The sequence below is a fragment of the Epinephelus moara genome, chromosome 14 (genome assembly GCF_006386435.1).
Source record: "Epinephelus moara isolate mb chromosome 14, YSFRI_EMoa_1.0, whole genome shotgun sequence".
Lineage (NCBI taxonomy): Eukaryota > Metazoa > Chordata > Actinopteri > Perciformes > Serranidae > Epinephelus > Epinephelus moara.
This window is the reverse complement of record NC_065519.1, coordinates 33,399,008-33,471,096: the sequence shown is the minus strand read 5'-3', so window position 1 is coordinate 33,471,096 and position 72,089 is coordinate 33,399,008. Positions and strand designations below refer to the sequence as shown.

The 72,089-nt window shown below is 41.2% G+C and overlaps 2 protein-coding genes across 7 annotated transcripts in view; both read left to right on the top strand.

The window, feature by feature from the left end:
- maco1b (macoilin 1b) overlaps positions 1-12,768 on the top strand; it is a 13,159-nt gene extending 391 nt beyond the window's left edge. The window contains exons 1-11 of the mRNA XM_050062034.1: positions 1-30; positions 1,450-1,591; positions 3,122-3,248; positions 5,519-5,642; positions 6,509-6,687; positions 8,222-8,786; positions 10,525-10,683; positions 11,078-11,260; positions 11,383-11,503; positions 12,121-12,295; positions 12,424-12,768. The exon at positions 1-30 is cut by the window's left edge and continues 391 nt beyond it. Coding sequence (XP_049917991.1) covers positions 1-30; positions 1,450-1,591; positions 3,122-3,248; positions 5,519-5,642; positions 6,509-6,687; positions 8,222-8,786; positions 10,525-10,683; positions 11,078-11,260; positions 11,383-11,503; positions 12,121-12,295; positions 12,424-12,626 — 2,008 coding nt within the window. The 3' untranslated portion in view covers positions 12,627-12,768. The remainder of the gene's footprint in view (positions 31-1,449; positions 1,592-3,121; positions 3,249-5,518; positions 5,643-6,508; positions 6,688-8,221; positions 8,787-10,524; positions 10,684-11,077; positions 11,261-11,382; positions 11,504-12,120; positions 12,296-12,423) is intronic.
- A 6,360-nt stretch (positions 12,769-19,128) lies between these two features.
- Positions 19,129-69,990, top strand: ldlrap1b (low density lipoprotein receptor adaptor protein 1b). Of its 6 annotated transcripts, none has more exons than XM_050061468.1 (10): positions 30,050-30,428; positions 40,696-40,838; positions 43,053-43,165; positions 46,772-46,886; positions 52,350-52,422; positions 59,283-59,378; positions 62,905-62,999; positions 64,825-64,859; positions 66,833-66,864; positions 68,506-69,990. In XM_050061468.1, the coding sequence occupies exons 1-10, from the start codon at positions 30,344-30,346 to the stop codon at positions 68,550-68,552; spliced, it is 834 nt and encodes a 277-aa protein (XP_049917425.1). In that variant the 5' UTR covers positions 30,050-30,343; the 3' UTR covers positions 68,553-69,990. The 6 variants fall into 6 exon arrangements, with proteins under 6 accessions (XP_049917421.1, XP_049917425.1, XP_049917424.1 ...); XM_050061467.1 differs by having other exon boundaries at positions 62,905-63,038; XM_050061464.1 differs by lacking the exons at positions 30,050-30,428; positions 66,833-66,864 and adding an exon at positions 19,129-19,513 and having other exon boundaries at positions 62,905-63,038.
- Positions 69,991-72,089: the final 2,099 nt, after the last annotated feature.

Here is a 72,089-nt window from a genome sequence, read left to right as displayed (position 1 = left end):
GAACCGAATCACTGAGGGTATATACGGCAGGTAACTTATATGGAGCCTGACGAAGGGGTCTTCCTCACGACAATAATGGGGGGCACTCAGTGGGGATGCTGGCGGCTTGATAGCTGCAGAATGTGAAACTTCCTGACGCTACCATTGATGTCAATGAACTGCCACTGCTAGCTAGCTTATTAACCTAGCTAACTGCTAGTGATAGCGTAGTGTATGCTAGCGGTATGTTTTCGTTGTACATTAGCAGGTAACGTTAGCTGTTAAGCTAGCCATAGCGCTAGGCCCCAAAACAGCCTGTTTTGAACCTTGTCATAAGGTCTCTGTTACAACAACGCTACTGTTTGAAATACGTTGTAGTGGATTTTTGGGCACTAATTAAATAACCATGACTAGCTTCCTTTGCCCACTTTAGTTGTCATTTGCGGGCGACATCATATTTACTCGCTTCCCTGTTAACTAAGGTAACTTCTGTTAGCTAGCACAACAGCAGCTTTGCTGCTCGTTTCTAACTTCACCACATGCGCCTGCTTATCCAGTAATAGCGTAACACATGTTAACATTAACTGTAGACATGGGTTGATAAGACTGTAGTCTGTTTGTTTGACTTCTGAAGACCTTGTGTGGCATTACCCAGATAACTTATAGTTAATTAATTTTCCTTCAGTCACACCTGACAGGTTCCACTTCTATGTGATTTCCTTCATATCTGATAAACCAAACGTTAAAGGCCACTAGTTACACACGTGGCACCTAGACATAGAGATGTGGGGCAGTTCTTGAATTATTGAACAGCTTGCCCATCACAACACAACAGTCATGCTTTGAGATCAAAGAACACCCCTACTGTGTTACTTTCAGGTCTAAGTACTGTAAGACAAAAATGTCAGCTGCGATCATATACATCTATTTTATTAAACTGACATGAATTGTGGCTCCAGGAAAGAACCAGCAACGAATTCTGTGTTTATGTGTGATCTCCACAACCCTTGAGAAATTCACACGCTGTAGTTTGGCACCATCGCCATGTGCAAATGTTTAATGCAGCACCACATAAGAACATGTCAAAGTGCAGACATAGACGTCTCCAGAATGTTTTCACAAGTCTCATAAATTTTGGTGTACTTGTTCTGTTTGAGGAGTTGCATTTTACAACGTCAGCTGCTTAGAGTAAGTGCAGTGTGCACAGGCATTTCATCTGTCAAGCAGTAGCAATAGGCTCCAGACATGCATCTTACACTTGATTCACACACACCCACACATACACTTAGAATAAAGCTGAATCTCTTTTGAAGTATGATGATTTGCCATATATTGACTGTAAGGGGCAAATATAGGCACCGTTCTTAATAACACAAATCACAGTATTATTATTATAAAAAACACTGTGTAATGCTGTGTTTAATTTGTTTTCCAGAACATCTTTTGTAATCCAATGTTTCTCATTTTTAGTACCTTCCTGTACCTGAAGTTCCTGGTGGTGTGGGCGCTGGTGCTACTGGCAGACTTTGTTCTGGAGTTCAGATTTGAGTACCTCTGGCCATTCTGGCTCTTCATCCGGAGTGTGTACGACTCCTTTAGATACCAGGGGCTGGTGAGTGGCAATGTCTTTGTATTTATAATGATTTATAAGTGAATAAAGAATATAGCCCTTTTCAACCTTTTATTTGTCTCTGTTCACCACTCAACGTGCAGAGGTTGCACTAAATAAGCAATACAGACGCGCTTTAATTATGGACTTAATTTATCATCCTGTTAAGATTTTTTCAGTGAGATGTCTTCAGCACAGTAACGCTGCTGTGACACTTGCTGTATTGACATGTGAAATTAAGAAACCAGGTTATTGCTTCCTTTCTGTGGTAGCTTTATCTCTTAAATGTCATGTGAACAAGAAGTTAACAGTAGCTAGACCGCAGTGTGATGCAGTAAAATGAAAGATTTGTAAACGTGGTGCATCTTTGTATCCAAAGTCATTAAATCCAAAATTAGACTAAATTTGAAAAGTAAAAATTCTAAATATTGTTATTTATTTGCCTTAGACAAACTGTTCATGGTTATTTGTAAAATATGGACACATGCATACAGTAAGACAAAAGTGTTTCTCACACTAGAGCACCTGTATTATCACTGCATCGTCAGTCCACATGTTTTGACCTAAATGTAAACAGCTTAATGCAGTGGCATTATTTGTCAGTTATAAACTAGAGATATGTAAGCTTTGATTCAAAGATGTGATTTCTTGTCTCACCTGATTCCTCCTATTAATCAGATTTCTTGTATGCATGTTAATATAATCAGTTACGTAGTTAGCAAGATGAACAGTGATACCACAGAATAAAAGTCAGATGATATCCTTTCAGAATCATAGAATAACTGACAAGATAGTAACATTGATTCTGAGATAGCCAAACCCAAACAAAATGAGAAGAATCTTTTGAGGGACTTGGGAGGTGACCAGGGATGATAAACTGGAGAGAGCAGCTCTAAATATCAGAGAGTGCTGCTGCAGGTGTACAAAGGATAATGCATTTCAGATAAAACAAATCTGATCCTTCAGTCAGTTTGCTGTTAGTTCGGTTGAGTTCTACTACATTCTCAAAACTGACAAATTGTTTTTCATCGTTATCTTGTTTGCTGCCTCGTAGGATCACAACTCTAATCTGACATAGTATGCAAACTACAGATCTGATCAGGCTTGCGAGTCATTCATTTTGTTGTCGATCTAAATTTTGTATGCTTATCATAGTTTTATTTTGCTCTGGGTCCATTATTGAAGCCGTGCAGCTCGTTCTTGAAATGCATTGTGTAGGTGTGTGTTTGTTGGTATGTCTGTCTCTCACAAAGATGCAAAAAAAGGGAGAACCAAAAATGTAATATTTGCATAACCTTTCGTGATAGAATTCATCAGTGAAATATAAAGCAAAATCGCTCTCATTATAAGGAACTATATGGCAGCTAACCCTTCTGTGAACATCTTCAGGCTGGTTGTTAGCCTGTAAACATTTCCCTTTTGAGGGAATGCTTTAGGTTTGAGCATGAAATACTAATGTGTAAAAACAACCTACATCTTTTCTTGCTGCACATGATGCTGGTGTATCATAACCACCTCTCCTCTCCCCAACAGGCCTTTTCAGTATTCTTTGTGTGTGTGGCGTTTACCTCGGACATCATTTGCCTCCTCTTCATCCCAGTGCAATGGCTATTCTTCGCTGCCAGTACCTATGTGTGGGTGCAGTATGTTTGGCACACAGGTAAGGCCCCTCCAATTTATTATAGGTGTTTTGATATTTGTTAGTATAAATGCTGCATATGAGAAATTGGAAAAGGCCAGTGATGAACTTGGCTCCTGCTGTAACATTAGTCATATTTGTCTCTACATTAGTTCTGTTTAACAATGCAAACAAAAGAAGGAAGGAAGAGGTTTTCTGTGTATTCCCACGATACACAGATAAATAATTCTTATAAGTCGTAGGCCACACTGATTCTTAGAACTTGCACTATTTTATGTCGCTCATCTACTTAGTGCTTCAGGGAAAAGCAGGTGTGAAAAGCGTTGTGCAATACCCATGCGTATTGTGTTATCTTATTTACAAATAATTGGCTTGCTTCGTAGAATTTTGCATGCTGAGTGTAATTGAGCTGCACTCTGCGGATTAGTTGTCAGTCTGATTTAGCGGCATCCCCCTGCGTTGACCAAAGGCCAGGTGTCAGATGGAAATCCTAGTGCCAGCTGGGGGAGGGAGAAACACGGAGTGGTCCCCAGTTGCTTTTTGAGCCTTCCAACTTCACTCACCAGTGACATTCACTGTAAGAGTATTAATATCACTTACCACTCCACAACCTGCTAGTGACAGTGTCTTGCAGTTTATTGCAGCCAAGGAGACAATGGGTAGCGGCTCTATCCTGACCAACCCGTGTGTTTGGTGATAATGCTGTATCAATGAAGATTCATGTAGAGTGTAGAGAAGTTTAAGGTTTGTGTAGAATGATGGTCTACCTGTTGTAACTGTGTGTGAGAGGGAGGAGGACAGGTATGTATGCATCAAGTGCTCACTCTCATGGCAAAATTTTGGGCAGGTGCTGTTTCATCAGATGAAATTTGACATTCCCTGATGAATTTCAGTACAATGGAGAGAGTGGTATTTTGGAAGGCTGGACCAGTTACAATTAAGCTGCAGACAAAAATATAAATATAAAACATATTTGATAACAAGCAGGATGTGTGAGATAAGATCAGGAGCACAGTAGGGACTCTAACAGCAGGGGGAGGACGGAATCCTTAAAGACCCTGCCAATAGTTGTACTCTCAAAAGTTTGTTTGGGAAAGTCACATCGGTTGCTACACTGTTTAGTGGGCACCAGGGCCAAGTCAGCAATGCTTGGCATCCATTCCTCAAAATATTATTCTGTGGTAAAGATAAGCTTAGGCACATTGTTGTTACACAGACAGACAAGTAAGAACTTTCCCTGAACATAGCAAAAAATAAAAAGTAAGTAAAACATAAATATAACAAATGAATATATTTAGGCAGTACCGTGTGAAAGATTAAGTCAGATAGTTTATTGACCTTTCAGCATTATCACAGGTTCATTAAGACATTTAAAAACACTAAATTATTTTGCTGTTATAATATGACGTCAATGCTAAATAGACCATGAAATTTAAAATAGACTAAAAATTTACTGTTACTATAAATCATCAATACTAAGTACACTGCAACTTTACAAATAGACCCAAATTTAAAAATTGCTATTACCTAAGCTAAAAACTAATAACTGTCATCACAAATCTAAAATTTGCTGTCGTTTAGGAGTACGTATTGGGGATTGGTGATCTTCTATTTCTCTCAGTTTGATATCTTGGGATAGTCAGTTTGTTTGAGTTCCTTTTCTGATGACCTGTGAGCTCCCTGAGGGGAGGTAGCCAGTCACTGAAGTTGGACATAAGCAGTTTTCTGGTTAAGTCAAGACACAGTTGAGTGTGTCTCTCTGCTAAAGTACACAGTCTGAGAATGCAGAGAGCCCCCGAGGACCCCGAGTATCTCTGGCCAAGTCTGATTTTACAAGCACGTTTTTGTGTACTTTCCAGCTTTGTAGTCTGGTCTACAGTCAAAGAACTGTGCCAGAGAGTGACTGCATACTCAGGCATTGAACGCATGCAGTCTGTGTAGATGGAAACTAGCTCAGGGTTTTTAACAACGATTTTCTTCAGGCAACGCAGAGAAAAATGCTCGCTATTGGCTGAGGTCAGCATGGGATGCACCTGACTGTCCAATCACAAGTGAACCTGGATTGTTACCCCCAGGACTTTGATTTTGTGACAGACCTCCAGTATGTTCTGGTCAGTGGAGAGAATCGGCAAGGCTGGCGTGCATCTCATGCCGGTGACATGAGTGAACAATGACCAACCATCCTGTGCCAACTTTGACAGTTTTGGGTACTCGTTGCTATGGATACAGTTCAGGCAGTAGTGATGTTCAATTCCCTATCTATAACATATTTTTCCTCCCTTTTTTTTCAGAGAGAGGTGTCTGTCTGCCCACTGTGTCTCTGTGGATACTCTTTGTGTACATAGAGGCAGCCATCAGATTCAAAGACCTGAAGAACTTCCATGTGGACTTGTGTCGTCCTTTTGCTGCACACTGGTGAGCCACTGTTCTGTTTTTACCAGCTGGAAAGCTCCACTTGAGAGACCTGCTTTGACTGAGAGGCATGTCTAGGTTTGGTGCTGAATATATCAGCATGGCAGAGAGATACGATGAAGACAGCATTGTATTGACTAATCTAAATCTTTACACAGCTTAATTCATTACTGCACAACATCAGCAATGTCACATGATTAGTTATGTGGTGGGCCACATGCCTCTTTTTTTCTCATTTTCATGATAAATCAGTTTAAAGCTGGATTCCCTGAATGCTCTAAAGAATACATGCACTTAAATGTGCCTTACTGTACAAATGGGAACTGTATGAAGACCTTTTATATTTGCCCCCTGTATATTTGCACTCTTCCCACTTTTATTGCAACTGCTGCACAGCTCTTTCCCTCTGGATAAATAAAGCTTTATCGCTTATCTTTGAGGAAGTATAGAGATATTTACTGTGCCATGATCAAATGCACTGCGCCACAGAAGACTTTATGTTTGCATATTGGTTTCTGAGTTTATTTAAAAAAATTAAAAAAAACAGGTCTGAGGTTCCTGTTGGATTCTCCCCAGGACTCAATTTGCATTTTTATGAAAAGTCCTCAAAGTGGTTTAAAGTAGCACCTCAACAGTGTAGGGTCATAAATTGTGTAACACTAAGAGAGGTCTGCAATTTTAAATCTAAGAAGTTCCTTAGAGAAGGATTTGGATGTGATAACCTAAATTGTACTCAAATAAAGAATTCTAAATAATTGATAACCTAAGTGCATTTTTGTATCAGTGAATTTGATCGATCAGTTGTTTTGATTTTGATCTATGACCCAAGAGAAGACTTATGAGTGTGCTTCTTGTGTCTGTCTCTGTAGCATTGGCTACCCAGTGGTCACGCTGGGCTTTGGCTTCAAGAGTTATGTAAGCTATAAGATGCGCCTTCGGAAGCAGAAGGAGGTGCAGAAGGAGAACGAGTTTTACATGCAGCTCCTGCAGCAGGCTCTGCCTCCAGAGCAACAGATGCTTCAGAGGCAAGAGCGAGAAGCAGAAGAAGGTAAGATTCAAACACACACATACATACTGTATGCACATGTGAAGCACACGGTTCTGGAAAGTCGAGGCTCACGCACACTATCTACTAAGACTGAATAATAAAATCATATTATTTGATAAATTACACATGTAAGAATCATGAAATTAAACTTTGTTCAAATAGGTATCGTGTTATCTTGTCTAACTGTTTGATTAGCTAGCTCACTGCCTTGAGTCAGTAGGTGTTTTTGGACAGGAGAAACTTTTTCATAGTCCTAAGAACCCCTTGTCTTATTGTGTCTGCACCGCAAGAACTAGGAACAATTATAGTTCTTGGAATGGCATTTTCAGGGACTTTTTGTGGTTCCTGTTTCAGAGTAGGTACTCTACCAGCACAAGAGGAACCAAGGGTGTCGTGAGTGTATCAGATGTAAATGTACATTTTTGGGTGCACACAGCCAATGCAGCATCTGCAACCACCATTTTTAAAAAACCTATTTGCCATGTAAACAACACAAAACACAAACAACAGCTTGTAAAGAAAAAGAAATCATCAAAAGTAGAACAACAGTGAAGTGAATATATATACTCAGTGAAGTCCAGACCTCACTGAGTATATATGCGATGGTGGAAATACAATGTCATTTTGACACGTCAAAGCGAAAAGTAGTGTTGCCATACCAACTGCCTGCTGGCTTACAGAATGCCACTTCAGCGTTCCTATTGGTGGTGCAAATGCAAATAGAGAAAGTTGAAGTTATGTAGTTCTTGGGAGAGCTCTTGAGTGGGCAGTTCCTAACATGGAGTTCCCAAAACTGCTTGGTCCAAAAATGGCTAGTGATGATGCATTTCTGGATTTAGTAGTTGAATGATCTGCCAGTCATTTTGTGTCAGTCAGGACTGTTGACAAAGATGGCAGGTAGCCATCAGACAGTTCTAAGCAAAGGCATTAATGCCCATGGATATGGTTAGGCTTTGTGTTGGGCCCAGGAGAAACAGTTCCCAAAAAGGTAGACCCTGGAAACAGAACAATATTTGAAATCACGACCAGGCTTGGTCTGTCATGAATCTGTCCTGTCAAACAGCTCAACATTACTCTAATGCACATTTGCAGAATTTCCCTCCCTATCCAAAGTCTGTGGTTGCAGGTGTCCCTGCCTCACAGAGTAAGTAAACACACCATGCACATAATGATCATAAGAGGATCTGGTCATTGGGTGTGATTTTGAAAGGAGCTCACAGAGCAAAGAAGTTAGTGGAAAATTGCAACCAGCAAAGGAGTTTTCACCGGTCAAACAATAAGAAAAGGATGACTTGAAGTGCAACACAGCTGTGTGGTTTGTTGTGCAGTGTCAGGCAAAGACTGTCCATTTCACACAAGTAACACTTAAGGAACACGTGAATCCTCAGTCAGTGCTCACACTGATTACATAACATCATGTTTCAGATATTGAGAATTACACACTTGTCAAGAGAGGATAGAGAATGTCAGGAGTATCTTTAAGATGTAGTGTCATTCATATGTATTCCCTTCATTTCTCTCTTTATTAATACAGCGGCAGCAGCAGCTAAAGGAATATCAGAAGTGGACACACCTCCAGTATCACAGAATGGCGCCCCAGCCAATAAAAAGACATCGGCACCACTGCCGGAGTTAGAGTATAGAGAAAAAGGGAAAGAGGGAAGGGGTGGCGGGGAGGCTAAAAAGCAACACAACAGCAACAGCATCCTGCCATCATCAGTGGACTCTAAACTCCAAGAGATGGAGTATATGGAGAACCATATGAATAACAAGAGACTGACCACAGAGCTGGGCAGCACAGAGAACCTGTTGCTTAAAGAGGACAACAATTCCTCCTGCAGCTCCTCCTCCTCCTCCTCCTCCAAAAACTACAAAAATGCTAGCAGCAATGCCGCGACGCTTAACTCCTCGCCCCGCGGCCATAGTGCCACCAATGGCAGCGTGCCCTCCTCTGCACCATCATCCTCCTCTTCCACAGGGAAGAATGAGAAGAAGCACAAATTAGCAGTGGGGAAGGGGACGTCGGGCGGCTCCCACAGGGATCCTACGGACAACTGTATCCCCAACAACCAGCTGAGCAAGCCAGAAGCACTTGTTAGGTAAGAAACTCATGCTCAGACACCGATGATTATATTAAGATGCCATACTAACAAACTATGACACTAGTTATCATATTTGATAGACTACTAGGAAAGTAGTCTATCTAAATGTTTGATAGTGAAGGAGCTCTGCATTACGAAAAAAGCCTGCATCAGAGCTGACCTTTGATGGTTTCCTGTGATATTCTGTCGTGTCCTGTAGCCCTGTGGTATTTTGTATAATATCTCTGGTCAGCAGAGTAGCGTCAGGGTGGATCTGATGAGGCAGAGAGGTTTGAACAGGATTCAGACAACCTCTCATCTCCAGCATGAACAGAATACTTAAGTTCAGAGCCTTTCATCTCATGGCAGTACTTTCAAAGCATGATATATGTTTTTTTGCTTGATTTTTCTTGCATCGCTTGCTGCTTCACTTGCGTATCATTAACTGAAACTCTTTTGCAGGCTGCTGTTTATTTTATGGTTTGTTTGTTTAATGCTTCGCAGAACCAAGTGATTCCAATGTTTTTATGGAGCACCAGTTACATTTTGACAGCTTGTGCACCTGGAGCAAACAAACAAGGATCAGAAATTGATGGTGCTTTATATAACCCAAACAGGTCCATCCAAAAAAAAAAAAGCCTGCATAAGCCCTTATTCTGATAAGCTTGTGACATCCTTAGTTGTGAAACCACATATTGCAAACAGATGGTCATTAAGATTGTCTCTTAATGTGTGATTAAATTGGGCTGAGAGTGTTGAAAAATGTAACGTCACTCTTTAGATGTTTGCGGTCTTTTGCACACAACATAATAGAATGTTGATGATTTTTTTTGTTTTGTTTTTAAGGGAGTCATCTCTCAGGTGTAAAAATGGGTTTACTGTTGGGTTGATGCTGACAGATAATGTGTACTTTTGTTACCGTTTTTTCTCGTTGACTGTCTCAGATGACAGCGATAAACCAACATAAATTCACACTCTTATCTAACATCGAATTCCACTTTAAGGCCTTGGTAGGTTTTTATCATAAATCTTCGACTCAAAGAAATAATGCTGAATCCTTGAAGAGGACTGATGATATTCTATCCTGCGAGTAGCACATAGAAATGGTTCTAAAGATTCCTTCACCCACTTTCAATTCAGAATGAAGGCCATCGTCATTTCTGCAACACTTAAAAGCTTAAAGTAAACCTGTAGTTTTCTTGGTTGACTCATGTCACACTTTAATTTATGAGTCTGTACAGATTGAAAATGAACATGCTTTAACCGCAATAGTAATTAAATTATTGCTTTTCTGAGGCACCTGTTTGCGACAATGGTCTGGAATAGGGCTGCACAATTAATCAAAATATTACTGAAATCAATCAATATGGCCAAGTGCAATATCCAAATTGCAGGAGCTGCAATTTTTTGATAAGGGTAAAATGTGTCACAACATACTTTTATAAATGAAGTATTGTGGTGCAACAGAGATGCCCTGGCCTACAAATCATATTCCAAATGTAAGGGGTAATGCATGTTTGGTATAGACCCCAGCAAAAAATCACATTATCATCACTTGAATTTTTTTCCAGTGCAAAAGTCCCCATAACCACTTAAATTGCGACGAGTATCGCAATCACAATATTTGTCAATATAATCACAATGTCTAACAGCATATATGTATCACTGTACATGATGTATGTATAAATCATGCTGAATGTTATGTAAGCAGCATGTAATTGTGTCTCTCCTCTGTTCACTCTCTCACCCGGGACAGATTGGAGCAGGATGTTAAGAAGTTGAAGGCAGACCTGCAGGCCAGCCGGCAGGTTGAGCAGGACCTGCGCAGCCAGATTGGCTCACTGGGCAGCGCTGAGCGCTCCATACGCACTGAGCTGGGCCAGCTGCGCCAGGAGAACGAACTGCTGCAAAACAAGTAAGTGGAGCTAGTATCAGTCGGATGAAATAGAGTCACACAAGTGATTGTATTTTTTAAAGGATCACTACTAACTAGGGAATTGCAGTTGCTGTTATAAGTATAAAATTAACACTGGCAAAAGAGCAGTTGTGAGCGGATAGCTCATCACAGCTTTACATTCACACACTAGTTTTTAACAGGACAATGTTTGTTAGAGGGTCCGTCAGATTGGGGCAGACTTTTCAGTTAAATCACAAAACCAAACACTTAACATGGGCTGCTCAGGTAAATTCAATACATGTGAAACAGTGATGGTTACGTAATGCACCGGTAAGACATACTGATCCTGCCACCCTGTATATCCTGCTTGTTCATGTGCTCTTCAATGATACATGTTTCTGTGCACTTGTAGGCTCCATAATGCCGTGCAGGCAAAGCAAAAGGACAAACAGGCAGTGGGCCAACTGGAGAAGAGGCTCAAAGTAGAGCAGGAGGCTCGAGCCACCGCCGAGAAACAGCTCGCAGACGAAAAGAAACGGAAGAAGTTAGAGGAGGCCACAGCAGCCAGAGCAGTAGCACTAGCAGCAGCATCCAGGTAGATGCACATCTGACATTTGACATTTAGTTTTCAATGAGTAATTTACGTGTTGCTAGTTTCTATCAAGTTATCATCTGTTGTTATCATAAATTTACTACTTTTGAACAAACATTTTTCAGAGGGGAATGCACAGACACGCTGCGGCGGCGGATCACTGAATTAGAAACAGAGTGTAAGAAACTAACAATGGATATCAAGCTAAAGGAGGACCAGATCAGAGAGCTTGAATTGAAAGTTCAGGTAAGGATTTTTTATTCATTAGAATATTTATAGGAATTGTTACCGTCATGTACAAAGTTTTACAAATATTATTGTGTTTTAATGCATTTGTCTCTTTGTTCATTTGGTCGTATGTAATGCTTTATGTCAGGAACAGTTGAAGAGTTATAGCGTGTGGTTTCAAACATACAATTTATCAGCATGCTTTTTGATTCTGCTCAGTGATTCATAAAATCTTTGATTCCCTGAAATGTAACCTGTCGCAGTCTTGAGTAAATTGCCAGTTCTGCTTTTGTCAGTGCACACATATAGCTTTTGCAATGTTGAGAAAGCTTCACAAAACACAGAAGTGACGCAGCAAAATGTAACATGCCCGTGTCAATATCATGACCGAGCATTTCCTGGAGTTCTGTCTGATTTCAGGCAGTTAGTGTGCAGTGTACTTTTAAGGACATTTTTCATCCCCAGACATAGCTGCATAGTGAGCACTCCTCACTTTCACACTGCTCTCTTTAATAACATTTTTACACTACGTCAAGTCATCCCGTTTGCTTGGTGAAGGTGTCCAAAAGCATCTAGTCACAGACAGTACTCTTCTAACTTGACCCTAACTGTATCTCTTCTCCTCCACCTGTCAGGAACTTCATAAATATAAGGAGAATGAAAAAGACACAGAGGTGCTGATGTCGGCGCTGTCAGCCATGCAGGACAAGACCCAGCACCTGGAGAACAGTCTGAGTGCAGAGACCAGGATCAAACTGGACCTCTTCTCTGCACTGGGAGACGCCAAGAGACAGCTGGAGATTGCACAAGGTCAGTCTGATTTCCATGAACAACATATTCATTCACACACGATAACTGTGGGCACACCTACAAATATTTGGCACCATATTCTCAAAGTTAATTTGTTTTTGGACTAACCTGTTGATGTCTGCCTTCAGGTCAAATCCTGCAGAAGGACCAGGAGATAAAAGATCTGAAGCAGAAGATAGCCGAAGTGATGGCCGTCATGCCCAGCATCTCCTACACAGCCGACACCAGCAGCATGACCCCTGTGGCCCCCCACTACTCTTCCAAGTTCATGGACACCAATCCCTCCGGCCTAGACCCCAACGCCTCCGTTTACCAGCCACTCAAAAAGTGAACGCTTCGTCCCACCCCGCCCCGCCCTGCCTCCGCCTCCATCCTCCCATCATTTTTATTTTTCCTGCAGGCCCACCACTTTCCAATCTGCTCGGCATGTCTGCGGCTGAGAACGTTGTTTTTTTTGGGGGTTTTATTTCTCTCCTTGCCAGGTCAGAAGGATGTTGTATCGTGTGACTGTATTTGTTGTAGTTAAAACAAAAGACAAAAAAAACTTAAAACGGACATCACATGTCAACTAGGAAGTCCCAGGTTTTTTTTTTCTCTTAAGTGTCTAGTGAAACCTCACAGAATCGGGTATGTATCTTCATCTCAAGGGTGTTGCTCCCCCAATCTCACCACCACTGCAACCACCTGCAACCAGTTACCTGCTCTCTGGTCCTGGGGAATAGCTGCTTCATTATTTTAGGTTGATTTTCTCCTAAAACTTGGAAAACACAGTTCTCCTTTCTCATACAGTCATTCAGCCTGACTTGTATCTCAGTTTTCTTTGACGGATTGTTTTCTCCCAAGGTAGTTGGCAACATCTGTACAACCAGAGGAATGTAGTGCAAAGCTGGCACAGACGCTCTCCCTTGTTTTTGTTTAACTTATTTTTTAAGACACCGAATGAACCCTGCTCTCGGCTGCTTTGGGGTTTGGTGGTAAATAGTTTTTAAAGTGTATTGTGTGGTTCTATTTGTTCACTCTTTAAGATTCAAGTGTTGATTTCAACAGGCTGGAAGTGTTGATTGCAACAAGTTGGAAAAGATCTTGTGTTATAAGCAGAAAACATAGACCTTAAAATTAAATGAACCCAAGCAGCTCCTAATGTTCAGCATCAGTGATAATGGCAGTTTGGTTTTCCCCCCAGCTCTATTTTCTGACTGAGTTTTTAAGTTGAAGACAGAGTGTAGTAAGAGAAGACTTTGTGGCTTCTCAGTACTCTGCATAGTCTTTCATCTGTTGTCACAATCACAGTGCCTTGAGTTGAGGACATAGGATGAGTTTAATAATGAGATACAGCCCCAGCCCTTCTGAATTAGTGTGAAGCATCTGGCTAAGCTGTTCAGGATAAGAATTTGACCTCGCCTGGTGAAGTGGGACAAAGTTGCCTTCAGATGCTGATTTGGCTTTTGGACTCCCTGCTGATTTCCAAACTGGTCGGGAAGCTGATCCACCGTGTCAACTCGAGGGCAGCTTTGTCCCTCACGTAAATCGCATTTAATAGATACATCAGACAGCACCAAATTCATTATGCTCCTATTTTCCTAATGTTGACACGATGTTAGCCACCAGAGTCTACTGCTCACAGGTCTCCGGCTCGTCACGTCCACTCGCAGAAGCTCATCTCTACTGCTGTTAAACCCCAAATCCTTTGGTTTAGCTGCTGCCGCCTCTGTTCTTTTTGATTTCCAATTTAAAGTTGCACTGTAGGAAGCTCCTGCTGTTTGAAAGGGAAAACTGTAAAGATGGATTGTGCAATGTAAACAAAGCTTTGGAAATGCCAACTTTAATATAGCAGTGAAAAGAATTTTATTTAATGAATCCTCCACTTCAGTTCGTGTGCCAAGACTGGGAATGCTCGTTTCTCTATTAATGTCTTCAAGAATGTACCGCAAAAACATTGGCTGACGTGTTTGTCGAATATCCAGCTGAATATCACTTAATGGAAGTTTTCTGTTAAGCAGGTAGAGAAAGTGGTCACCTGTTTGTAGTAGACTGTGTAGTTAAAAGTAAGGGACTAGAAAGTCACATTTCTTTTTGTGAATGTTACAGTATTTGCAACTGTTGGGGAAGTAAGCAGTTTTCCTTACTCCTGTTTCTGGTATTATTGTTCTTTTCCTGCAGGGAGAAATTTGCTTGAGTCTGATGTGGTTTCACCATCATCTGAAATGGTCATTGTTGTGCGTGTGGTTTTCACCTACTGTATATGGAGACGCTTTTTTTTTTTTTTTTTTCTGTTTCACTCAGATTGCTGTCATTGGCTCCTGGAAAAAAAATTGTTGTGAAAATTACAGTTTAGTCAGTTGTTGGGTCAACTGATTGTTGGAAGTTTAGAGAAGTGTTTTGTTTGTTTTTTGTTTTCTATGCCCACAGTCACTGCTCTGTTCTCCCCAGGTCTGACCTTGGCTGTGCTCTCGCTCTGTGAGGTTTACAAGGAATAAACATTTTTTTCTTGCAAATTGTCTTTTCTCTGCTTGTTGCTATTACTCCGACAATATGTCTGGATATTTCAAAACAACTTGTCAGTTTTATTTTGTTAAAGCGGCACCGCACAGATTTTACACATTAAGTTCAGTTTATTTGTTTCCAGACTTTGTTATCAGGGTTAGTCCAGTGTTGGCATGAGACTGCTTTACAAAATAAAGTTGTGGGTTTTAAAAGAAGTGGGAATTTAGGAGCCAGAGAATCTTACAAAAGAAACTGTTGAGTTGCTTTGTGGGAAAAGTAGGATCTGGTGTTTATGGAGCTTGACACACTAGAGCAGTGATACTCTACTTAAGTCTCACAGGATAGATCGGCCCACAGTAGGGTGTGGGGTGGCCTGCCGACCATTTTCTAATTCACATCAAAAATAAATTGGGTGGTGTGAATAAGGTACCAGAGTGCATAGAAATGTATCAAAGTAGAGCTTGTTTATCCAAAAAAAGTGCCAGAGAAGATCCCTAGACCCCCCAGTAGAGGTCCAGGCTAAGCCCCCAATGTCCTCAAATCCTAGGTTATCTCAGCCTCTGTTGTTTTAATTTTGACCTTTTTTTATTCTGTCATTAATCTGCCTCTTGTAAGTCCCTGAACCATATGGAAGTGCAATACGAAAATGCTGAGTACCCAAAAAACACAATTTATGTTTGGCATTGCAAACACTATCTGCCCATCAATTTCTTTTAGTTGTGATGCCATCTTTGAGGGAAAATACCAGTTTTCCTAGTTAATTTTATTGAGTGATTTCGCCATAATTAATGACTTTGCAACATTAGTATAGTTGAAGTAAAACAATGCATTAAATGTGGGTTATATTATAACTTGTGATTTGAAATTTGCCCAAAGAAAAGTGCATGAAACTTTTTATCTGACTGCTGTATTCTGGTATTGTGCACCAGATGCACTATTGCATTATCGCCACTGGGAGGCAATGTCCATCCATATAATGTGGGTTAAAGGAGCTAATCTCTGTCCTCACAGACTCTGGTTATTAACTCTGTCAAGAACTGTTAATTCCCTCTTTTCAAGCCCAGAAAATCCCATTTAGCTCTGACAAAAGCAACTTATGAATAATTTGTTCATGCTAGCCACTACACACCGCTTGTCAAAACATGGTGACCAGTAGTGCTCCCACAAAGCTATCTGGCAGCACTGGGTTGGTAGGTAAATGAAATTAGGAGTGTGCACCCTGTAAATAATGCCAGAGGGGAATGCTAGTCTTTGATGCTTGATGCTCAAACTGGGTATTTCAGCAAATCTTTCTACATCCCCCCACTTGTCTATGTTTCAAATTCAGACATAATCACCATCAGGGAGTTTCTGTGCCCTGCTGACCTCAGGGTTTGAGATTTCATTCACTGATGGAACCTTAAATGGGAGCAAATTATGGGCTGCCACGCATTTTGATTGGAGTGATAATTCATTTATCTAATGCACTTGGAAATTTTGGGAGGGGAGATCCAGAATCCCTGTGCCAAGGACAGTGGATTTCAATGCATGAACGAAGCCCTCTGCTCAGCATTCTGTCACATGCCCAGCTTCCCCAAAAACGCTTGATTAACCTGTGCAGCGAGACGAATGTGGGGTAAAGCTCCTCGCTCATTTTCTTAGCATTAACCGGTGCCTAGGTTGGGCATAAATTTGTTTTACACTCTATCCTCAGTATTTTATTGCTCTCCTTGTTCCAATTTGGCACCACGCTGTTTGGCAGAGTCAAGCATGTGGAATTAACAGATTATAATAGGTCTTTTCGAGCAGTCTGCATTTGGCACAGCTGCACTCACGATGCCATTAGACCTCACTAATCTACAGTAAATCCAGCTGTTTGTAGAGGAGAAGCCATAAATGAGAAATCCCAGGTATAGTCCTCCTGTTTCTCTTGACCTGCCCAATTAACATAAAGTCCATGAGCAATTTTCTGGGCGGAAATAGACTTTCTGCCACCCTGCCTCTGTACCCGTCCCTCTGGAAAAAAGGAATATGGTCCAACAGATTAAATTGCTTTTCTCAGATGATCACTAAAGACAGTGTATTTGCAGCGTGGGTGATGCTATGAGGCTACTGACTTGTGTTTGTCCTCATGTATAAATAAATCATGCTGCCTTTCATACTCACCTTCAGATTGAAGTATCCTCTCTGTTGAATTTTGGGAAACCTGCTCACGCGGCCTCCCTCTATGAGCAGTTGGACTCGTCTTCTCTCCTCCAGCAGAAACTCATTGATTTTTTTTTTCTTCCCAAATACACCTACTGTAACTATGTTGCTGCTTTAAAAGTCAAGATATGTCTCACATGCTTCACTAACTGGCAGATTTACTAGCAGAAGAGTGCAATCTTTTGTCTCGAGCCTCTTAGGGAGGCATTGTTGTCGCTGCCAACAGTGATTTAAAAGGAATGCACCCACCTGAGCACAGAGGGGTGGTTTGGTTTACAGTGCTACACTGATGCAATGATAATTCTCCCTTGGGAGCATTTTTTGTGCAGAGCAACCTCAGTACTATGGCACTACTACCTGAGCTTCAGATTGAAGATAGTGGTGGTGTTGACTAATGTGTCCTTGGGGACGTTAAACCTGTTGCACTTTATCTAAGCTTGTCATCTCCTATGAAATCTGGTATTGCAAGATTTTTGAAAGACATTCTCCTGAGTGATTTATTTAGTGGGTGCTGATGTAAGTTCAGCAAAACCCAGTACAGAAATTGGGCTTGGAGAGGTCATTGTAAATAATGTAAGAACTGATATAATTTAATACAAAGGTTTCAAAGCTAACCTCCAATTAATAATTTTTTTATATCTTAGTTTGAGGACAATTTTCATTTAACAAAATGCTTACTGTCGTCTCAACACAAGAATAACTTTACTGAAAAACAGTCAAGAGACAACAGTAACATGACAATATAAATCAGGATGTTACTATTCAAGACTTAAGTTATTCATAATATTGAGGTTTTACCCAAGCATAAATAAAAAATATTATTTATTGGGACTGTGCTTGCTAAATTGCTTTGCCTATCTCATTACTTGTATTTAATCTTAACTGTTTCCTTGCATCATCTTAACAGTCTTAACACCACAGAAAGTGAAGCTATAAACGATGACAAAGGGTCGTCTTGATCTCTGAGAGATTTCAGCCATCAGAATTGTTTGTTTGTTGACTGAATCTCCCCCTTTCCACCATTAAACATGTATTTTTAATCATGCACAAAGGATGTCAGTGTGACATAAATTGCTCTTGGCTGGCCAGCAGGGTTTCCCTCCTCAGGACTGTGAAATGAGGCATCTTTGTCTGCAGCCTACAACTCCCTGACTTCATATTTTTTTCATCAGGAGACCCCTTTTCCCCCAGATGTCCAGCAGGGACTCCCTGGCTTTCAATTTTGAACAATGACTCACTGATGTAGTGGGTCCTTTCCAAGAAAGAACCCCCACAGCCTTCCTCCCCTGCAGCTGTTCACTTGTATGATGGGCTATCAGAGCACTGTTGTAGAATATGGAGGCTAGGGTTACACACAGGATGGAAGTGGTCAGAAATAACATTATATTAAGTGAGTATGTAATAAAATCAGAACGCTGTGTTGACTTTTAGGCTGTATCATAACAAATAAATTCACTGTAATAAAAGTGATTTCTTACTAGGATGCAAGGACGTAGGGTTCACTTCCCGTTCATACCCTCAGGAATTTTTGAGCATTAAAAACCCTATTGCTCACAGTCTGGTGTGTTTATACACTAATGTGTGTCTTACTTTCTTTTTATCAATGTATGGTGGAAATGTCTTTATTTATGTAAGGAAAACACAGAATTCTGGTGCAAGGTGACAATTCAAAATATAAAAATATAGTGGTATATCACAGAATATAATGTTGTAGGGTTCGCAGGCATTCTGTATGGCTCTAAAATATTTATTGTCCTGTAGATCAGCTGTTCTTATTTAATTTTATTTTGTTATTTCATGTTAATTTGAGCATATTTGATTATTAGGGTGGACACAACCCCCCAATATTCAATATATTATAATTACAGGTTTGCTAGGATGCACAATATGAATGCTGCTTTACAGTGCCACATCATCCTGAAAAGGTGAGTCAACTGAATTGAAGTAGTCCCAACCTATCTCGGGTCATGACATTACTGACATTTCCACTGAAAAGACGATGAATTTAGAAGCTTAATAAAGGAGAGGCCATGTGGCTGAATTAAACATGAGGGGTCTAACCACAGCCCGTGATGTGACTACCAAATCATTTGTCACAAAAGGCACTGGGTGGGAGTAAAACTGTAACGGTGCATTGACAGGAACAACAGCAGCAGCAGCAGCAGCAGAGGCAGCAGCAGCACCGCCCGCTCAGGATGCGAGCACTGCTGCCTGCAACAACCTTACTCGCGTGATTCCACAAACGGGCGTCACGCGCATTATCCGGTTAATTTACATACAAAACACCGCCCAGGGGGACGAACATGATAATCTACCATCGACTGAAAGCAAACCTTGTGGAGGGGAGAAAAAAACAGCTGAGAAAAAGTTTGGACGGGAGAGGGCTGTTTTAAACCAAGCGGAGTGTTTCGACACAAACGAACAGACGCTTGTCGGGCTCTTTGCCCCACTTTTGGATTACGGATATGGACGCTTTGAAATCCGCTGGAAGGGCAATTATACGGAGCCCCAGTATCGCCAAACAGTCGTGGGCTGGAGGCAGACATAAAAGTGAGTATTCAGTTGTTCTGTACATTACCATGAAGGCGTTAGCTGGTGCTAATTTGGCTAAATCAAAGCTAACTTGGCTAAACCAAGCTAGCCTCGACATGGAGCTAACATTACAACCGGCGTTTACTTAGCGCTACTTTACAACTCGTCTGTGGACGTCAGCTACAGTTGTTGGGGACAAACTAGCTGTCACTGTAGGGGGATGTTTGGTGGACTAAGCCTCTCTAAAAACGACCAGTTTTAACATAAGAGCGAGTATTAAGAGTCGGAAATGTTTATGCTTTGGAACTTGACACTTAAACTGACAGTAGCTCCCCGCAGCTCGTAAACTGACTCCTGTTGAGGCTCTCGCGCCACAGACACAAGTTAAGCTCCCAAACTGAGTCTGCGTATCTAACAAGTAAAACGAGCTGCTCGTCTCTGTCCACTCAGACCTAAAGCGGACCATGTCATAATGAAAAGTTTTTGAAATCCTACCTGCCACGTCACTCAGCCGAGTGACAGACATGGTTGTGAAATTTACAACAGAGGCTCAGCGGGCAGCAAAAATGCTTTGATGTGGACTGCTGAGCGACGGCAGAGGGAAGTGGGGGAGTCACCGGAGTGAAAAGGCATGAAAACACGAGTGGTCGTCTTCCTGGCAAGGCTGTACAATCCTAGCAACGCACTGTTGCTAGGCGATACACTATACAAAAATGAGAGGCTGTATAAGGAGTGGTTGCAGAGACTAAATCTTACAGGGGAGTCAAGTTCATCCTATAGTGCCAGGCTCGAATTAGGGGGTTAATTATCAGGAGAGCCACATTAGGTTTTGCTATATGATACCTGGCTTCAATTGCTGCTGCTTTGTGCCCTCCAATGTGTACATCACCCAGGCGGCTGTGCATGATCACTATGCTAGCATGGCTTTCACATGCAGGCTGAGCTGCCTGGACCCTTTTATGTTTGCCTACACAAAGGGGGAATGTCCCTTGCTCCCATGCCCCCTCCCCTTTTTTATTTCATAGACAATAGAGCAGTTGGCAGTAAGATGTCACACGTGCCAGACAGTGCAATCGATGCTTTGTTTTGGTCCACTCCTCTCTGGGGGGGGGGGGGGGGGGGGCACTATCAGCATGGTCCCTCCACATCTGACCAGCCAGTGGTCACAGAGGGCTAACGACCAATCAATGGATGCTCCGGCTGATGGTGAGCTTTGTCATGACTCCATGACTCCACATTCAACCCCTGGCAAATAGCACATCCTCACCTCTCTTGCTGCTACCACAGACAAACACACAGACAGAAGCCGGTCATGTCAGTCATTTAATAACCATGTCATTTCTTCACCCACATTGCTTATTCAGAGGAGCTTCCTGTTCTGTGTGCGATGGAGTAACTGTTCATCTTCCTCCTTTTTTCAATCTGTTTAGATAATTATAGGCTTAACTGTGTTTCAGTAGGCACTCGTGAACTGCAGAGTCATGAATAAGAAGGCAACTAGTTTCATCTTGTAGTCTCAGTTGAGCTTTTGCTCCTTGGTGGAGCCTGTTTTCTGCATGACATGTATCCAGTTACTGTTGTAATTTAGACCACAGAATACAAATTGTAGTAATTCTTTTAATTGTGTGCCTTCTGGCTTAGGTTGTATTCTAGATTTAGACAGGTCCTTAATTTAAGGTAAAGTTTTGCCACACGTCTCCAGTAAGATTTACTCCCGCCTGTGTGAAGGCTTGGTCCTGTCAAAGCAGCCTATTCACTTCTTTGGCATCTATCAGCACTGCATTCCTTTTCTCCCACCGTCAGTGTTGGATCATTACAGGTTTCAGTGTTGTTTTCAGAAAACTGGCCTGTGTTATTTAATGATCACCATATGTCAACATGTAAAGTAGGTTGACACTAGTGACTGCTTGGCCCTGTTTTCTTTGCTTTTGTATTCTTGTGCCTCTGCACGGGCAAGAATGTGTCAGCTATGTCATTTCCTGCATGGTTTTAAACAGCTCAGTTGCTTTTTGGCAGTGTGTTGAGCTGACAAGATGTTTCTGCCCTGCCCTCCTATTACATCCAAATAGTCCAATTTTGAGGGGAAAAAATGGTATGTAACACCAGCCGTCTTTTTTAGGTCATGAAGGACCCTTTTTTTGCCATTCTGAAAAGTGTGGGAGGCAGAAAATCCCTGTCTGCATTGAAGAGAGACAGCTCCCTCCCACGTCCATGGTCAAGGAGCTGTCTTCTGTGGGGTTGTCAATATTGAAGCAGCTACATATCAGGATGTCGGTGGACCCATGCAGATGGCTAATGGGGAGTGCGTAAAACCATTTGGACTGCATCGTTTTAACACCTAGATGTGTGAGCCAATGTTGTTGATGATACTGCCACTGGAGATGGTAGCTGGTGTAGCTGTTGGCTAATTTGCATTTTGTACATTATTCAGATAGCGTCATCGCAGTGACAGAAGTTGGGGTTGGTGTTAAATTATAGATCTGTAGCTATAATTTAAATTGCATAATGGATAATGATAGACACAGTAGGCCTTTAATTACCTTTTCACTGTAAGTATCTTCTTTTCTACACCAGATCATGTGTGTGGTCTGCACTGGCTGTTCCCCTTTGCACCTCTGGCCCCTCCATGGCCAGTCAGTGCTCTGTCCCCTGCACAAAGTCACCCAAACGGGGCCGCCAGGCTGTAATGGAGATTGCTTCCTGTAGGATTCCTTTATGGAGTTGTAAAGCCCTTCCTGATTTATAGCCCTGTTAGATCTTCTGTATCTGTAAGCTTCTGTGTGTAGAGTCACGTGTGAATATGTGAGGATGGGACTGCACAATCATGCTCTGTCACTGTTTCTCCTAGAGGACAATTTTTAATCCTGCGGAGAAATGGATGTTTGACTTTCTCTTCTTTCAGCTGACGCAGCAAGAAAAAATAGGATACTTTAAACATCAGAATTGTTATCATTACACCAGTAACTGGCACAGGCTAAGTTGAGCAGTAAATTGCAGATGAATTTGTGAGGCAATCTCTTTTCATCTGTTATTCACTGCGCTGTATTGCATTTAGTTGCCTGTAATTAGAGAAATGTACATCTATTCCCATGTGTTATTATTTCAGAGTAAACAGTATTTCTCTTTCTGTGTAAACTGAAAAAGACATCTTATAATTAAAAAAACCTCCACAAAATTAGAAACCTGAGCCTCTAAGATTGTTTGTTTTTCCTTTTCAAGGAAATAGACAGAACGTCTCATACTTTATACTTACTTCTTATTTGCCCCACATTTTTCACAGTAGAAAAAGACTAAGTCATTCTGTGAAATAAGAAGGGAAGTCTGGGCAGGAAGCACAGTGGCTAACCAGTTCACCTTCCTGGTAAGAAATAATTCATGTAATCTCCTTCAGCCATATGTGTAGACATATGGTCATCATGCTAGTTCACAGTCCTTTAGCTTCATTGTCAGTATGAGAGCTTGGTGACTAAATAAATGCTATCTGAGTCTGTTACAGCAAGGGGAAGGCCCACAAATCCCAATTAAGTATATTTAGACAGCGCTCTTAGCCTGGAAACAGTTACATTCTTGGTCAGTCGGTGTCCTCAGCAATTACAACTCCTTACTGTTTTTAATCTCTTCTGAGTAAGTGAGTTAATAATAATACTGCTGCATGATACCACTGCAGGCATGATAAGAGCATTGCTCTACAGCTCCTAAAGCATGAGCAAGGAATTGCTGGGCACCTCCAGCAGTAATAGTCTCCCTTTTTTCTAACTTGTCAGTCAAGCTGTTGAGGTTTGTGGATGTCTTATGGGTGTGTGGTCAGTTGACAGGAGTGAAACTCAAAGTAATTGGTGCAGCTTCCCCATCCCCCACTTTGGTGAGCATGTAATTCAGGTAAGACTTCCTCCTTTTTAAGGACCAACACTTCCAAATATCGCGGTTGTGTTCTACCAGTGCTACTGAAATCTTATGAAACCTCACGACACACCCTGTACCTTAAACTCTTTGTCTATGAAATCCCTGGGAATGCATTAACTTTATGAATGGGAGAGATTCCTTTACCGCTCATTAACCCATCATTCTTCCCTCCACCTGTATGTCTGCCACTACTGCCAAAGTTACAAGTTGAAACATGTCTCTGCAAAAAAAGCACATTAAAATAGTGGGAGTAAGGATGCAGAGGAGCTGATATACACACCTCCAAAATCACATGGACACATTATGCAAATATGTGGTACCGTGTATGTCCAACTGGTTAAACAAGAAGGATATTCATCAGCCCTTTGGGCAATATGTGACTGAACGAAGAACTGAACAGTCAAAGCAGAGGAATGGTTTATTCATTTTTCATTTCATGTTGTGTTTATTATACTGGTTTGGTGTCGCAGTCTTAATGGGTCCTCTCTGTTCTTAGTAACGGAGACTTTATCCTGGCCCAGAGTCCCGCCAGGTCCAAATTATATTCACTTTAATTAGGTCCAGGTAGGGTGCCATTGTGTTTCTGCAGGTGTCAGGTTTGTGTGTCAGTATGTCTGATAACTGAGTGGACTCACTATCAGCTCTGTTGTGTCTGCTGACTAATAATTTTGGTTCTACTTTTTTCACCTTCAGTTACGTACTAATCAGAAATTGGTGGCACATCATGCTGCTTACTGTGTTGGTTTTCCATCTCTCTTTTAGTCCTTTCGGGTCAACCACAAATTTCAGATATAGATAGGCCTTCTGCGGGTCTCTTTCAGATCAGCTCCAGGGTTTTTGACCTGTGAAGGCATCTAGTTAGGTGTGTATATATTATACATAACACCATCCCCCAGTTAATGTTATGTGCAGATATGTTGCTCATGTTCATAGACTTGAAGATGCAACCAGCCTATGTGCATCCCTGTTTGCTGTTGCAATAGAAACTAACTGCACCTGGTTGGCGTGGCTGTGCGCAGGGTGCTTTAAAGATCAGTTTCATAACCCTGCTTCTTGTTGAGAGTACATTCTGGCCTCAGCTGGTCATCAGCTGTAATCCCTGACTGGCACGATCACTCATTTCTCCTCCCTCCCTCTCTCCTCACTTTCCTTCTTTGAGTGGATTTATCCAGCACTCAAAGACACGTGTCTCAGTGTTATGATTTAAACCATGACTTAAAGACTCTTATCCTCTGCAAATCCTTTCCATCACCCAACTGGAATTGTTTTGGATGGTCCTAAAATTAAATACCGATAGTTACACAGTCATGCAACACTTCCTCTGTACTATTGGGAATGCTATTTAAGAATCTCATAAGCCTGCTGGGGTAGAAGATGAAATAAGAAGAGCACCGTGGTGCCCAAGGACGGAGAGAAAAGAGGTCACAGGCTGCTGGACATAAAGGATCCCCACAGACTGTTCATCTTACTTACTTTGTATCGATTGCTCCTTTAGTGAACTGGCCTGTAGTTTATGTCTCTGTGGACATTTGTATGTAATGCAGTTGGTGTATTTGTGTACATCACGCAGAGAGACTTTGACGTGGGTTTCTGATAATATGTAAAACATTTCCTGTATCCTTTCCACAGAGGCTGAAGTTAAGAAGGGGAACAATGGTACTGGATCAGTCTTTGTACCAGGCGGGGACAGACAGTGACAATTGCCCCATGTGGAGTAACACACTTTTTCCCTTTGACTAACACTCAGTCTCTCTCCTCAACAATGCTGTATCTCAGATTTTTCCTATAATGGCTGTTTCTTCTGAGGAAGTGGTAATGATGGTGCTCATGTCTGACCTGCACTGACATCCACAGCCTGTACAGAACATCGTGTAACACATACATGCAGTACATAGCACGGGTACACGAGACTCAACACACAAAGATAGTCTGCAATAGAAATGTAGGACTTAACTTTTTGTTGGCACAGTTAGAGGTTTTCCAAGGCTCTCTCTCTCAACAAGCTTTGCGCTGTGTCTCTGTGTATCCCTGCAGGCATCCTTCCTCATCTGAGTCGGCAGTTTCTAAATTAGCCCAAAGTGTCCTGATTGGAATCTAATAATGCTGGAATAGGTCTTTTCTGCACGTGTCTTGTCGCTTTGAGATAAGAGGAGGTCATCCCACCACAGGCCTGGGTCAGCTGAGGCCTTAAACAGCTGAAGATACATGAGAAAGTTTTGCTTTGGTGACTGGTTGCAGTTGGGTTATACTATGGTAATTGGGAACTATTGATCTTTTAGACACCCCCTTTGTTTCCAAAGGCTGTTTGTGATTTGTCTTAAAGCATAAGTGGTAGTATTCTATATTTTTCTTTTTGTTAACAAATTCCATGAAAAGACCTAAACAAACAAATGGATTAATCCTACTTAGTATTATGCAGGTATTCAAAGCCTGATATATCTTCTTTATTTGTTNTAGTCCAGTGTTGGCATGAGACTGCTTTACAAAATAAAGTTGTGGGTTTTAAAAGAAGTGGGAATTTAGGAGCCAGAGAATCTTACAAAAGAAACTGTTGAGTTGCTTTGTGGGAAAAGTAGGATCTGGTGTTTATGGAGCTTGACACACTAGAGCAGTGATACTCTACTTAAGTCTCACAGGATAGATCGGCCCACAGTAGGGTGTGGGGTGGCCTGCCGACCATTTTCTAATTCACATCAAAAATAAATTGGGTGGTGTGAATAAGGTACCAGAGTGCATAGAAATGTATCAAAGTAGAGCTTGTTTATCCAAAAAAAGTGCCAGAGAAGATCCCTAGACCCCCCAGTAGAGGTCCAGGCTAAGCCCCCAATGTCCTCAAATCCTAGGTTATCTCAGCCTCTGTTGTTTTAATTTTGACCTTTTTTTATTCTGTCATTAATCTGCCTCTTGTAAGTCCCTGAACCATATGGAAGTGCAATACGAAAATGCTGAGTACCCAAAAAACACAATTTATGTTTGGCATTGCAAACACTATCTGCCCATCAATTTCTTTTAGTTGTGATGCCATCTTTGAGGGAAAATACCAGTTTTCCTAGTTAATTTTATTGAGTGATTTCGCCATAATTAATGACTTTGCAACATTAGTATAGTTGAAGTAAAACAATGCATTAAATGTGGGTTATATTATAACTTGTGATTTGAAATTTGCCCAAAGAAAAGTGCATGAAACTTTTTATCTGACTGCTGTATTCTGGTATTGTGCACCAGATGCACTATTGCATTATCGCCACTGGGAGGCAATGTCCATCCATATAATGTGGGTTAAAGGAGCTAATCTCTGTCCTCACAGACTCTGGTTATTAACTCTGTCAAGAACTGTTAATTCCCTCTTTTCAAGCCCAGAAAATCCCATTTAGCTCTGACAAAAGCAACTTATGAATAATTTGTTCATGCTAGCCACTACACACCGCTTGTCAAAACATGGTGACCAGTAGTGCTCCCACAAAGCTATCTGGCAGCACTGGGTTGGTAGGTAAATGAAATTAGGAGTGTGCACCCTGTAAATAATGCCAGAGGGGAATGCTAGTCTTTGATGCTTGATGCTCAAACTGGGTATTTCAGCAAATCTTTCTACATCCCCCCACTTGTCTATGTTTCAAATTCAGACATAATCACCATCAGGGAGTTTCTGTGCCCTGCTGACCTCAGGGTTTGAGATTTCATTCACTGATGGAACCTTAAATGGGAGCAAATTATGGGCTGCCACGCATTTTGATTGGAGTGATAATTCATTTATCTAATGCACTTGGAAATTTTGGGAGGGGAGATCCAGAATCCCTGTGCCAAGGACAGTGGATTTCAATGCATGAACGAAGCCCTCTGCTCAGCATTCTGTCACATGCCCAGCTTCCCCAAAAACGCTTGATTAACCTGTGCAGCGAGACGAATGTGGGGTAAAGCTCCTCGCTCATTTTCTTAGCATTAACCGGTGCCTAGGTTGGGCATAAATTTGTTTTACACTCTATCCTCAGTATTTTATTGCTCTCCTTGTTCCAATTTGGCACCACGCTGTTTGGCAGAGTCAAGCATGTGGAATTAACAGATTATAATAGGTCTTTTCGAGCAGTCTGCATTTGGCACAGCTGCACTCACGATGCCATTAGACCTCACTAATCTACAGTAAATCCAGCTGTTTGTAGAGGAGAAGCCATAAATGAGAAATCCCAGGTATAGTCCTCCTGTTTCTCTTGACCTGCCCAATTAACATAAAGTCCATGAGCAATTTTCTGGGCGGAAATAGACTTTCTGCCACCCTGCCTCTGTACCCGTCCCTCTGGAAAAAAGGAATATGGTCCAACAGATTAAATTGCTTTTCTCAGATGATCACTAAAGACAGTGTATTTGCAGCGTGGGTGATGCTATGAGGCTACTGACTTGTGTTTGTCCTCATGTATAAATAAATCATGCTGCCTTTCATACTCACCTTCAGATTGAAGTATCCTCTCTGTTGAATTTTGGGAAACCTGCTCACGCGGCCTCCCTCTATGAGCAGTTGGACTCGTCTTCTCTCCTCCAGCAGAAACTCATTGATTTTTTTTTTCTTCCCAAATACACCTACTGTAACTATGTTGCTGCTTTAAAAGTCAAGATATGTCTCACATGCTTCACTAACTGGCAGATTTACTAGCAGAAGAGTGCAATCTTTTGTCTCGAGCCTCTTAGGGAGGCATTGTTGTCGCTGCCAACAGTGATTTAAAAGGAATGCACCCACCTGAGCACAGAGGGGTGGTTTGGTTTACAGTGCTACACTGATGCAATGATAATTCTCCCTTGGGAGCATTTTTTGTGCAGAGCAACCTCAGTACTATGGCACTACTACCTGAGCTTCAGATTGAAGATAGTGGTGGTGTTGACTAATGTGTCCTTGGGGACGTTAAACCTGTTGCACTTTATCTAAGCTTGTCATCTCCTATGAAATCTGGTATTGCAAGATTTTTGAAAGACATTCTCCTGAGTGATTTATTTAGTGGGTGCTGATGTAAGTTCAGCAAAACCCAGTACAGAAATTGGGCTTGGAGAGGTCATTGTAAATAATGTAAGAACTGATATAATTTAATACAAAGGTTTCAAAGCTAACCTCCAATTAATAATTTTTTTATATCTTAGTTTGAGGACAATTTTCATTTAACAAAATGCTTACTGTCGTCTCAACACAAGAATAACTTTACTGAAAAACAGTCAAGAGACAACAGTAACATGACAATATAAATCAGGATGTTACTATTCAAGACTTAAGTTATTCATAATATTGAGGTTTTACCCAAGCATAAATAAAAAATATTATTTATTGGGACTGTGCTTGCTAAATTGCTTTGCCTATCTCATTACTTGTATTTAATCTTAACTGTTTCCTTGCATCATCTTAACAGTCTTAACACCACAGAAAGTGAAGCTATAAACGATGACAAAGGGTCGTCTTGATCTCTGAGAGATTTCAGCCATCAGAATTGTTTGTTTGTTGACTGAATCTCCCCCTTTCCACCATTAAACATGTATTTTTAATCATGCACAAAGGATGTCAGTGTGACATAAATTGCTCTTGGCTGGCCAGCAGGGTTTCCCTCCTCAGGACTGTGAAATGAGGCATCTTTGTCTGCAGCCTACAACTCCCTGACTTCATATTTTTTTCATCAGGAGACCCCTTTTCCCCCAGATGTCCAGCAGGGACTCCCTGGCTTTCAATTTTGAACAATGACTCACTGATGTAGTGGGTCCTTTCCAAGAAAGAACCCCCACAGCCTTCCTCCCCTGCAGCTGTTCACTTGTATGATGGGCTATCAGAGCACTGTTGTAGAATATGGAGGCTAGGGTTACACACAGGATGGAAGTGGTCAGAAATAACATTATATTAAGTGAGTATGTAATAAAATCAGAACGCTGTGTTGACTTTTAGGCTGTATCATAACAAATAAATTCACTGTAATAAAAGTGATTTCTTACTAGGATGCAAGGACGTAGGGTTCACTTCCCGTTCATACCCTCAGGAATTTTTGAGCATTAAAAACCCTATTGCTCACAGTCTGGTGTGTTTATACACTAATGTGTGTCTTACTTTCTTTTTATCAATGTATGGTGGAAATGTCTTTATTTATGTAAGGAAAACACAGAATTCTGGTGCAAGGTGACAATTCAAAATATAAAAATATAGTGGTATATCACAGAATATAATGTTGTAGGGTTCGCAGGCATTCTGTATGGCTCTAAAATATTTATTGTCCTGTAGATCAGCTGTTCTTATTTAATTTTATTTTGTTATTTCATGTTAATTTGAGCATATTTGATTATTAGGGTGGACACAACCCCCCAATATTCAATATATTATAATTACAGGTTTGCTAGGATGCACAATATGAATGCTGCTTTACAGTGCCACATCATCCTGAAAAGGTGAGTCAACTGAATTGAAGTAGTCCCAACCTATCTCGGGTCATGACATTACTGACATTTCCACTGAAAAGACGATGAATTTAGAAGCTTAATAAAGGAGAGGCCATGTGGCTGAATTAAACATGAGGGGTCTAACCACAGCCCGTGATGTGACTACCAAATCATTTGTCACAAAAGGCACTGGGTGGGAGTAAAACTGTAACGGTGCATTGACAGGAACAACAGCAGCAGCAGCAGCAGCAGAGGCAGCAGCAGCACCGCCCGCTCAGGATGCGAGCACTGCTGCCTGCAACAACCTTACTCGCGTGATTCCACAAACGGGCGTCACGCGCATTATCCGGTTAATTTACATACAAAACACCGCCCAGGGGGACGAACATGATAATCTACCATCGACTGAAAGCAAACCTTGTGGAGGGGAGAAAAAAACAGCTGAGAAAAAGTTTGGACGGGAGAGGGCTGTTTTAAACCAAGCGGAGTGTTTCGACACAAACGAACAGACGCTTGTCGGGCTCTTTGCCCCACTTTTGGATTACGGATATGGACGCTTTGAAATCCGCTGGAAGGGCAATTATACGGAGCCCCAGTATCGCCAAACAGTCGTGGGCTGGAGGCAGACATAAAAGTGAGTATTCAGTTGTTCTGTACATTACCATGAAGGCGTTAGCTGGTGCTAATTTGGCTAAATCAAAGCTAACTTGGCTAAACCAAGCTAGCCTCGACATGGAGCTAACATTACAACCGGCGTTTACTTAGCGCTACTTTACAACTCGTCTGTGGACGTCAGCTACAGTTGTTGGGGACAAACTAGCTGTCACTGTAGGGGGATGTTTGGTGGACTAAGCCTCTCTAAAAACGACCAGTTTTAACATAAGAGCGAGTATTAAGAGTCGGAAATGTTTATGCTTTGGAACTTGACACTTAAACTGACAGTAGCTCCCCGCAGCTCGTAAACTGACTCCTGTTGAGGCTCTCGCGCCACAGACACAAGTTAAGCTCCCAAACTGAGTCTGCGTATCTAACAAGTAAAACGAGCTGCTCGTCTCTGTCCACTCAGACCTAAAGCGGACCATGTCATAATGAAAAGTTTTTGAAATCCTACCTGCCACGTCACTCAGCCGAGTGACAGACATGGTTGTGAAATTTACAACAGAGGCTCAGCGGGCAGCAAAAATGCTTTGATGTGGACTGCTGAGCGACGGCAGAGGGAAGTGGGGGAGTCACCGGAGTGAAAAGGCATGAAAACACGAGTGGTCGTCTTCCTGGCAAGGCTGTACAATCCTAGCAACGCACTGTTGCTAGGCGATACACTATACAAAAATGAGAGGCTGTATAAGGAGTGGTTGCAGAGACTAAATCTTACAGGGGAGTCAAGTTCATCCTATAGTGCCAGGCTCGAATTAGGGGGTTAATTATCAGGAGGGCCACATTAGGTTTTGCTATATGATACCTGGCTTCAATTGCTGATGCTTTGTGCCCTCCAATGTGTACATCACCCAGGCGGCTGTGCATGATCACTATGCTAGCATGGCTTTCACATGCAGGCTGAGCTGCCTGGACCCTTTTATGTTTGCCTACACAAAGGGGGAATGTCCCTTGCTCCCATGCCCCCTCCCCTTTTTTATTTCATAGACAATAGAGCAGTTGGCAGTAAGATGTCACACGTGCCAGACAGTGCAATCGATGCTTTGTTTTGGTCCACTCCTCTCTGGGGGGGGGGGGGGGGGGGNGTTTTCTTCTTCCTCATGCTTTTTTTTCTTCCTGGTCAGTGGTTGTTTCGGGCAATACTGCCCCCAAACAAGCAGCTGTTGTAACTGCGTGATGTCATCCAGGCGGTTTGGTCCACTTTAAAAAGTGCAGTGTGAAAGTGAACCAAACCAAATGAAGATGTGAAATTCTTCAGCATTCCCCACCCAATCGAACCGAGTCCCCCAGACTGTCCTGGTGTGAATGCGCCCTTAGTAGCAAAGAACAGCAGAATTACTGTAGTAAACAGAAACACTAAGAGAGTGTGAGAAAATGCAGCTGGTACCAGTGTATCAATACTACGGACGATGAACAGAATCAATATGATATCAATAAATTGGTATTTTTGTCAGTTCTACCAGCCACACATTCACAGTTTGGGATCCAGAGGGCTCAGATGAATGCGCTGGGATTCTCTCACTTATTCACTGACTCCAATGTGACACCATGCGGAGAGCTCTCAATGCTCAGAAGCTCCTTCTAAACCTCGACAAAGGGGGAATTGCTGATGCAGCAGGCTCAACTTGTGGAGCCTGCTGGAGCTGTGGAGTGGTGGTTGGGCTCTGACTGTTGACCTGAGAGTCTTTATTTGTGTTTGTTTGTTAAACCAAGCTGGGCCATGCTGCTGCTTTGTTCCCCCCTCCCCTTCTTTAGAATCCTAAAATAATCATTTATGACAGACTGGGTTGAATATATAACCTAGTGTTTCAACACTTCAGCGGCTTACTCATATACTCACAACTTCACTGACAAAATCTGGTATCACTTGTAGAATGATGTCAGTAACAAGGATGTGAAAGGATTTTCCCAGATACTGCTAGAACATTAACTCTGCTGTTTGATGTGATCGTTAATCACTGCGCAGCTCTGACTCAGTCGCAACAAACTCATGTCACCTGCTCAGCTGTGGTTGAGAAATGTGTGACTGACTGTGAGGAAGAGTGGGCATTTTCATCTTTAATTCATCCTTGTCCTCAATCATAGCTCGTATTTAGAGAGGCATTTTCATCCATTTTCAAGCAGTGAAATACTATTAATGTTGGCTGGAAGCAGGCGAGATTGCAGCGATAAAATGTCTAAGTTGTCAGGATGGCACTGTGGTGATTTGTGTTTTTATGCCTGTATCGCTGCATGCACATCTCCCTCTGTGCCAGCCCCAGAGTATTAACTACATTATTTAGCCTGCACTCACAGCATAGCAGAGCGCTCCTGCTGTTTCCACGGTGATTAAACTGTTGCATCTCCCTAATTGTCCATTACATTTGTTGTGTGTGTACATATGTGAATTTATGGTGGGAACGTTGACTCGCTGCCTTCATTTGCATATTCCTGGTATTTGACTTCACGATTACCTCACTTCCCTTTTCTTTTTTATCAGCTTTTTCTTCATTTATGAACGTCTCGCTGCCTCTCTCCCGTCTTGTCTCCCTCCCTCCCCCTCTGACTGGCTGTCTGTCGTCTTCCCTTCTTAAAGCAGAGGCAAGGCCAGGAAGGATTCTTCTCCCCTCATTACTGTCACTGTTGCTGGCTGTTGACAGGGAGAGCGATAGTGATCCTCTCTGACCCTCCCGTGTCCAAATAGCCTGTTTCATTTCCTCTGTGTTGGCTTTGACCAAAATACCAACCACCACCACATCCACCAGCCCTTCTTGTGCTTTAATGCTGCACAGGCTGAGCCCTCAAATCCCTTTGATTATAATTCCCGAGACCTCTGTGCTTTGCTTCTCCAGATCTCTTGTTGCATCAAAAGGGCCTAGCTGCCTCTGTAGTTTTAGCTTCATTAAAACTTCATGACAAGTCCCGGCTTATGCATAGACTCAAATGATCGCATCTTAAAGAGGAGGCCAAGGCCTTTTCTAGAGCGTTTTCTTCCACAACAGTCTTGTGTAACCACCAGAGGAGTCTGATGACGAGAGCCTGGTCTGACACTCGGAGCTCTCCGAAAACAGACAAGCGGCCTGTCTGCTCTCAGGTTCATTGAACCCCACAGCTCCAATAACCTGCCTGGATTTTGGCTGCTGTTGGTAGTACACAGTAAAGCCTGCAATAACTGTTTAATGCTGGTGTCTCTTTTCACATTAGAGCAAAGTCTTGCAGAGCAGAGATAATGAAAAAAGATGAGATGATATGGTGTAGGCCTGTCTTGAATAATTCTTTTAGTTTTTGACAAGATTTTTTTTTTTTTTTTTGACGTGCAGACTACTTCCTCGAAATGATTATGAAATCTAAGTACCACAGATTTTAGGAACTAGAAATGTGTCTTAAACATACTCTGATTCTCTTAGGCAGTCTAAAATACCATCAGACACATTCTTGGCAAGGAAACCTTATTGCTTTAATGACCTCTTATTGCACTCATTTACAGGAACATTTGATCCAGAAGCCAGATGTTCGTGTATTATTAAACCTGTTACACTTTACTCCGTGTAATATAGAGATATTAAAGGTTTTTAGATTTGCACAACAGTTGAACTGCAGAGCGAGGAAATAGCTGCATGTATTTTCTTTGTTCCTCTCATCTTCTCCTGGCTGAGCCTTGCCGGTGGAGTGTTGGGACTTGTCTGAAGCAGGAGCAGACAGAGGGGATGGGAGCAGGTTTCCATCTGACTGGCAGAGTGGACACAGAGTTTACACAGGCTGTGTGATTACAGGCTGATTACGCTTCAATGAGTGGCTGCCAATGGGTTTTGTTTTTTTTTTTTGTCAAGGGTTATGAGTATGGCACTCTGCTACACTTACTGTTGTCACTTCACAAAATTGTTAAACTTAAAACTGGTTAGCCAAAAGGTAAGGTAAGGTAAGGTAAAGGCTTTTTATCTAGTGTTTTTAGAGTTATGTGTTTTTGCAGACCTGTAAAGAATTCTTAATATAACATCTTGGTAATGAGAGTTTGCAGTTTTAATTTCGACCAGGAGTAAGATGGAAAATAATCTTGAGGAATCTAATAGTAGTCTTGCAAATGGCGACCCTGCAAGATCCCCAGTCTTAGCAAAATCTTATCATCTTTAGATGTGAGAGGGTGTCAGACTTTTAAAAGTCTTGTCAAAGTCTTTATTTAAAATAAAAACATAATTTCTTAGGTATGAAACATTACAGAGACATAATACCATCAAAGAAATACCAAATGATGATGGAAGTTTATCAAGCAGTCATCTTGGAAGTGGCTTGCTCACTGCCAAGACCGACTGGAGCAAATTTTCAACCAGGCAAAATGCATGTGGGGATACTTATCTACTCATAGTTCAGACAAGTCATCTTTCCAACTTCTTTGAAAAGACAGGCAGAGTAAGAACACTTTGGTACATTTGGACTGTACTTGGCTGGATGTGGACTGAATTGTAACAGACTGTGACTGATGACATTTCACAAGTCCATGAGAGCACAAGTGCAGACAAGAACAGGTCTGGTGTCTGTGATGGAGCCATTGTCTCACAGGGTGAATATTATTCATGTCAGGGTTCCCTCAGTTTTTTTTACCATCATGTACATTTCTTCATTTTTCCCTGCGTTCCATCTCCCCCGCCATGTATGCCAGCTTGCTGCAGTTATGTTTGAATATAGTTTGAATCTGATATGGCAAGAAAACATTTTCTTTTATTACGGGTCCTTGAAAAGTCATGGAAGGGTTTTGACATTTTGTCCATTAAAATGTGGGGGAACCCTGACAAGTTCATGAATATTGATATTTTGTATGTCCATGGTTACCTGAAAAGCTTGTATATAAATAATGTTTTAGGGTGGGTTTTTGTTCTTTTTCCCACACTGAAGCCCAACAGCAGAGCAAAGGCGATTGTCACTGTTCTGTTTCAGGGGCTTTGTTGTAACACATTCTTTATTTAGACTAGTTTTTTCCCCCAGATAAGATTAGTCTCATCTGGGACCTAATCCAATGTTGACAGATGCTGGGAGTTGTAAATTCTTATTTTTCAATCCCCCATCATTTGGCGGTCAACCAGCAGATATTTGTTTTGTTCCTGTTCACTGAGCCTTCTTCCATAACACATATTTCTCTCGTCTGGCATGAGCGTCTCTGTTGTAGTGTGGTTAATATTTATGTAGTGCTTTGTGTGTTTAGAGGTGGTGCACAGGGCAGCTGTAAAAAAAAAAAGTGTTCCAGACAATTTCTGGGCAGGCTCCTGGCCCGGTGATGACTTGCAGAGCACTAGCCAGAACAAGACTGAATTATACTGATACATTATACTTTTGAGAGAATGTGCTAAACACGCCTTCACATGTCTTACATTCACTGATGCCATTGCTGCCCTCTACCTGCCTCCCCCAGTCCTATCCCCTTCCACAAACATCAGTGTTCCCTTGCTGGCTCTCTCTGGCTTATTTACAGGCGGTGTCGCTCAGGCGAGCAGCGCTCACTGACCAGCCACAGCTCCAGCGTAGCCAAGAAGCCTTTGAAGTTTGCTCTAATCAGCACCGCAGCTGCAGAGAGCTGCTGTGGAGGGGGCTGGTGCTGATGGTGGTGTTGGGTTGGGGGTTGGTTGTGTGAATGCAAATGTGACCAATATGAAAATGGATTATTATTCCATACAAAGCAGCACTGTGGGTATATATGCACAAGCCTAAAAATAGATTTGGTTTATGAGTTGCTCATTGTGTCAGTTTTTGAAAAAGGCTGTTGTTTCATTGCTTACTGAAACTGCACAGTTTTTTATTAATTTTTGCAGAATATTCATCTACTCATGCATTTCAGACAGGCTGAAGATTTCCCATCATCTCTTTAGTCTAGTCTCACAGTAGCTTTCTCTTGGGATGAGAGATTTCTGACACTCTGCAGTGAGGGTGAACTGCTGGTCATCCCCAGAGACTCGCCTCCTATAAGCATTAGTATGGGCAGTTGGAGTATAGAGGCTTGCTGCTGATATCTCTGCTGGTCCAGCGCAAGCCTGCAGTTGCAGGTGAGTGTATTATGACATGACATTGTGACATCTCTCCTAAGCTTTGAATCACTCAGAGCATTTTCAAAATACTTCTGACAGATAGTTGAAATTCAGTGAAGCAGACCTGTCAGCACTGTTACCTTCTGTAAACACTGAAAATCTCTGGACTCAGGTTTACCATTGCTTTTACAAACACTAGCACTAGAGGTGAGAGATGTCATATTAGCTGAGGTTAAGCCTGCGTTATCCCCATCATATCTGTGTTTCTGTAAATGTCCTAAGTGGCTACATCTCGTAATGGACACTTCTAGTCCACTTGGACCACTTAGTAGCTTGATTTAGGTTGTGAATAGGAGCTAATGATTCCTCACCACAGGTTATATTACAGCGAGGCAGCTTTTTATCCAGGCACTAATGTAACCACAGGATCAACAGAAGACGACAGCCTGATCTGCTCCCCACACTTAGGAGCTCAAAGACCTTGATCTTTAGAGTGGGTGTTCACTTCAGACTCACCCTTTACTTAAGTATGGTTTGGTTAGGGCTGCTTTTAGACAATTATAAAGCCTTCTCCATAACCACTCACGGCTGGCTTGGTTTGGCTTCCAAAGATAGGAATATGTAAGGGATAATGTATAATGAGCCGGTGAATACTGGGAAAACAACTCCCTTCAGGGGAATAGTTCTATTCCCCTGAAGGGAGTTGTTTTCCCAGTATTCACCGGCTCATTATACATTATCCCGCTTATTACACGGCTAATTATCAGTTGAATAGACAGAATATTGATTAATTATACATTTTGTAAGCGGTAACGACTACTTTAGCCCGATAAAAAAAGTAACTGTTGTCAGGGCAGCGTCCCTATAGCAAGGCCGGGCTACATAGCAACTGTGTGTAATGACCGTTGCTACTAGCAGCGGTCATTACACAGTAATATCAGACCGCAGAATGCCGCGACTGACCAATCAGAATGCAGCATTTAATAGAGCCGTGTAATAATATGGGTTAGCCTCCGCCACAGTTTCTAAGTGTTTTATGTGCCCTTGGCGATAGCAGATTAATCAGTTTTCATTATTAATTAATCTACCTTTCTCATGGCAGACATCTTGACTTGTCATAGTAGAAAAGGCACAAATTGACAAAAAATGTCCCTCACAACTTCTCAGTGTCCAAGTTGACATATTTAAATGTCTTGTTTGGTCAGTCCAAAAATATTCAGTTTACCATCATGTTAGACTAAGAAAATCATATTCACATTGCAGGAGCTGGAACCATTTTTTTTGCATTATTGCTTCAAAAATAAGTAAAAATTTTAGCAATGATCCAAATTGTGGCCAGTACTTTTCTGTCAATCGTTTAAGTGACTCTGGTATATGTATGGAAAAAGTTTTACTTAGGGATGTACCGATCACATTTTTTTTTTTTTTTTGCATCCGATCTGATACCGAGTCCTTTATTTTGAAACCGAGTATGATACTGGGTCCGATCCGATACTTTGCAAAGCATTAAGAAAGAAAAAGAAGAATGCATCCAAGTTGTCCCATAAGGTTTGTTTTTTATTTAAGTAGTATCCAAAAAGCTTAGCAGTTGTTCAGCAGCACAAAATGTAAACAAATTCAGAATTGTAAACACATTGTCCCTCCAGAGTTGCCATAGGGCTGTGGTAGGCAAGGTTCCACCATTAGGTGTGGCTGTGTTGCTCGGAATAAAGAGAGAAGCGGGGGCTGCCGAACCTGTTGTCTCGACTCCTGTCCGTTTATTGCTCATTAGCTGCACTCAGTTAGGCGAATCGTTATTTTGATTCCTCCGATCTTTTATTACCGATTCCGATTTTGTAAAAATAACATTTTATAGACCAAACAACTAATCCATTAATCAAGAAAATAATTGACAGACTAATCAACAATGTAAACAACTGTTAGTTGCGGCCTTAAACCCACCCCATGACAGAATTGTACATGAGCTGAACCCTTTTTACCATTTATAGCTGCCTGCACATTTCCTTGGACAAAAACCCAGTGACAGAGACACAGGGTTCCATTAAGATCCCCCTGAAGATACTGGGTGACATGAAGACCACCCAGGAGGGAAGGGTGTGATGTTGTTGACTGTGTTTCTGATGGACCTTTAGAGAAGACAAATGGATCTCTGTGCCCCCACTTACTGTCACACCTCACAGTGGGAAGTCTATAAACCTTTTATGAGCTTCAAGGAGAAGTTAGCATATTTATTGTTGGAGGAAATGGCTGAATACTGAAAAAGCATTTTGTTGTCTACTAGTGTGAACTTCCACTTTGAGATGTTATTTCCACTTTGGCTATATCAGGAAGCTGTTTGTGCAGCTGGTTTATAATGAACTCAAGTTTGGTCAGTTTGAAAGCTGCTGAATGTTGGAAGATTTTAGTGTGCACCGTCAGCATTAATTCTAACATGGGTCTTAAGATTTGGTTTTATTTGGGAGGGAGGTCAGTTCACACAAGTGATTTTCTCTTTCCCTGCTTCTGCTTCCCGATTTCTGTGGTGTAGTCCTGTGACCAGGCTCCCGTGGCTATCTTTGTACTGATATAATATGAAGAGAAGAACATCGCCTTGAGCAGCTAACCAAGCACCCTTCTGATAAAAGAAATGAAAACCACAGCCTCAGAGTATCGTTCTACAGACAAAATTTACAATATTGGGTCCTGAATAAGTATGATCGTCTAGTATGCTGGAGGAGGTTATCTTTTATGAATGACTTCACTGGCAGAAGTTGGCAGGATTGTAAATGAGCTCTGGCAAACAGTCAAGAGGGACCTGTTTATCTCTTGAATCTGTATTTGACACCTAGTTTAAAACCATGAAAACCTATTTATTTCAGAGACCACATGTGACCACCTTGATTTGGGTTGTCTATTGTGGTCTTAGTTTGAAGGGACATTTCACCCCCAGAGTAGTTGTAGTAGTCATGTAGTTCCTACATGAAACTGCTCATAACAAGGTCTGTGGATTATCTTGAGTAACTGGGTCATGATTTCTGAAAAGAGACATTGCTGTTGACTTTTTCAAATGTGTTTTTGGTGTTCTGAGCACCACAAGCCAAGTGCCATCTAGTTCTATTACATTGGAGAAAAGGCAGACATCTCTACGACATATATCTCAAACACTCGGCAACTCCCACCAAAACAATCTAGACTGATAAATAGCCATACAGGTAAGAGGAAAAATATGTTTTTTTTTATTTTGGGGTGAACTGGTCCTTTAAATTCTTTAAATAGGCACCTGCATCTCTTCCCCTAACCAGGTCATGTGTTTAACACTGTGAAGCCACTGACAAAAAAGCTGTGAAAACTTTAAACCATGGTTGCAACCTCACGAACCAAAACTAAGCTGCCAGCAGTGACTACAGCTCAACACTTGAAACACTTTAAACTTTACAGTAACAGTCTCTTCTCTTTAAGACTTTAACTGTGAAGCAGCTGCGGAAAGTGTTTTGTTTACAGCATACATGTACTCCCAGGGTCCTTATATATGGATGAAAGACATTTTGTTTGCTGCTTTATTAAAATAAGATTTGAACACCTTTCACTAAGTTGTGACTCTGTTTCTAAATCCAAACAAAGTTGGCAACAGGAAATAACTTTTTACATCATGAATCAACATTTAAATGATTTATTATCAGTTACATGCGTCTATATTTTTTCTGTTTTCTTTTCGCTTTGCTATAGATAATAATATTAAGTTTTTCCTGTTGTAAGGACCAGAAATATGTGAACACTGAAGCTAATGTGTGCTAACATTGTACACAGCCCGCACATGCTAGACAATCCACGCACTTGCTCTCCCCTCTTCTCACCATTTTTTACAGAATAGGCGAACTATAACTTAAAGGGCTAAATAGATGACCCATTGTTTGATTTAGATTTGCAAGAAAAAAACGATGCCTTACTCTTTATTTTACCAAAGAGTATGCTAACACATTTCTAATTTATTTCAGCTAGTGGGATGTACATTCCTTCAGAGCACTTGCTTTCACATTCCTGCCAAGAGTAATAGCTAAGCATGTGCTCATTACACACACCCATGATGAGGATATAATTTGGCTGCTGTTGTATCTAATACAGCTGAGCTGACTCTACCATCCCACAAGTGGACTGAGACAATGCTGTGCTGTACTGACACATGTCTGACAGAATATCTCTCAGCCTGCCTTACAGAACAAGCGGCAGGGTTGTTGATGAGCAGAAGTGTCACTGATGCATGTCTTTCATCTGCAGAGCTTCCGGAGAACTGGACGGACACGAGGGAGACCCTTCTGGAGGGCATGGTGTTTCAGCTCAAGTACCTGGGGGTCACAATGGTTGAGCAGCCCAAAGGAGAGGAGCTGTCTGCGGCTGCTGTCAAGAGGATAGTGGCCACGGTTAGAGACAACACACACCTACACACCCTGGCAGTAGGCAAGACACACACACATAGCTGGATTAGCTGAAAGGGACAGTTCATCCATGATCAAGAATACAAATGTTTTCTCTTACCTGTAGAGCTGTTTATCAGTCTGGATTGTTTTGGTGTGAGTTGCCGAGTGTTGGAGATATTGGCGGTAACGATGTATGCCTTCTCTCCAATAAAATGGAACTAGATTGCACTTGGCTTTTGGTGCACACCAAAATAATCTGGATTGATAAAAATTACTACAGGTAAGAAGAAAAATATGTATTTTTGATTTTGGGGTGAATTGTCCCTTTAAACAAAGGGCACCCAAAGCCTCTTGTCAGCGTACTCTATTCAGAAAACTATTCCCAGAAAATGAGTTTCTCTCAAGCAAGTATAATATCTTTCCCACATCACCACCTCCACCACTTGGAAATCATATTCATCCTGTAGTTTTCTCCTGTTTATGACCTGACTGACACCTCGGTGAAAAAGTAACTGGTTGGCTGCCTGCTCTCCCCCCGAGGCTCTGGCTGACATTTAGAGGAGGATGCAATTAGTTTGGACAGTGTTGCTCAGTATATGGCTCAGCCAGCTTTATCATGGTAGAAAAGGCTTAATGTTATTGGATCTGGCAGCTCAGTGGATAATGAAGTTAGCGGCGGCAGAATGGTGGGACTCAGGACACGGTGATGTATGGAGAGAAAGGCAGAGGCTCTGATTGGGCCTAATCTGTTGGCTGCCCTTGGTGTCCCTCTGAAAAGGATGTTAGGCTGCTGAATGGGGTATTTCTTAACTTGTCATATTGTGTAATAGGAGAACCTGATGTAAAGTAATATTTTGTCAGGCCAAAGATGTCACTTACTCTGGACTGGATGTCCCTTAGCTTCGCACTCACACACAAACTTGTTGTTGAACTTGTTCTCTTAAAGGGTGACTTTGGTATTTTTCAACCTGTACCCTATTTTATGTTTTTGTGTCTAAGTAATTAATAACAGTTTTTGATATTGGTCCAGTATTGAGGAGAGCGCTAAACACCTAGGGCAATTATGCACAGTCAGTTTACATCAGGTAAAAGTGCTTGTTTTTGCCATTGACAGGCTCAGATTGTCATTTTAAGTATCTGACAACATTATGGAAAGGATCCCTACAGAGACAGACCTTTTTGTTAAAGAGTAACTGCTATTGCCAAACCCATCAGACCTAATTTAAATAAACAGTAATTTTATAATCCTAAAACACACTTATGCAAAGTCGACAAAGACAAAATTTAAACTCACAAGAAACATCTTGGTTCATCCTTTCACTGTTCCAAAAATCACCAGGTCTGGTTTTATTGTAATAAACTCTTAATTCACCTAGCTAGACGCGAAAATATGCTGGCTCCATAAACTGTAAAATTACTGTTTATTTAAATGGAGTCTGGTGGCTTTGGTGACAAGAGCTGTTTCTGGTTAAATGAAGAGGATCTTGCTCTTCAACAAAAAGGTCTGTCTCTGTAGGGATCCTTTCCATAATGTTGTGAGATACATATAATAATAATAATAATAATAATAATAATATAATAATTTGAGCCTGTCAGTGGCAAAAACAAGCTCTTTTAGAGGACTTTGATTGACAGTGGGCACATGCCCCGAGGGTTTGCATCGTAGCCTTTGTTGCGGCTGCCAGCTAAAGCATACTTGATCAATACTGGACCAATTTCAAAAACTATTGTTCTCATTAGTCACTTAGACACAAAAACATGGGAAAAAGCATCCAAGTTGAAAAAAATACTGAAGTTACCCAATAAGAATTTATATTCATATTTGTCTATGGATTTGTTTTGACAATGTCTGTTAATAGGCTTACTGCATATGCATATTTTCCTGCTGAGCCAGAAGCTCTGCAGGTTTTGGCTCAAAGGTCTGTTATTTCTCTAATGATTTGACATAGCTTTTGATTGGCATCTTTTGACCTACACTCTGGATTCAATGAAAGCTTGATGGCAGGAAATTTGCTCTGTAACGTGATTGTCTTAGTTTATCAGTATCCCTGGCATCAGTGGATCTTGATTGACTGGCCTGATCAAAATTAGCTCTCACAGTTGTACCGGTAATTTACATAAATGCAAGGTTGACACTTGGCTAGATTGATTTTTCTCTCTGTCTCACTCACACCCTTGTTTTCCACCCTTTATTTCTCCTTCTTTTTTTCGTTCCAGGCCAAAGCCAGTGGAAAAAAACTGCAGAAAGTCACGTTAACAGTCTCCCCACGAGGAATCATCCTCTATGACAGTGCCTCCAACCAGCTGATAGAAAACATCTCCATATACAGGTCAGTCCTCCTCTTTCGACTGTTCAACTCTTGACACTATTCTTAACGCATCCTGTGTCCCTGACTCAGTCGGACGGCCCCAGTTATGAAATACTTTTCACCCTAGGCTTGTCCTTATCACCTGCAATAAAACAAAAGATGTTATTTGCTCTCATCCATCACTGGATTGATGTGAGTGTAAGAGCAGGTGTGATACTCCAAGGCAGTGTTATGTGTTTCTGTGTGTGTGTCTTAGAGAGAAGAGAGCACTCAGTCTATCAGCAGTATGTCTCATCAATCTCAACTCTCTTGGGAGCATTACAACAGCTGTATGTCTGATCTTTACACACACACACACACACACACACTCACACATACACACAGACACACACACATTCTCTAGTAAATGCCTACAGATCTCACTTGCCTGCCACAGCCTGCACGCTCAAAGCTGCCTAACCTCCATTGGCCTCGAGCTTATGATCCAAGCTTGAATCACTTTTCTAAAATTCCGCATTTATGAGTCTGCATATCAAGGAGAGATGGGACTTTCCATCATTTTTCCAGGCATGAATAGGCTTATGTTGAATAATTTCTACTAAAAGCTGGCAGATTGAGGACAAATCTCTCAGGTGTTGACAGTTTTCTAAAGTTATCCTCGAGCAGTATGATTGACAAGTTGTCTACACTGACCATGTTTCTGGCTTTCCTGTGTCACCTTTGGGATGTTTTTCTATTTTAGAGAACAGTTTAATTCCTGCCACCTGCTCAACTCTGTATCACTTGTCATTAAGCAACTGCTTCCTGACTGTTCAGCTTAGAGTAATCAGAGCAAAGTTTATTTCTCAGCCATGCAGGGTTTATCTATGTTAAAAATCTGGGCTCTATGTTACTGGGCAGTTTTTTCAGATTTAACCTGAAAAACATTGCATTATATTCCCCTTCTGCCTCCTCTATAGCCATGTAGCGCTTCTAATGGCCTTAGTGCACATGAACCAGAACAACCAATCAGAGCCGAGGAGTCTCCGAAGCAGCTGACAGTTATGTCAATCACTGCTTGTGAACTGCGGTCAAACAAGGCAGCGCTGATCAAATTTAAGTCAAAATTCTGTTACTGCATTGTCTATTCTTTTCACCTCAAATGTTTTCAGAAACATGTTTTAATTTAGTTTAGCTGTAAATGAGAAGGTTCAATGCTTGGTATTTTGGTAGCATGTTTCCAACATGGCAGCAGGGTCACAAACTTTCTCTTTAGATGGCTAAACAGTACACTAAAATATGTTTCTGAAAACATTTGAGGTGAGAAATACGTAATGCAGTAACAGAATTTTGATTCATAATTGATCAGTACTGCCTAGTTTGACAGTTTGACCGCAGTTCATGGAATGATAGACATGATTGACGGCAGCTTCGGCTCTGATTGGTTGTTTTTGGTGCACCGTGGTCAACTCTAGCAAATGCTGCTAAGAGGCAGTGGGAAGAGGAGGAGGGCCGTGATTTTTTCACAGACTGTCTGTCTCATGTACTTCTTTCAGAATATAGTGACAGTTTCAGCAAATATGTCACAAAGTTGTTTTCATAAAAGTTATTGACTGTAGCTTTCAACATTTGTTTGAAAGGCTAGTTTTGTCCAGTCCAGTAGCTGCTAATCTTCACAGTTAGAAGCAGGGACCACATAATGTTTGGCATTTTTGCTAGGAAAACGTGACGTAAATGATAAGTTATCAAAATTGCTGATTCATTTTATATTTGATTGCTTGATTAACTGATCCAGCTTTGATAGGTTGACAGTGTTTTGGAATTAGTTAGCTGGCACCATAATTGGCACCATCAAAAGTGTACCGAAACAGCTAATATCAGTTTCTGTTTGCAGTGTATCCATGGATTTGCAAACAGCTAGCACTGAATTACTTTGATTCTGAATTACTTTGATTTTTATTCCTGAATGGATTTTGGATGATATCTTGCAATGCACATCTGAGATGATAATAATATCCTAAAGTTGTGCAAGTTGCACTGAATCTTAAAATGTGTATTATTTATACGTGTTCAGATTTGACTGAGTTACAACTCTAAGAAGTAGCTGAAATATCTTTATTGCCTCCATGAGCTGTGTGGCGCAGTCGTTGCTGCTGCTGCAGATCCTTACCATGTTGATAAATGGGCCAAAGGGTGAACTGTTGTGTTTAGAACACCGGCAGGCACCTGTATCTTTTACCGCACAGTATCTTTGCTTCATGTCTCCCACTGCCTCACCATTTGAAAATGTGTGAACTAATCATTTCAGCTCCACTGATGATGTCTTCATCACAAATTTCAGAGAAGTTTACAGCAGCTTCTCTTTTATTTCATGTGCAAAAATACACAATGCATATAACTCTTTATTTCTGCAATGCATCTCTAGTAAAACTGTTGCACTGATAATGGATTCTCTCATTTGAAGAATATGAGGTAAATACTGGAGCAATTAAAAGGCTGACTGCGTGAGGTGAGTCCAGCTGTGACCTCAGGATGGTGTGAAGACATAAAGCAGCTGGTTGTAACTCGCACCCCATTGGAGCTCTCCTCCCCGGACATCTGCTAAGAAGACGGACGACCAATAAAAGAAATGGATTTGCCTAGACACCCAATTTCCCTGAAGCCCTCCCTCCCAAACATTTGCCCGTAAATCTCTGTTGTGTTGTGTGGACTGCAGCTGTGATTCTTAAACCTCTCCACATTCTCCTTCTCTCACTTTTATTTATTCATTATATCCACACCTCATATTCCTTAGTCATTAGTTAACCAAGTGTGTGACTATCCCACGATGAAGTTTGAGCACAGTGCCAATGCTCGAAGGGGAAAGGAAGGACAGATGGCAGACATTCATTATAGCCTTCCACCATCGTTTTGGGTCTCCCTCCCCAACTGGCCAGTACACCCATCACTTTGGTATTAGGGTAATAACAGGATGATCAAATAGTGGAGAAAAGCTATTTGTGGAGCATTACAGCTTAATTTAAATCCCTACTTTGCACCTGAGACTGACAAGCAAGACTGATAACTCTCTCTCATGCGACACGGAAAAGGTCTCTGTGCAGTAGATGACCTCCTACAGCACAACAAGACAGGAACAATCACCTCTGTCTATGTGAGGCTTTTCATGTACCTTACAGGGACCAGGCCCATTCTAAAGGCTGTAATTTAAAACTGTGTGTGTCATGGTTGTTAAGCAGGTGGACACAGTGGGAGTGTGATGTGCTAACTTGTTTAAAAAGCACAAAGGAACGGCATCCCTTTGGCGAGATGTCACATCAGCACAGATGTCCAGTGCACACGTGTTCAGTTCAAATACATGACATTGTTCAGCTTTGTACCTGCACACAGCTGGGGTTTGTATTAGACCATGTGCAAAGCAGTGAGATTGCGAGTGCAGCTGGCTTCAAGAATTGCAGGGATTTTGTTCTCTCTAGCAGTTTAGAGAAATGCTAGATTGAACAGTTTGAATCAGATTGCTGGACTAGCTTAAGAGCTTAGTGCAGATTTGCACAGTTGCACAATGGCCCAACTCTATCTGTGTTGACTTTATTAAGTCTTTTAGTTCTTATTAAAATGTGTGCATCTGTTTGTGTGTTTTCTCTTTTTCAGAATATCATATTGCACAGCAGACAAGATGCATGACAAAGTGTTTGCCTACATCGTCCAGAGCCAACACAATGAGACTCTGGAGTGTCATGCCTTCCTCTGCACTAAGAGAAAAATGGTACGTAAATGAGTTTGTACAACTGTGTATTACCAAATGCTGTGCCACTGTAGGCTGTTTACCCAAAGTATTCCAATAACTTCTTCATGTAATGGACAAAGTTGCATATACTCACCTTCTGTAAGTGAACACAAAGAGTTGGAAACCAGCTGGATCCAAATACGAGATATAAAGTTTACCGCTCTTTCCATTTCTCATCTCCGATTAAATGAGTAATTGAATTATATTATATGATTATAATTTTAGGAATTATGCTAACTTGCTTTCATGCTAAAAGTAGGGTGACAAGATTGATACCAGTCTCATGTCTGTTAGATATAAAGCTTTAGCCAGCAGTTAGCAGGTTAGCTTAGCTTTGCATACAGACTGGAAAGCAGGAGAAAGAAGTAGCCAGGCTCTGTCCTAAGTCAACAAAATCTGCTTATCAGTGGGTTTGGGTTTTGGGTTTTTTTTTTTTCTGACACTGATGGTAAAACAATATTTAAAAACGGTACTGGTGATTCAACTTTTAAAATACTTAAAAAAAAACAAAAAAAAAAACACAACAATGCTAAGCATCATTAGAAACAGCATTTTTTGCAAAGGCAAATTTGAACCTGAAATTTTACAATAAATTAACTCTCAATGGTTTAATGTCAGAAATATCTCTCTCTCTCTCTTTCTCTCTCTCTCTCTCTCTCTCTCTCTCTCTCTCTCTCAATTCAATTCAATTCAATTCAATTCAAATGGCTTTATTGGCATGAGGTAACACTGTACATATTGCCAAAGCAAGCGTTTGGAATTCAAAATAGTAATAACAATAAAGGAAAACAATATTTACAATAAATTAGTTATAATCTATACTGTTGGTAATACTGTATGTATAATATGTATAGCTATGATTGACTCCATCACAGTCAAAGTCACATTCAGTCAATCTCAGTAATAACAATAATAATAATAACAGTAATAACAAAAAAGAAGAAAACAACAAACAACAAATATGTGTGTCACTTCCTGTCTCTCAGTCTATGGCAGGCACAAAGATTGTGGAAGTTTGTGTTGAAGTTGTGTGTGTGTGTGTGTGTGTGTGTGTGTGTGTGTGTGTGTGTGTGTGTGTGTGTGTGTTGATGTTGATACGAGAAATAAATGAATAAATAAATAATTAAGAATGAAACAATTAAAAACAATTAAAAAGAAGAAGTAAATAGTGAGTTGTGTTTCTCAGGTTCCACTGGCTGTCCTCAGGTCGTGACATGAGATGATGAATTTAGCTGCAATGTTCTCACATTTGGGTATTTCCCCAAGTAAATATGGGAGTTTCTCCATGTCTGTCATGTTTTCAAATTCAGGGTGTATTTGTATTATTTTGGGAAAGTGTTCATTTCTCAGAGCCTGGTATTTGGGGCATGAGGTGAGGAAGTGTAGTTCTGACTCGACCTCTTGTCTGTCACAGTGGGAGCAGAGTCTCTCCTCCTCTGGCAGCCAGCTCTGTCTATGCCGACCCTTCTCTATAGCTAGGCTGTGTTCACTGAGTCTGTACATAGTCAAGGCTTTTCTTAATTTAGGATCTTTTACTGTGCTCAGATAATTTGCTAATGTGAAGTTTCTTTTTAGGGTCAGATAACATTTTAATTTACTCTGTGTTTTAGTTGTTTCCTTCCAGTATGTGATATAGATTTCTTTTTGTTGGTTGATAATTTGGTTTGGTCTGATTGGCTTGGTGTTGTGGTCCCGAGGCTGTCCGGGGCATGTTAGGTTGTCTGGACAGAGCCTCAGGACCAGCTGGCTGAGGGGGCTCTTCTCTGGCTTCAGCTCTTGGCAGGTTAGGGCTTTGTGATGGTATGTCTGGGGGTCACTAGTTTTTAGGTGATTGTAAAATTTAATTGCTCTTTTTTGTATTTTCAATATGAGGGGGAATTGGCCGAGTTCTGCTCTACATGCGTTGTTTGGTGTCTTTCTCTGGACGTGCATGATGCTCTTACAGAACTCTGTGTGGAAAGATTCTATTATTGTTTTGTCCCATTTTTCAAATTCATGATTTAATTTTGGTCCCCAAATTTCACTGCCATAGAGAATTATCGGTTCTAATACAAATTGGAAAATTTTTAGCCAGATTTGAATTGGAATGTCCAGTTTAATATTTCTTCTAATTGCATAGAAAGCTCTCCTTGCTTTGTCTCTCAGATCTTTCACAGCCAAGTTGAAGCTTCCTGTGGAGCTTATGTTGAGGCCAAGGTATGTGTAGTTTTTTGCATGTTGTAATTTAGTGGTGTCCAAATAGAAATTGTGTGTGTTTTCCTGACTTCTGGACTGCTTCTGGAAGATCATAATTTTGGTTTTCTTTGGGTTAACTGTCAGGGCCCAGGTCTGACAGAATGTATGCAGGAGGTTGAGGTGCTGCTGTAGACCTTCTTTTGTTGGTGACAGCAACACCAAGTCATCTGCGTACAGGAGACCCTTAATTTCTGTGCCATTCAGGTTGAGGCCAGGTGCCGTGGATTGATCTAATTGACATGCAAATTCATTAATGTATAAATTGAAGAGGATTGGACTAAGATTGCATCCCTGCCTCACCCCACGACCTTGGGAAAAGAAGGCTGTTTGTTTGTCTCCTATTTTAACTGCACATTTACTGTTTGTGTACATAGATTTAATTACATCATATGTTTTTCCTCCAATGCCACTGTTGAGTAGTCTGTAGAAAAGGCCCTCATGCCAGATGGAATCAAAGGCCTTTGTGAAATCAACAAAACATGCGTAGGCCTTTCCTTTCTTCTTGTCTAATTCTTGCTCAATCAGGGTGTGGAGGGTATAGATGTGGTCTGTTGTGCGAAAATTTGGTAAGAATCCAATTTGGCATTTATTCAAAACATTTTGGTCATTGATAAAACTGATGAGTCTTTTATTCATAATGTTGCAAAAGGTTTTTCCCAGGTTACTATTTACACAGATCCCACGGTAATTATTAGGGTCATATTTATCTCCATTTTTATAAAGGGGTGTTATTAAACCTTTATTCCATATGTCAGGAAAAGTGCCAACTGCTAGAATTATATTAAAAAGTTTGAGTATAGCCAATTTTAATTTATGGTCAGAATATTTGATCATTTCATTTAAGATGCTGTCGACTCCACAGGCCTTTTTAGCTTTCAGGGATTGGATGCTTTCCGTCAGTTCCTGCTCTGTTATTGAAGCATCTAGAGGGTTTTGGTTGTCTTTGATTACTAATTCTAAAGTTTTCCACTTGGCGTGTGTTTTGTTTTGGTCACTGTTCTTTGTAATATTGCTGTATAATTCAGTAAAATAATTCATCCAAATGCTGCCATTTTGTATTGCCAATTGATCTTGTTGTGTTTTGTTTAGAGTGTTCCACTTCTGCCAGAACTGGTTTGACTCTAAAGATTCTTCTATTTCAGAGAGCTGGGTTCTGGTGTGTTGGTCTTTCTTTGCTCTCAGTGTGCGTTTGTATTGTTTCAAGGTGTCGTAGTAATGAAGGCGTATGTTTTGGTTATTTGGGTCTCTATGTTTTTCGTTTGATAACTTTCTTAAAGTTTTCCTTATATTTTTGCAATCATTGTCAAACCATTTGTTATTGTGTATTTGTTTTGGTTTTTGATTAGAGGTTTTCAAGTTTGATAACTTTGCCAATTTATCAAAAATTGCGTTAATTTTGCCCACAGCAGTGTTTACACCATCATTATTGTGGGGAAATATTTCAGAAAGAAATAAATCGATTGAATATTGGATTTTGGCATTTTCAAATGCCTTTTGGTAGCTCTCCATGCTGTCTGATTTCCATCTGTATGAATGTGTGGTGTTGTACAGTTCACTGGGTTTAGAGGCCTCAGAGTTACTGTGTGCCCTCTTCAGATAGACCGTGATCTTGCTGTGGTCTGAGAGGGGTGTGAGTGGGTTGACTGTGAAAGCTCTGAGAGACATTGGGTCCAGATCTGTTATTTGACTGTGAAAGCTCTGAGAGACATTGGGTCCAGATCTGTTATGACATAGTCTACCGTACTACTGCCAAGAGCTGAACTAAATGTGTAACGGCCCAGAGAATCTCCTCGTAACATACCATTGACTATATACAGACCCAGCATGCGGCAGAGTTTCTCCAGGTAGGCCTAAGTGCTGATCTCCCTGGATGTTTACAGTGTCAGCTTTCTCTCCAGTTCTAGCATTCAGGTCTCCGCAGACTAGCACGTTTCCTAAAGTTTTAAATTGGTTTATTTCCCCCTCTAGAGTGGAAAAAACATCTTCATTGTAGTAGGGGGACTCTGAGGAGGGTATGTAAATAGCACATAGGTAGACATGTTGGTCTGCACTTATTACTTCTTTGTTAATTTTCAGCCAAATATAGGATTCTGCTTTTTTGATAATTTGAACTGAATGGGTTAGTTCTGATCTATACCAAATAATCATCTCTCTCTCTCTCTCTCTCTCTCTCTCTCTCTCTCTCACTTGCTACCCACACAATCTAGCACCAAAATGAGGCACCAAAATCTAGGTTGTTTTTTGGTCCAGTAGGTACCAGTCTTATAGGAGCTGGTATCATGTTGGCGCCAAGTTTTGATACCCAACCCTACTTATCAGCCCCTTTCAAGCTCACTAATTAGTGTGTCATATAATACAATATAACATGTCAATTAGTGAGCTTTAGAAGATTTAATTAGGTGGTTTTTCCTCTACTTTGGAAATAGCCAGACTGTCTGTTTTCTCCTGTTTACAGTCTTAACGCATCATTAAGTCATTCAGCTGCTGACTGTGCTTTCATATTTATTGTGTAGACATAAAAGTGATATTCTCAGCAAGAAAGCAAACAAGCAAATTGCCCAAATTCTTGAGCTATTCCTTTAATGTTACGTATAAATAAATGTATAGTGAAATAAGGCTGCAGTTACAAATGTAGGCTTAAGATTCTTTATGGTGCAGAATTCTGCATTCAGGTATTCGATTCATTTTTTGCTCCTGGCAATCTGTGGAAAGCACTTTATGCAGATACAGTATGCTGCAAAGAGACCTCAGAACAACTGCACTGCCACTTCACACTTTACTTGTATGTATGCAAATGTCCAAGTGTTAAGTCAGGAGAGAGACAAGGAGTGAAAACATGAAGGGCGGGGAGGCTGTCGTCCCTCTCTGGCATTCTCTCCATCCCTGGAGGTTTGCAGAACGAGTGAGCCACTCCCTCCCCTTCCTTCCCCTCACTAATTTAGTTCTGGCCAAAAGGCCACGTATCCTCCCAGTTACATAAACAACATGTCATGGAGCCCACAGGTTGCTCTTCCTCCTCTTCCAAGTGTCTGTGAAATAACCCCTTGTGTTTGTGTTCACTTCCTGTCTTTATCACGGTCGCAGCTCCTCGACTTCCTTGCGTTTCCCTCATTTGGATGAGATGCATACGAGTATTACTCATCTTCCTTTAATTCTTTCATTTTATCCCTGTGCCTCACTCTCTGTCTCTCTGCTTTCCTCCAACAGGCCCAGGCGGTAACCCTAACAGTGGCTCAGGCTTTCAGAGTGGCGTTTGAATTCTGGCAGGCAGCCAAGGAAGGTACGCATGGTTGCCCCCGACGACCAGAGGAGTGTGACAGACGACTAAAATCGTTCCTCTCCTCTTCCCTCTCCTCCCCTGCTGTTGTTATTCCCTCCATTTACTGTATACACCCTTTATCTTCCTAACAATGATCCTGTCCTTTATCTTGAGGTTTCCCACACAACGTGGACACATAAATTTTCTTGTGTCTTCCTGGTCTTGGCCTTGACACCCTCGAGAGGGGTCACACAAATTACTGGAGGACTGTTTCTGCCCGTCAGTGTTGTCCTTTTTACACACACACACACACACACACACACACACACACACACACACACTTGCACACTCGCACACACATACAGAAGAGGAATGTCCCCATTGATTGAACCAGTTCCCCCTACAGTGGTTAAATCATCGGCCAGAGAGCAGAGAGACCTGTTTTAGTTTAGTGACGCCTCTTTATTCCAGGCAGCTTAGTCATGGTTAAAGACTCATCTAGGTATCGACATGGAGAGGGGTGGAGAGGAATTAAGGTCAGCCTGGGCCAGAGGTGGGCTGACTGGAGGTAAATCTTTCCTTGTATAGTGAGAACAGGACTCGGATGTGTGGGAGCTGCCATATTTTTCACCTTCACCGAAAAGGTGTTCTGTTTCTCCGCATTATATATTTATATTTTTCTGTTTGGTGTCCAACATAGAAAGCGTTCAACCTCTTTAAATTAAAGGGTGGGTCCATCTGCGTTCTTTTCCGTGTTTTTTAAGTAGACACTAACACTCAGCCATTTCCAAAAAGTGGTGATGTAGGTTCCAGCATTGATCCCCCCACACATCTCCACCCACACACACATGCTTTTTGCTGACAGTAAAAGCATGGAGATGTGAGAAAAGCGTTAGCTTGTAATGTTGAAACTTAGAGGTGGAACATGGTGCTATTAAACCTTTATTTAACCAGGTGAAGACACATTGAGATTTAATGTTATACTGCATTTATACTGTATAAACACATACATAGATCCACAGTCAGTGTATGAGCTACAGATAGATGGTGGTTGGCCGATTGGGGAAGTGGTAACCAGTAACTCCCTGTGTCCCGGAAATAAAATTACTGTTTCTGTCAGAGGAGTCTGATGACTGTGGATGGGTGTAGCAGCAAAATGTACTTTAGCCTCCCCAAAAAAAGGAGTACTGAAAAAGTCAGTGTAAGTGCACTCTATACTTAGCTTACTGTACTGCATTACTTTGCCTTTTCAACAGGGAGCTGAAGCCGTTATCTATGCTCTCTTCAAAGCCACCAGACTCCATTGACAGAAGCGGTCATTTTACCTCACAGCACAGGAAATGCTGGTCTACTGTTAACATGATCGCTCAGTTTGTTTGTTATTGTGTGACTTAACCGAACTAACGCAGTGTCCACAGCAGTACGTGGGTTTATATGTAGCAACAACGTCGTTCTTGCCTGACAGGATTGTCAATTTGTTAAACTGCGTTTTTATCTTCACTCTGACATTGTGTCCGCTCTGACTGATTTCCGCGGGGGAGCAAGACTCAAGTATCCCCAACCAGTCTCTAGAGATCCACATGTTCGCCTGAATCTAATGTCATTTTATGTCCACTATGGGTCTGTACCATTAGCATGCAGGCATACACCTGCGGTGCGCCGAATAGGCAGAGTCTGCACATATTTAACAGTTATCGGAGCTGGCAGACTTGCTGGATCCGTTGCTAAATTTCGTGTCAACACAACCACATGGCCCATACACGCACAAGCAAGTCAGGGAGAGTGATAAGACAGAAAACTGATGAATGTCATTCGGGCTTACATAAAATCATATCGTGAACATTTCTGTCCATGCAGGCAACTATTTGTCAACCAGGAAAGCTAACGTCTTTTGCCCCGTAGGCCGATATCGATATGTGTTTTGACAATTACGTGGTTGCTGCCGCTGGCTGACAGATTACACTCCATTTTAACAGCTTTCCTGACCCTCACTGTTGCATTTTAAGCAATGCACTGGCACACTTAAATGGAGCGGACCCACTGATGCGTAGTTATGCCAACATGCCTGTTTTACCGGGGTTTTGAGAGTGGAGTGGAATGAAGTAAAACAGAGCACGATGTTGGGTGGTATTAAGAAGACATGTCGACTTCGAACAGCTTCAGTAGCAGCGTCTATCTTGTCTATAGCATCAGCTATTGTTGTGATTACTCCTTATTGGTTCCAGCACACCTCTTGACGGCAGCATTAGTCCTGTAAATGGCGCTGATTTTTTAATTTTTAGTCGCCCGGTGGTGCTCTTCTCTTCTTTTTTTAATTTTAACCAAGAATCCGCTGTTTGATGTTGCGATGCCAGACCAGAATCAGTCAACTGAAATTCAATTCAGTGGATGGATTCAAAGATCTGGACCCAGTTTGTAGAGCATTTATTTATAGCATTTTTAGGCTAAAACATACATACTTCGACCAAAATGTGAATGTTTGGATTTGAATACATCAGCGACACTATTAGAAAGCTATAGAATGATATAAAAACCTTGTAAAAACAACAAAAATAATGGAGCCACCCTTTAAATAGACACCTTTTTAATAGTAGACTACACTGAGGAGATGAGCAGACAGTGCGTTTTCAGGCACCACCATGGACACAGCAGGCGATCAAAGTGCTGTGTAAGGACGGTGTCACACACATTCTTTTGTACAGCTCAGCAGAACATGCATGTAATTTACTGCATGTATGACTCCAGTGTAAATGAGCACTTCTTGCCACATAATAAGGGTTTCTGCATCACAGCTCCCCTCCCGTCTTCTTCATCTTCACGTGTGTTGCCTTGTCGGCGCCCTTTTGAATTTTGTGATTACCCTTTGTTGCCGTCTGTCTGTTTTGCACCTGACACCTTGACCCCCCCCCCCCCTGTCGAGTTGTTTTCTTTTCCCTCTCCTCCCCCATCACAGCACCCTGCTTATTATAAGGAGAGTGAAGAAGAGGAGAGCGAAGGAGGGGGATGGGGGACGAGGGCAAGAGAGCATGAAAGGCGGGGCACAGAGGGCTGTTGGGATGGGGAGTGTGTAAGAAAGAAAGGAAAATGATTGTGCGCGTGTGTCAGTGGGAGCTCAACCCCCTGACAGATTCAGTGTTGGTGCCATTGATCCTGTCTCACGCGAAGGCGAGCTTATTTATTCAGTCCTTTAGAGACACACACTTGCACTGTATGAAAATTCTAGCAACCTCTTTTATTTACTCCATATTTCTACCCCCTCTCCTTCTCCTTTTTCTATTGTGGTGTGTAGGAATGTTTTAATGTGGGCACATTTCCACTTTGGGGAGGGATTATTTTTCCCAACATCAAGGCCACAGGCTCCTTGCCTCACGCCTCTTCATTTGGTTGTTTGTAACTTTGAGTTGAATATTAAGTCTGCTGCCTCCTCACTCTTTCACCTCATACTTTTCTCTCCCAGATCTTTTTTTTTTCATTATGTCTTACTTGCACTTTCCTTCTCTCACCATTTTTCATCTCTCCTTGTCTTCTTTTTCGAGGCGGGCCTAATAAGCTGTTTAATTTGCCGAGCTGTTTTCTTCTAGTTCAGTACGATGTCACTGATGAAGGAGAACTAATGCCTAGCTGGTTGAGGGTTATGGAGGGGAAGGGAAGGATTTTTTTTTTCTCAAAAAGAAGTAGTGGTGTTCTCTTGTGGCAGCGAGGAAGAAAGGGAGACTGGGAGAGGGAAAAAAATCCTTTCGAGTCGGTTTCATTAAAGTTACAGGACCCCGGAGGATCAGGGCAGGAAGAGGGGGTATCTACTGTATGTCTGTCTAGATTTCTGCTTCTGTTTCTTACAAACTTCTCCTTCACCACCCACAGAGGCTCCTCACAGCCCACCACACATTCCTGACCCACATCCTTCTGTATATTACTGCTCCCATCTCTGTTCATAAATCTGTGTTCATAGAATATTCAGTATAAACACTACAGCTAGCTTTGAACTGGCATATCTTTAAGTTGCGTCCATGTTTAGCAGGCTGATGCACTGGAAAGGCAGTGGGGGAAAACAGGTGCCCTGGGGAGAGTTTTGTAACACTGCCATCACTACGCTACCTGGGCTCATGGGAAATGGGATGTTTTATTTTTAGATCAAGAAAAATGATGAAATAAAAAACCACCTCCTCTCTGTAAGCAGACCTTGTTAGACAGAAATGGACATTTGATCTGTAGCCACAGTATTGAAAGCTTGAGTTACAGCAGGTCAGCATGTTGGCTCCTCGAGGAGTTTACACTCCTCGTGTTTTCCTGTGTAACTTGGTCTTGTGTCTTCCTGTGTAACTTTTGATTTGTTTGAGCATCTGCCTTACCTTCACATAATGGGCAATGGTAATGTTTTAGTTAGTAGGCAGAGATAAGTGTTTATGTACCCATTTGTGTGAAGACCGTGCCTGTATTTATCATGTGTCTAAGGACACAAGATCACTCTTAACCAAATGGCAACCCCTGAGGCTGAAAAATGAAGCCAGTGCTGAAGTGTCAAAAACTGCAGTTTAATGGCCACTTGAGACTGGCTCTAAAGGCAAGTAAATCCCCATTGAGCCCCATGTAAAAATGGCCAACTTTACAGCAGAATTAAACATGTTTACAGCCTGGTACAAAAAACTGTTTTGGTCTCTTTGGCTAATTTTCCCATTCATGACAACTGTGCATGGGCTGAATTCATATACAACTCACCTGTTTACATTGTATAAAGGTTTAAAAATACATACATGTAAGGGCAGGGCACTTTGAGTTACAGGCTGTCTATGAGGCATGACCACAGTCTATGAGTCAGAGCCACACCCCACTTCTCCGCAGCTCCTCCCTGTCCTCCAAATGTGGTCACTTTTGACTTCAAAAATCCAAGATGGCGACTGCCAAAATGCAAAACACAAGGCCCTAAAACCAAATATTCTCAGAGTGACACATTTTTGGTCCTACTTTTAGGACTAGGAGTAAAAGCATTTGATCAACTTTAACTGAAGAAATCACTCTTATCTCTGCTGATATTGAGGAGTGCTCCACAAGAGTCCTTACCTGTTAGACGTTGCCCAAGAGATAGTATTCAGGCAGAGATATTCTGTGAGAGGAGAAGAGATGTTTTGGGAGTACTTGATGACAATAAGCTTATTGACAGATTGTTGTTGTGTTGTAAGGAGCGAAATGCAGCTGCACAACAGTGATGACTCATGTCAGAGCCAATAATTTCGGAAGTAATGAATCAAACTTTGATAGTGTTCGTGCAGCTCATAATGCACACAACAGGGGTCCTCAGTGAGATTGGACTTAACTTAATCACAACAGGTAAAATATTTTTATAGGGTTTTCAATCAAGTTTTAGTAAGGCTATGTTAATTAAATAATAACCATAAATCACAGGGCTGTGATATTTAAAAGGATAGGATGCACCATAACAGTATACTAGATGTTCATGTTGTTACAATGCATTTCCCAAGACTTGGGGCGCTGGCACGGTCACCTTGATACAATCGCTGGTCCCCCCACTGCCCCCCTAAGAATCCCCTCAAAACAAGAATTGTTTTGTTTTTATTACCCAAGAATGAGAAAGAATTAGACCTACCTTGGGAGTGGGTCCTTGTCTGTGGAGTCTGCATGTTTCTTCAGTATCCCAGAATACACAAACCAAGACTGGCTCTGGATAGGGCCATTCGTGTTTTCACATTTTCGTTTTTTTAATGTGATGTAATCTGCTTTATTCTGTGTTTTTACTGTTTAAAATCACTGTTGGCTTGTTTTGGAGAGGAAGAGATCTCTGCGGATAATTTGGCTCCCAATTAAAAAAAATCTCCTTAACAATGAAAAGTGAATGAATTCTAGCTGGGAGGAAGTTTCAGGTAGTTGCAATCTGCAGTCCTCACCGCTAGACTCCACTGAATTTTCCCAAATCGCACGTACTTTTCCGTAAAAGCTTGATATTTGTTTTGATAAAGAAAAGAACAGCTTGCCTATTTAAAGAAAATTGAATGCACAGATAAATAATACATTAAAATAGGATTGTTGAAGAACTTAAAATGATAACTGTACCAGTATAAGTCTGTGCACATCGGATAATTAGTAATGTTAATTGTAAAATATCAGTATGTGGTTCCTTAACTCGCCTCTATATAACAGCACAATAGAATTCTGAAATTCAGTAATGGCTTTTGGTTTTTAGTGGCTTCATCTGGCCACCCCTATGAAACACTCTGCAGAATCCACTGCAGTGGAAGAGAAGATTTAGTGTTTTTCATGGAGAGGCTTTATAAATCAGTCTCAAGTCCCACTGTGATGCAGGAGTGTTTTAAGTCCCAGGTTTACTCCCGAGGACTGATTCTGAGATGCTCGTTAAATACGAGCCGTGTAACTATTCTACTCTAGACTGAGTTTAAGAGAGCAGAAAATACTGTGAAAGCTGTTATCAGTTGCACTTGCTGATCTGCACTGTGTGGAAAACAGTCTTAGCAGGTGAGAATGTTTGGAGTGAGCAGAGCATATTATCCTTCTGACCCAGATGCCATGCCTACTCTATTTAAATGCTGCTGTTACTCTATTTATTGCTCTATGAAGTATGTGTGTTACAATCTTTGAAGCTCAGACCCTCTAGGTTTCAGCTGACAGATGGCTTGAGTAATGGCCTTAACCTTATCTGCCAATTTACTGCTGCTAATTTGTTTACACTCATTATATGCTTGGTTAGCGAAAACATTTTCAGCGAAAGTAAACAGTTCAGTACAGTGTTGCACTGCAAGGGCACTCACCCTGTGGTTACAAGCTCCTGAATCGTAGTTCGCTTGTCTTCACTGACTGCTCTCTTTTCTTTTCTTTTTGTCCTCCTCCACCTCATGTGGTTCCCCACACAGAGAAAGAAAAGCGAGTGAAGTCAGGTTCAGACGGAGAAGGAGCCAGCAACTCCCAGTCGGACAGCTCGGCCAGCCTGGGCAGCCTGAAGGGAGGAGGTGAGTCATGTCACCCATCATCACGTCTTTCTCTCTCTCTCTCTCTCCTTTGCCCTCTCTGTCACAGTAATCGTAGCCTCGAGGAGGAAGGAGGAGTATTCAGCCACTTGTCAAAGGTTGGCTTCTATAAAGGCTGCGGGTCAGCTGACAGCAATCTTTATTTTCTCGGTTATTCTTTCTCACTAGCATCATCACGATGAACAGCAAATGACATTTTTGGGTGATTATGTATGATGATAATGGCAATGATGATGGTCATTTTAATTCGAAAACATTAAGCCCCCTTGCTGTTTTGTAGATCCATTAAGAACAAATCTTGGTTCACCGATCCCCATGACATTTCATAGTATAGTACAATAGAGAACTGTTCGTGAACAAACAGCCATATTCTGTCCGACTCTGGAAGCACAATTACAGTCCTGTTTGTGTAAAAAGCATGAAAGAGGCCCACATTTTCTGTGAGCCCCATTGTTTGATCAGATTTACCAAGATTCCAGGACTTGAGACACGGGTCATGCCTTCTAAATATGTTGTTGACATCCAGTGAGCCAGAAAACCTTGAGGCATTATTAGTTCCATGTATTGTCCACGGTCTAAGATACAATAAGACGAGGAGCATCCTGTTGCCAGTGGCACAATGGCTGCACGCTTATTCCTCATAATGCTCTTTCTCTTTGTTCGTCTGCTATGTGCATGCCTTTTCCCTGTCACACTTTGTGAGCAGCCACTGTACTCTGATCCTTTTAGTACAGGAGGTTTCAGCTTGCGACAGAGGCAGTCTTTTTTGTTTGTTTGTTTTGCAGGAAACTCCAAAAACATCTCAAAACATCAATTCTGTACTGAACTCCCCCCTCTGCCCAGCCAGGTGGCCTCCAGCCAGACAGAGATCTCTCTAAATCTGTTCTGACACTTTATTTGGGGCTGTGGCCCTGAACGTGTAGCATTTTATGGCCGACACAGGTTTTAAGGATGATCCCTAGTGAGAAGATTCGACAAAGTAGGGCTTGGAAACAGATTCTGGCAACAGAGAGGCTTGGTGTATGTTTTTGGACTAACGTTTCCCGCTGACCATTCGGTGGGTCATTTGGCTGCCAGCGGATAGTATTTCTGTAAAGCAAATTGGCGTAATTGTACGGCACAGTAATACACAGTAGAGGCTTCTGAGTGCCTTTTGAAACAGGCCGAGCATTTCTGTCCTGCCAGAGGTTTTCACTGCCAGCCCTAAGGCAGTGATTGGGGACAGCAGAGCTTTAAAGCTATCACAAGGTTACATTTATGTACCCTTCACTTTGGCTGATCAAATGGCATGCCACTGAGTCAGAGGGACTCTCGGGATCAGTGGTGTTGTCAGAGGTGAGTCAGCTTTATTCATGAGACATGATATCTTCAGCTCTCTCCCGGCGCCAGGCCTCTTACAGTGGCTACAAAATACAAATGTCACACTGATTGTTGGGGGATTCAGCCTGCTTTATACTGATCATCCCTACTTAGTTTTCTCCTTTGTGCAAGGTAAAAGGAATATTTCACCAGCAAAATGACCATTTGTGTATTAACCACTCATCGTGTGTTACTTTGAATTCATAGAGGAAACTTTGTTTTTCTCGCATGCCTCCACCATGAACGGAGGATCCAAAAAAATGTAATGAATGGAAACAGCAAAAGTATGTCAAAATGTCAGTTTACAAACTCCTACACAACTCGTGCAGTAAAATCCAAATCCTTTTTGTCCAGTCGTGTGCTCAGTAGTTTCCAAACACATGCTGTTTTGCTAAACAATACAATTTAAAACACGTCAGTGCAAACAGTTTCGTGCACGCCTGTGAAGCATGCCTGGGCACGCTCGTTTTTTTTTTTGTTTTTTTTTGGGGTTTTTTTTAGATTTTTTGGGGGGCATTTTTGCCTTTAATGCACAGGACAGATAAGCGTGAAAGGGGGAGAAAGAGAGGGGATGACATGCAGCAAAGGGCCACAGGCTGGATTTGAACCCGGGCCGCTGCGGCAACAGCTTTGTACATGGGGCGCCTGCTCTACCCACTAAGCTACCGACGCCCCGGCACGCTCGTTTTAAATGGAGGTCATAAGCAAACAAGCGCCCAAGTACCCTCAGGGTGTGCTACTAGTAGGCCTAAGTGTTTTAAATAATGTTATAGTAAAATTGCATGTTTTGGAAGTATTGAGCATACGACTGGATAAACTTAGATCACTTGGATTATACAACACGAGTTGTCTGAGAATTTGTAAACAGATTTTTTCATCAAGTTTTGCTGTTGTTAAACACAGTCCCCATTTACTTCAATTTATTAAGAATATTTGCCTTTTTTGGATTTTCCTTTCACTGTGGAGGTCGTGTAAGAAAAAAGGTTTTCTTCACGAATTCAACATAACTCATGGTAATTGATATGGAAATGGACACAATAAAAGGTGAAGTATTCTTTTAAATGTAGGGCTGCAACTAGGCTTTATATCATCAATTAATATGGCAATTATTTTCTGAATTAATCATTTAGTCTTTAGAATTTATGAATTTTTATGAAATTTTCAATTCATATTAGAAATTCCCAGAGCCCGAATTGACATTTTGACATTACTTGTTTTGTCCAACCAACAGTCCATAATTAAAAGACGTTTCATTAACTGTCATAACCGACTCTGACTTTTGAGAAGATGGAACCAGCAAATATTTGAAATTTCTGCTTAATATCAAAGTTGTTGCCGATTTTTTTCCAATCAATCAATCGACTAATCGTTGAAGCTGTAGTTCAATGCACCGTCTGGGTGTTTGCTCCTAGAACCTCCCCTCCACCCAAACAAACACTTAAGCTCTTAAACCATATAACCGTCTGATGAGTCTTGATCCCTGCTCTTTTTCCCCTTAAATGACAGCCCCAGTCCCACAATATTGCCTTCTTTATAACAGCAGAATACCCTAAATGCCTTTGAGCCAGTGTTGACAGAGAGGACAAGTCGAAGGGAGCTGCTGTTGCATGCTAACTCGCTTGTATGTGAGCCTCTCTTTTGAGGAACATAGAAAATAGGGAAAAGGTCATTTAAGGATTGAAGTTTCAGTTGTGCTAAACAGTAGAAGACTTATTGAGCTTTCACTGTTCTCTCCGGAAACCATTAGCCTAAAGACTAGACAGAAATTACTGTTGACACACATTATTGACACACATTAATCATCGGGCGAGGCCATTACAATCCAATCCCATTACAGATCAGTGGTGTCATAGTGGTTGGGCGTGCGAGTCAGGGGGTTACTCCCTGCTCACTTATCATAAGTGACAATCCACAGATGGCTGCATCAGTGAGATACATTAGAGGCTTAATAAGAAAAAGTGGACCTTAACCAATAGCATGCCATCATTGACTTTGTGCGTGCATGCTGCTGTGTACTGTTAAAGTATGCCAATCACAGGATGGTTAATTTATCAACACAGTTGTCTCTTGGTTAGAAACTGAATCTAATGGTGAATGTGGAAGGTTGCATGTGAATTTTATGCATTTATGTGTTTGTTTTGTATTACAGAGGTAGCCACAGGAAAACTTCTGGATTTGGCAGAGGGAGCCAACGCGGCGCTGGTCCACTCAGGAACAAAGCAGACTGAATCGGATCCCTTTATGGTGCATAATCATGCTACAGAGAACAACAATACTGTATGGGTAAGACAAGAGTCAGGCTGGTCAGTAGGTTTCAGCTGTTCAGGCTTGATAAGATGGGAAGAGAAGAATGGTATGCAGGAAGCACTGATCAATCAGTCTGAGTGCCCAGTGATGTGCTGTACCTGTAGTATTCAAAGGAGTGGATTCTACAGTTGTACAGCTGCTACGCAGAGTCCGACAATAGCCTATTGAAGTGAACTGGTCTTATCAAATGGTCCCATTGCTGAAGAGGGTGTGGGCTGCATGTAGCCTAGATTAACCCCCACAGACATGTGAGGCCAGAGAACAGAGGTAAGAGGTGACTGTGTACATGTGTGAGTGAATATATTGAGCACTGTTTCCACCAAACACTTGTCTATCTATTCAGAGGTGGTTAAAATTTCTAGCTTTATGTTGTAAAAGTCTTTCCTTTAATTTTTTTTCTGTTGACTTTGTTGACAGACAGCTAGCTGTGTTAACATGCAGAAACATAGTGCCCATTGCCCACACTGTCATCTCCACTGGTTAGCTGGCCTTTTTGCAAGACTTTTGGCACTCAGCATTCATCGCCTAGCCTAGCCTGTACAACACTCGGGTCACAGCCGCTAGCTGCCAGGTAGCAGTGCAGCTGATTTGCAATTACTGAAACATGGCGGCCACCCTCCGGTCACCACCTATTGTTACCGATGTTAGCGCCACTAGCCATGTTGACACTGCTAACATTGCTGACAGAACAGTGATAAGATATGCTAAAGGGGATTTTTGGCTCAAAATTGAGCCACTTACCAACCGGTAAACAGTTGGCTGTTGACATCTCTACCTTAGATCTATTAAGTGTTTTCACCGCAGACAGTACTCTCAAATGTAGGCGGGCATGTTGTTACTCACTGCTCCATCTAGCTCTTCTGTACTTCCTCTTCGTCAGCAACGCAGAGGAGCATCTGCACCTAGTTGATCGTCCACAGATCGGGGTTGTGCAGCAATATTTTCGGAACAAAAAAGAACAGGCTGGAGTGATTATAATCTCTGTATCAATAAATGGGATTTTTAAAAATAGCTGATTTGTGCATTGAGTCCTCAACCAAGAGTGACTATTCTCTCTGGAGGAATCAAGGAACTGCAGTGTTTTTAGCTCCACCTTTTAGTAAACGATCAGTGAGCCAGGTCCCTTAACAGAGGGGTAACAAAAAAAAGGGGTTGGAAGTAGGGCTGCGCAATATATTGTTTTTTATTGTCATTGTGATGTCCACTTGCACGATTAACACATTATGTGAGACTGCATTATTGCACGATATTATGATTCTTTTGAGTTACTTGAAAGAGAGTATCCATAGAAAACTGCCCTTACAAATATAACTGTATCTTCTTTTATCGGTGCCTTCTGTTATCAGTGCAATGTTCAATTTGTTCAACACAAGAATGTTTGAAATCATTTTCTGTACGTTTTTTATTTGACAAGCAATTTGTTGTATTTTAGCAGTATTCGGAAAGCAGCAGGAAGGCAAAACTGAGTACATTTTATTATATGTTTATTTATTGCAAGTAGTATTGTTACTGCAATATTCAACAACATTATCACATATTGCACATTGTCTTTATAACGTGCAACCCTAGGTGGAGTAGAGTGGTTCTGTTGGTACCATCCACAACAAAAGTTACTATTCTTTGTAATGAATTGAGCTGAACTGAACCAGACTGCTCGGTGGAAACGGGGCTGTAACATCTCACGAACAAGCACTGTTTACTTAATCATTTCTCAAGATATGAACTTTCTCTTTAACCAATATGTGTATGTTCTGTGTGGCAGGAGTTGGAGGACGGTCTGGACGAGGCTTTCTCAAGGTGAGAACCAGTGTGGATTTGGGTTTTTCCCTGAAGGCTGGGCTTTGCTAAACAGCCACACAGGCTGCTGTTCTAGAAATAGCCACCTGTGGTTTGGGCTGCTCTAGCAATAAAGTCAGCCTCTCCCCTCTGTTCAGCCCGGTGCGCTCCCACGGGCAGGAGACAGGCTCAGTTTACAGGCCCTGACACAGCTGACTCCCTCCCTGAGTCTGCTGCTTTTGTAGGCTTGGTTTATTATTGGGTCAGGCCCACACACTGATTTCATATGGGCTCAGAAAGCCTGTGATTACAAATCTGTGCTGCTGAGGAACACATTGCTTGATACTTATGTCCAAAACACATAGGAAGAAAACTTATTTTGCGCTATAGTATTCTTTGAGTGTCATAGTTGTAGTGGAATAAAAGCACATGCAGAAAAACTTAAGAAGAATATCTCATAATTTGCAGGTTCAAGGTTGATAGGAAAGTCCATTGTCTTCACTGATTAAACTGTCTACGGTGTCAACAAACTAATCTGAATGGTGTCCAGTGTGATTAATGTGTCAATTTAGTCTGAATGAGCAGCACTCTCTAAGCTGTGGTGGTCTGCTGTCAGGTTGCGCTGTGCAACTGCTTACAGCCATTTGTTTCAGAACGCCATAAAGAGTCATTCAACACTTTATTAGTGTATTTATTTCCTTTGGCTCTGCCTTTCATTCGCTCTGCTAATTGGACAGTGGGCTTCTTATTCTCCCGCTTTCATTTAGTGAAAGGGAGAATGGGCTCCACAGTCTCTGTAATCAAGCGCTAAGAGGCCATTTTAGCCCCGTTATCAGATGATTATTTGTCTGCACACACTGTAATTACACCCCAACGCTGTTAATCTCCCGCTCAGTGATTAATGAGGATGCTCCCAGCACGAGCACAGATGCTTCCACATGTAGATTTTCTTTAATCGAAGGGAATTCAGGGGGCCCAAGGGCCAGGTTGATGTCTTTGTCCATCAGGAGAAGCTGATTGTCCTGGATGATGTTGGGGTCAGAGCGAAAGAGCAAATGTAGGACAATTCATGATTCTGTGAATCAGATTGTTGCAGAATGATGACTACCTGGTACCTGAAAGTTGTCGCTTGGCACATGGAGTTTTGCATGGGGATTGAAGAAAGATCCGGATTAGTTGTGTAACATAAATGTGCCTTACCTTAAGTAAGCTCTTCCACAATATTATTTCAGATAAATTAAGACTATAAATGGCAGCGTTTGTCAGTCAGAGAGGGTGTCACGTATATTAAGCCTGAGAAGCACATGCAGCATCAAAAGCTACTTTAAGGACCAGGAGAGATTTTTAAAAAAATGTTAACGCCTTACTGGTGACAGATTATACACTCATAAATTTGATCAAAGTACTTCTTATGTAAACATCACAGGCACCAGGTGCCTCCTCTCCCTGCCAGTTAAATACAGATCATGTAAGCATCAGCAAGTTGTGGGAATCAAAAGAAAAAAACATCTGCTCCCTTACTGCAAACACCAAGGTTTTAATTCTGAGATTCAACGTGGCTGTTCTTAACTTTAATTCCTGTATTTATCTGATGAGTGGCACTTAAATTCTCTTAGATGAGCAGTTTTGTTGCTTTTGTTCAGATAAATTTATATGTTGAGATTACCTTTATCGCTATTTGAGATACTGTGCTGCCATCTGTTGGCTGCAGAGTGTTGGTCACTGTTGTAGAAATAAAAGCCTCTTGATCAGAGTGAGAAAAAGACCAGTTAGATGTACATATGTTTTCTGTCTTGCAGAGACTGAGGCAAAATGGGCCTGTTTTCTAATTATGGTTAACCCTAATGTTACGGCCTTATGTTAAAGCATAAAAATGTGGACATAAAGTCAAACTGTGGCCACGTAAATGTACCCACCCACTTATTATGAGGCTGTTCAGAATAGTTCACAGTTTATTCGTTGCCTGACTTGTGATGTTTCCTTTGCACCCCCAGCCGCAGTCTGGATAGCTTTGAATCCTACTCAGGTAACAATGTGATTTCCACCTCATTGTCCCCTAGTCAACCCACTATTCAAGCCTGCTCATCTGTCCAGATATCAGTGTTCAACCACACTGATTAAGACTCATGTAGTTTCATATTTTCTTTTAAGGCCATATACCATTAACAAGATTTGTATGAGTTAATGAGAGACACATCAAGGGGGGAAACTCCTCATTGTCACTCCACAGTTTGATTTATCCCTGAGTTTCATCAGACAGATTTCACTGCCACAGAACCTGATGTAGTGTGCCACCATGTCCACGTCTTCATCACAAGTGTTTTATGTGTCTCCGCCTCACATCCATCAGCTTCGCACTCTGTTAGTGCCATGACACTGAATGAGAGATGTCACAGTGAATGAAAACGGTGTGTGTTCACATGTAGGTCTAACGTGTTTGTGTTTAAAGATCTGGTGTGTAGAAGTTAGGGAGATTTAGTGGCATCTAGTGGTGAGGATTGCAGATTGCAACCAGCTGAAACTTCTCCCGGTTAGAATTCCTTCTTGTTCAGGAGGTTTTTACTGGGAGCTGATTTATCCACAGAGGTCTCTTCCTTTCTTAAAGAAACTGACCTGGTGATTCAAACTGGTAAAAACACTGAATAAAGCAGTTTCACATTACAAATCAGTGTTTCTCCTATGCTGTTTAGCCTGTCTGTGACAACACCTGCAAATGTGTGCTCACCTTTTCTTCTGATCCGGACGTTCAGGAGGTTTTTAGTGGGAGCCCAATTATCCTAAGAGGTCTTCTCCAAAACAATTACACCAGGCAATTTAAATGGGTAAAAACACAAAATAAAGCAGTTTCATGTTACAGATCAGTGTTTCTTAGACATGGTTTAAGCCTGCTAATGTGTGCTCACCTTTTATTCTGATAACTTAAGATCCAGACATTCATAAGGTTTTTGCTTGGCGCTGCATTATCTGCAGAGTTCTCCTATCCAAAATAAACAGACAGGTGATTTAAACCCATAACAATGCTAAACAGAGTACTGTCACGATAAAAAAAAAAAAAAAAGTGTTTTCCCAATGCTGCTTCTTGCGTAGGGGCTGCAAACTGCAGTGGCCGACACAAAAATATCTATCCCCTATCTAGAGCCAGTGTTTAGTTTGTCTGTTCTGGACTACTGTAAAAACATGGCGGTGCAACATAGTGGATTTCATGGATGAGGACCCACCCCCTGTGTAGATATAAATGCTTCATTCTCAGGTAACAAAAAATGATTCATACCTGCAGGTGATTATACACTAAAGAAAACATTCTGCCAATAAATCTCCCTAAGTCCTACACACTGGACCTTTAAATATGCATTTCGTATGGATGTTAGGGTGGTTTGATATTGGGTTGATTACCTCATGGAGGGAATCATTTTATTGCCACATCAGTCCACATGTGGCTTTTGTTTTTAAATTATGATTCTTTTCGTTACACATTGGGATGACAGTGTGTGTATAACTCATGCTTATGTCCATTTTTGTACACACTTTACCCACCATTGTTCATAAGTTGTTCACATGCTTTTTAAGGGAAGTGATTTGTCATTAATAATACCCACAGTTTTGGTCATTACTCAGGTTTCACCTTAGCCATTGCTAATAAACTGTCTTTTTTTCTTTGCCCCTCCAGACTCGCTGAGTCTCGCACTAACCCCCAGGTCCTGGACATTGGGGTAAACCCTCAGGACTTCAACACTGAAGAGTGCCTGTCCCCAGGCAAATGGGACCAAGAGGACACAGACTTCACCACACAAAAAGACACTTTCTAAAGTGAAGCCTCCACCAGGAGGGGGAAACAGGGAAACAAGAGGAGGATTGGTGTTAAAACATGGTTGGAAACTGAAGTGACAGACATTTGTGACATCTGTATGGTTTCCCCACCTTCTCACTGTTGCCAAGTCCTCTCAGTGGTTCAGTCTCGTGGCTCTCTGATGCTTCTGCATCTCTGACCAGAGAAGGACAGCATGAGCAGGCTGCTCACAGAACAGGCCAAAGCAATAAAACCAATTTACCCATTTTTTTATGAAAAAAAAAAAGACATGCAGTCATTTAATGTTTGTTACAGTCAGTGTATTACTTCCTTTTTGTGTCTGTTTACCCATTCACTGTTAGTAATGTGTTCGTGGTATGTGCTTGTGTACAATGCGTTGAAGTGTGAGTGTGTGTGGATGTACAGTATATAAGTGTACAGAGTGAGATGAGAACTGTGATATGCTGAGTTTTGAACAAGTTGTTACGTGAGGTAAAGGTCAACAAGGGTGCTGTCACATATTTTATTTACTTGGAGAAGGAGAAATAGAACTGGATTAGAGGGAAAGGTCACTGGTGAAGGCCACCGATGCACCAGTATAGGGCAAAACAAAGTTACTACCTACATGTGCTTCAAGGATTCAGCCTCTTATGGGGCAACAAAAGCTTTAAAAAAGAGTGTGTATGTTTTGGTCAAAGAGTGTTTGTGTGAAAAATGGATGAGAACAAAATGACAATCTTATTTTTTTTCTAATGCAAAATCTATTTTTGCACTCAATATTCATCCACTTTAAAAGCACATATTTCATGTAAGGGAATTTAATGTTAATAAGCATCAAACTCATTATTCAGGCTTAAACATAGTGCCTCTGTTCACCCTCTTCATGTTTTGTTGTTTTAACGTTGATTTACAGTGGATTCATTCTGCTTTTTTTCCAACATTATAGGAAACTGGCAAATTCCAAAAAGCACCAAGTTTCAAACTAAGCCAGTTATAGTTTCCACTCTGGCTCATTGACAGGACTTGGATGGGAAAGTGGAGGCAGATCAGAACTGTGTTGCTTTCACTTTAACATGACAGTCTTTTCTTTGACCCGTGTGAGCAAGTCTCAAGTTAATCAACTGTGATTCATGGTTGAAAAAATAAAACGTGAAGTCGAAGGGGGTGAATGCGTTTTATTGGCACTCTACCACTGTATGTTAAATTATATTGTTGCATTGACTTTGCTAGTTTACTATATTTTTCTGGGGAGGGTTCCCAGTGTTTTGGCATTTCTTTATGTATGAATTTAATTTAATTCATTAATTTACATAAAGTTCAATAAAAGTAAAATTGTCTATGTGTGATGTTTATATCAGAATAAAATTGTTGTATTTTTTCATTAACTCTGATGTACTTTGATAGGGTTGCAAGTTATTTGAAAGTTTCTGGTAAAATTAAGATGTCCAAGAGAAGTTAGGTTTGAAAATTCAAGAATTTTTGCACAGTTTCAGTTTAAAGGGCCTCACTTTTCAATAGTGAACTTATTTTGTGGAAAATATGTACTCGGTCTTATGGCATGTTTTGGTTAAAAATATGCTCATTTGATTTTAATACTGTCCACAGGATTCAGTAAAATTAAAACCCTCTGCATGCACAGTGCTTTCTCTTATCACACTTCTGCCGACACTGTCTGAGCCAATGCACTACATGCTTTACAGTTTTTACTTTTATCGTTGTATTTTTTTTTTTTATCAATATATTTTTGATCATTTTCATGGCATTTCAGGTTAGTAGCAAATAGGGACCTAAAGTAAAGTTCACAGTTAATAATGTAACACCTTCTGCTAGTTTTTACTAGCTAACTGTTAGCATATGGGAAGTAGCTTTATTTAGCATGCTAATTTAGGAGTTTTAAGTCATCTGTTTTTACTCATTCTACATTGTAAAACATTTCTTTAATGAATTAGTTCACTTTACACTTGGCGTTTGCACAATGCCCATACTGTTGGCTCAAATTTTACTAAGTACTTTTTAAGTGTCCTCATTAGTTCACTTGCTAGCTAGCTAACTTACTACATGATTCACAATGCTTTTGAAAAATTCAATGATTTTTTTTTTTAACTTTTTTTTTTCAAATTAATGGATTATATCCACTCATTACATGGTAAAACGATTAGCTTCTGTGCACATATAACATAGTAAATACAGCCTGAGCTGATAACCCATATTTTTAATATTATTCCCTTAATTCCCATATGAAGTTTCTATCTTAAATATTCCTGAAATTTTGCAACCCTAGCCTCTGTCCCCACGAGCTTGACGGTTTCTGGTCCCTGTTTTTTTGTTTTTGTTTTGTTTTGTTTTTTCTTAAATTTTAATTTCCAAACCACAAGTGCCCAAGCTCAAACAAATTTTTTTTTTAGCAGTTTGTGCCGTACTGAACTACATCTAGCCAAACAGACGAGTTTGGTTGTAGATCTCTGGAAGTTATGCCACCAGCTTGGAAATTAAACATTTGATCATTTTTAAACACCTTACTATTTTAGCAACTCGCACAAACAACTGATAATCAATTTAATGAAAGTAAGTCATATTCAAGTACAATGTGAAACACTGTCTTTTCTGACTTCTCCAATGTTCCTCACATTGACGAAGTCAGAAGTTGCTGCTTTTTTCTGTTTGATATTTTAAATTCATACCTTTGAGTTTTGCACTGTAGTGGGCAGGTCAATTGATAACGACAATAATTGTTAGTAAGAGCTCTGCAGAGGATTCATAACCCTATAATGTGTTTCCTAAAGGCAGCGGTGTTATTACTACAACTACATTTTCTGTTTTGTGCCTTGTGACAATGTTACTTCTTAAGTGGAAAAAAAACTTTTTTGGTTTCACTGAAGAATTCAAGCAAACATTTTTCTTAATTTTATCGTCTGCTATTGACTGAAACTCTGAAACCTTCAGCTCTGTTTGTGTTGGAAGAACAGCAGCCCTGACCCAGGGTCTCATCTATTGTTGATAGTGATCACAGTGATGGTTTAAATCATTTTTAGGTTTAAAAGGGGGGATGAAGGAAATGCTTGACCTTAACCTTCAAATGTGCATAACTTTGTTGATAACAAAATGATACTAGACATTCCTGCATTGCTGTACATACATGGTTAACAGCAGTTCAGTAAACATAAATGAAAGGTATGCACAAACAGGCACGTATGGTCATGTTGTTGCTATGTTAACCAGTGTTTCAGCTTCTTAGTGTTATTATTGAATGAATCAGTCACGGTGACACACACGGGAGGGAATTATCATGGATTTTGAATTGACATCAGTTAAAAAACTCAAAGTGAAATTGTAAAGATGATGTTAGTATTCTGCCATCACATTTTCTTCATCATTGCAAACACAGTCCTTACAGCCCTGATGAAGAATTCAGCTCCTCTTCAGTCGGCTCTTTGACAGGTGCACCTTCATCGGATAACCCCTCA

Bases quoted from the DNA above. Each gene is read 5' to 3' on its own strand.
- ldlrap1b (XM_050061464.1), top strand. From the start codon at position 19,429: ATGGACGCTTTGAAATCCGCTGGAAGGGCAATTATACGGAGCCCCAGT. The intron at 46,887-52,349 runs GTACGTAAATGA...TTCCTCCAACAG, and splicing joins TCTGCACTAAGAGAAAAATG to GCCCAGGCGGTAACCCTAAC. The intron at 52,423-59,282 runs GTACGCATGGTT...TTCCCCACACAG, and splicing joins CTGGCAGGCAGCCAAGGAAG to AGAAAGAAAAGCGAGTGAAG.